General features: G+C 28.6%; 1 protein-coding gene and 1 pseudogene across 4 annotated transcripts; one reads left to right on the top strand and one right to left on the bottom strand.

Annotated features, from left to right (window-relative positions):
* The first annotated feature begins 2019 nt into the window (after positions 1-2019).
* Positions 2020-22492, top strand: LOC111315822 (stromal processing peptidase, chloroplastic-like; annotated as a pseudogene). The gene is made up of 23 exons (XR_016330564.1): positions 2020-2192; positions 4429-4521; positions 4961-5151; positions 5573-5616; positions 5796-5933; positions 11316-11504; positions 11603-11901; positions 12540-12641; positions 13337-13468; positions 13729-13953; positions 15950-16153; positions 16268-16453; positions 16977-17126; positions 17530-17667; positions 17862-18089; positions 18182-18334; positions 18497-18623; positions 19885-20005; positions 20300-20420; positions 20526-20606; positions 20757-20858; positions 20993-21143; positions 21786-22492. The product of XR_016330564.1 is annotated as a stromal processing peptidase, chloroplastic-like (transcript).
* Positions 22493-23486: 994 nt separating this feature from the next.
* LOC111315210 (uncharacterized protein At1g76660-like) lies at positions 23487-28133 on the bottom strand. Of its 3 annotated transcripts, XR_016330811.1 has the most exons (5): positions 27920-28104; positions 25343-26528; positions 24151-24381; positions 24009-24074; positions 23487-23855 (listed from the first exon to the last, which is right to left on the bottom strand). XR_016330811.1 is itself a non-coding variant. In XM_022916776.2 (3 exons), exons 1-3 carry the CDS (start codon positions 27956-27958, stop codon positions 24170-24172), a joined length of 1437 nt encoding a protein of 478 aa, XP_022772511.1. In that variant the 5' UTR covers positions 27959-28133; the 3' UTR covers positions 23887-24169. The 3 variants fall into 3 exon arrangements, 1 of the variants encoding a protein (XP_022772511.1); XR_002693266.2 differs by having other exon boundaries at positions 24009-24381; positions 27920-28133; XM_022916776.2 differs by lacking the exon at positions 23487-23855 and having other exon boundaries at positions 23887-24381; positions 27920-28133.
* Between the last annotated feature and the right edge of the window lie 34054 nt (positions 28134-62187).

The raw sequence follows: 62187 nt of genomic DNA, 5'->3' as shown, positions 1-62187 counted from the left end.
TGAGAAATTTATGTAGAAAAACATAGTCTATAGATTTGAATTACCTTGGTCTATAATAATAGACAATGACAAATAACTCAAAAATTTGATGATCAAGAAATGGTGTTCAACTCTTTCACATTGACCTCATGTTTACGTCAGTTACCCACTCTTAATTTAACGGGTAGGCCGAAGCTGTCAATAAGATAATATTAAAAGCTCTAAAAAAAAACTCAAAATAGCAAAAAAAAAGTGGGCTGACGAACTATTATGAGATTTGTGGGCCCTGAAAACTACCATAAAGGCGTCCAATGGTGAAACCCCCTTTCACTTAGCATTTGAAACAGAGGTCATAGTGTTGTTTGAGATCGACTTGCCGAGCTTAAGAGTTGAATTGGCAATAGAAGAAAAAAATAAAGTTTAGGATTGACTTCGACCTCGTCGAAGAACAAAGAGACACAATCCTAACATGAATTGCATTCTACTAGCAAAAAGTAGCTAACTATTATAATAAAAGGGTTCGGTATAAGCACATTAGGAAGGACGATTGGTATTTAAAAAAGTTAAAGCTTCAGAGGTAGATGATCGAAATGACAAATTGGCCTTAATGGGGGAAAGACCACATATTATTAAAGAGGTCATCCACGATGCGACCTACAAATTATAGAATCTAAATAGTGACATTATCCTAAACACGTGGAACATAGATAACCTAAAGGTTTATTATCAGTAGCTCAATATAAACCGATGTCACACTTAGCATTATTTTATGAATGGCACTGCCATTTTGAGTATGTGAAATGCAAAACAAGTCTATTACCAGTAGATTGGTACAAATCGAGCTCACACTTGTATTATTTTATACGTGAACATATGAATTAAATTATCTTTGATAAGCTTTATGTTTAAGTGATTTGAAGAAATTTGACCTAGAACTCGTAATTACGTTTATTTTATCTAAGCAATTATGTAAGTCTTTAATCCAATTATCCGTCTTTAGATTGGATAATCATTCTCAAACTTGTACAAGTAAGAAAAAAATGATGGTAAAACCAAGCTGAAACTTAAAAAAATTTTCCTTTCTATTTCATTATAACAAAATACATTGGTTAAAGTATGAAAGATCTTTACAAAAAGTTGACCTTAAAGTAAAAATTTACAAAGTTAAAAATAAAAAATTACAAAATTAATTCATCAGCAGCAGTAGTGGTGGGAGGAGTGCTCCCATCAATAGAAGCAAGAGTAAGAGCAGGAAAAACAAATTCAGCTTCGATGACCTTCATTTCTCTGTCTCTTATGGCTACTTCCAGCTTATCTTTAAGGGCCTCATCTTCATTCTTTTTTTCCTTTTCTTCATCTTTCTCGGGCTAATTTTGATAAAAACTCGATCTAATATTGTTAATATTAATATCAGAGAGGTTGAGGTTGAGAGAGAAAGATTTGAATTGTACCTCATCTTTGACCAACTGAAAGGCACTAATAATGTTTTTTCTAAAAAATTCCATTTTCACTCGGAGACATTTATCGAAGGTTTTGTACTCCTCCATAGCTTTCATTTTTAACTTTTCCTTTTTTTTTTCTTGAGCCTTCAGCTTGGACCTCAGCCTTGCAATTTTGACTTGAGCATCATTAAGTTTCAGCTTAGCCTGTTCTTTCATCGATTCGATTGAAGTTTTATCTACCGAGACGGCCTTTAACTTCACTGTCACCTCATCTACCTTTCTCTTTAGCTTAACCTCTTTTTTATGGGACATGCTGAGGCTTGATCTAACAATGCTCAATGCCTCTAAGCTTTTCTTGTACTCCTCAGTAAGGGCAGCCATATCTTTTTCAACTCTCAGCATATGCCTTATAGTAAGATAAGCATGATAGAGGGCCTGATTGCTATTCTCTACAAGTTAAGGTGAAAACTTCTTTTAGACTGTATGGAGAAACCTTAGGTTTTAAAAAAATAAAAAAATAACAATAACAAGAAATTGAGTTGAAATAAAAAGATACTCACTAAGAAAACAAATTGCGATCTTGCAAAATCTTTTGGTAATGTCGAGGTTAGATAAGGGGTCATCCATTAGAACAAACTCCAATCCTACAGATGTTCTCTCAGGGCTAGGCTTCAGCACGCTGGCTTTAAAGTTCTCAGTAGCAGAGGACAAGATCTCTATTCATGGCCTTTTGGTTGAAAAGAGTGGTATCGATGTCAATGTGGAGGATAGGTCTCGACCTGCCCTAGCTTTTGACTTTTAACTTGAAAAAGTGTGAGACATAAAGGTGCTAATCACCTTGTCTCTCTTATAGGACAAGGTCCTGAGTTAGATCTTTTTTTCCCTTTTAGGCCATAGGGCATGTTAGTACAGTAAGACATCAAAGTTCTCATCAACTTTAGTCATATCTACAAAACTGAGCTAACAGTTAGATAAAAAATTAACTTAAAACAAAACCCTATGAAATTACCTCAAATCTACCCTAATACTTTATCTTATTTATTATTTTTGAAGATGTCAACTTGTGAACATCTATGACAAGCTCACCCTACGTGTAAAATCTAAAATTTTATCTTGATCTAATAGATTGGGTATGAAGAGGGCTACTAGTGCATTGATAAAAGGAATTAGGTGTGCTTTTTATTTTTTAATCTTTAACTTTAGGCTCACCATCTTTATTAGCTTTTTGTTTTTAAGGCATAGAAAGAGCAGTTTTTAATTCTTTATTAAGCTCGAACAATTAACGAGAAGTTTTTTATTTAACTGAGTTGTGAGATAAAAACACCTACTATCACTAGAATTTTTTTTAAAAGAAAAAAACTTTTTGAATAGAGGGAGAGAATGGAGAATATTTAGTTGTCAACAAAGAATAATAAAAGCGACTATATACCGAATAGAATTTGGGATAAGCTGAGTAATGGTCAAATTATAAGAATTAAAAATTGAAATAAATAAAAGATGAAGTGGAAACCTTAGGCCAGCCACGAATGAATCCTAATATATATAGAGTATATGTGGCTCTAGTCTATCAATGACCCGATCTAAAGAGTTTGATATTATTATACTATACCTTTTTTTTAAAAAAAAAGAAAGTGGTACCTAAAGCTTGAACGTAATGAGCCAAACATATGTTAAGATAATCTTTGACATTTACTTTGCCCTTTAGCTTCCTCATCACATCCTTGAAGATCATGTCGAGGTCACACGAAATATATACAAAGACTTCTATGAGTTTGTCCTACTCTATAAGACTTTCTCCCTTACAATCACTTTTTTTAATTGAGGTACTCTCTTTTTTTGTTCCTCTTCAGAACCTTTCTCGTCAGAAGAATCTGACTATTGGGTGGGAGACGGATCCTGAGAAAGAGCAGTGGATGAAAGTAGCTCAATCTTGAAGAAAGAAAAACAAGGTAGAGACCCCTCAAGAGAGGACAAGATGTCCAAAAAAATTGAATGAGAAAGGAGAGTAAAAGTGGTAGGAAGTGGAAAAGATTGAACTCTAGAAGAGGGAACAATAAAAGAGGATGAAAGATCGGCCATAGAAGATAGACTGACTTGAAAGATGGAAAAAGCATATGGATTTTGAAGTTTGAAATCGATCTAAGCACACAGCTCTTCCATGCTCAAAACTTGCTCACTTCTTACCCGAGCATTTTTTTCATTACGTCACTGCCCTTCCTAGAGCATTGGGTTGAACCAATAAGTTGTCTTGGCATAATTGTAGCCCTTAATAATAGGGAGATCAGGTCGTCGTCCTGTTGCTCTTACTAACCTCCCTTTAGCTTTACCTTATAATTCTTAACCTCTCTAGAACTCATATTAGAAGACATGGTTCGAAATACGTATCGAAATGGGTGTAAAAAAAATTTTAAAGACTAAAAAGCTGTTGAGATCGAAAAGTTTAAGTCTAATTAAAAGCAAAGAAAGCAAAATGTGAAATATTGAAGCCTTACCAGGCCTTTGTATAGTTGTGTTATATGCCAGATGGATGACATAATCCATGCCAGTGTCAGAGCACAAGCAGATAGATGTCTTTTTCATCTTTTTGCTTATCGTTCTAACCACCTTTCTCTTCATTTAATGCTATTAGATCAGCCTAACGGGATGAACCCCAGGGCGGGCCATCTAAATTGGATAGTCGTTAGGGATAAACATAAAGGTCGGTTCACTTTTAAGGTCCAAAATAAAAGTTTAAGTCTAAATTTTTGAAAGAAAATATAAGTTTCACCACAGTCAGATGAATTTCAGCAATAATCTTGAACACCCAAGATAATTATCACATCGATAACTTTTAAATTGATTATTCACTCAATCCAGAACACACACGAGATCGAACAATCATCAAGTTAGATTGTGGCTTAAAGCTAGTCATCATCTAAAATCGACTTCCCCCTACAACATCGACCTTCGACAAAATATGCAATCGATTTGCCTCACACTAAGAATGTTAGAAATTAATTTGATGATCTATTGAACTTCCTTCCTATCCAAAGTTGCATTGAGGACAATTGAAAAATGGCCTTCGCTACCTTATTTTGCTAAATCAAATTCCACTAAACAGGCATAATACCCTCTCAATATTGATAACCACATGTTTTTAAGGATATAAAAAAATTTTGAGATGAACATATACCCCATCTGGGTTAGTATTTCGAAGTGCATGAAAGAATGTTTATTTTTCCTTTTTTCTTTGGTGTTAAAATGATTGAATATGATGAGCATAATTTTTGAGCTATCTTTTCTTATTAGGCATAGACAGATTGTAATAACAATTCATAATAATCTTGAGTTTTAAAATCATTTTTTTTTTACTTGTTAATGGTTTTTATGATGTTAAAAGCATGGTTCTTGGCATGTGTTTAAGTATCCAAAAACTTTAAATTTGATTTTCGAATAATGACATACTAAAGTGGAATTTATCATCAATACACATGCTTTATGCAGATGAGACGATATTCTCTCTCTTTTATTTACATAATAATATTTTAAAACAACTTTAGGTTGGAAGCACATACGGAGGTTCATATGGGATCGATTGATGAGAAATATGATGAGCAAGGAATTGCACATATGATTGAGCATTTTACGCTACTTGGAAGCAAGTAACGTGAGAAACTTCTTGGTACTAGGGCTCGTTCAAATGCTTACACTGATTTCCATCATACAGTTTTTCATATCCATTCACCAACTTGTATCAAGGTTTGTCTTTTTTCTTTTCTATGCATTTTCTCATCAACATTGGCTTTTTGATTCAATTGTATTGTCTTTGCTTGTTTGCTTGCCTCTGGGATTTAAGTTTTTGTAATTTGACACTCTTTGTATATATATATATATATATATGTATTTTAGCCTTTGTCATGTGCTTTATCTTGGTATATATATTTCTAACTTCTGGTTTTCTTTTCTCTATTCTATAAATTTGGCATGGGCCAACAGAAGAAGTTAAACAGGTATAATGTTTTCTTTAACATAGCTATTTTACCTTTCTGCATTTGTCTAAAAATATGTAAAATGATTAATGGAAGAGCTATCTATTGATATTTTCAAACTGAGTGTTGGTTGAAGGACTTAGTTTACACCTACCATATGTTTCTTATATATTTGATGGTGAGTGGCTTTTTTTTACCAAGATTTTGATGAAGATTTACTTCCACTTGTTCGGCTACATTGATTGAGGTATGAACTGAACTACATCAAAATCATTTTCTGGAAGATAATTGGGCCTGGACTTAGTGCTTATGTGATTGCAGCTGGAGTGGATTTTTTTTTCTACCTTCCCATTTCCCACCTCCTACCCATCCTTAAAAGAGTTTGTTAATCACAATAAAAACATAGCTGATTATCTTTCCTATTTCATGCATACAGATAGCTTTTCATCCAAAATTCCTTTCTTCTAGGGTTGAAAAAGAGAAACGTGCAATACTTTCAAAACTACAGATGATGAATACGATTGATTATCGTGTGGACTGTCAGGTGCTAATTATGGTGGTTCTATGGTTTAGCTACTTATTATTCCATATTTGCATAAAATTCTATATCTAGCATTATTCCTTGCTTTTGAATGCAGTTATTGTTACGCTTGAAGCAATAATCACAATAATACAGAAGTAATAGACAACAATCAATAATAAAAAATATAGAAAAAATAAAACATACACCAATATTCACGTGAAAAATACTTCAGTATAGAGGAAAAAGACCACGGATCACTAGAAAAATCTTTACTATCAAATAATAGGTATACAAAGTTCTTCTCTAGCTAAAACTAGAGCTAATCAATAACTAGAGAAATAATTGGAGAAATCTCACCAAATAAGTAACTCAACAAATACACAATGGATTTGTTCCTAGAGAGCTTCAAACCCGATCTTTACCATTCAGAATGTAGAACTTTGAATCATAAACCTCCTGATAAGGTTCTAACTCAATCGGACCACGGATCGACTTCCGTTCAACTAACTCTCCCTTTTTCTTTTTCTTTCTACTTTTTTTAGTTTTTCTTCTTTCTCTACTTGGTTTTCGACACCCCCTTAAAATAACCTCACTTTTTTTTTATTAAGTAGCTAGGGCTCTGTGTAAAATGAAAGATCAAGGCCCATAGCCTTTATTTGGTCCAAAATCACTTATATGAGGCTAGACCTCATTTTTCTAACAATCTCCCCCTCCAACCTTATTAAGAGGAGATTCATCATCATAGCAGTTTCATTTGAAACTTACTTTAGCCGGAAAAGTCATTCCAACCAAGTTACTGCAAAGCTCAAGCTTTTTTCGAAAAAATATCTTAGTCAACATATCTGCTACATTCTTATCAGTATAGACTTTCTTCAACAGCATCCGCTGTTCTTCAATCACTGAATGTAACCAATGATATCTAACATCAATGTGCTTTGTTCTAGCATGGTACATGGCATTCTTACTCAAATCTAAAGTACTCTAGCTATCATAAAATATCACATACTCTTTTTTATTCAACCCTAATTTAAAAAGAAAACGTTTCATCCAAAGCATTTCTTTACATGCTTCGATTGTTGCAATATACTCAGCCTTTGTAGTTGATAAAGCAACACACATCTACAACTTAGATTGCCAAGATACAGCTCCTCCTATAAAAATGAACAAATATCTTGAAGTAGATTTCCTACCATCAAGATCGTCTGTCATGTCAGCATTAGTAAACCTTTCTAGAACTGATTATGAAACTTCATAAGTCAAGCACATTTTTTATGTACCCCTCAAATATCTAAAAATCCATTTCATTGCTTCCCAATGAATCTTTCCCGAATTAGAAAAAAATCTGCTCACTACACCAACTGCATGAGCAATGTCAGACCTTGTATAAACCATAAGATACATTAAAGAGTCGACTACAGAAGAATAAGAAATACTAGATATAGCTAGTTGCTTCTCCTTAGACACTGGGCAAGATTTCTTACTTAGATAAAAATGGTTGGCAAGTGAATAGCTAACTGATTTAGCATATTGCATGTTGAATCTACCAAGCACTCGTTCAACATAGTTTTTTTGTGACAACTATAGCTTTTCAGCTCTTCTATCCCGGATAATGTCTATACCAAGAATCTGCTTTGCTGGACCTAAATCCTTCATATCAAAAGACTTAGACAATTGTTCTTTCAACCTGTAAACCATACTAACATCTTATCCTACAATCAACATATCATCAATATATAATAATAGGATAATGAAGTTACCATTAGGGAATTATTTAACATACACACAAAAATTCGCTGCTATTTTTTTATAGCTATGACTCATCATAAAAGAATCAAACTTCTTATACCACTGTCGCGGAGCTTGTTTCAAGTCATACAAGCTTTTCTTCAATTTGCAAACTAAGTGCTCTTTCCCTTTCACTTCAAAACTCTCAAGCTGATTCATATAAATGTCCTCTTGCAAATCATCATGTAAAAATATAGTTTTAACATCAAGTTGCTCAAGTTCAAGATTCAAACTAGCTGCTAATCCTAGTACCACTCGAATAGAACTCATCTTTACAACTGGAGCAAAAATTTCATCAAAATCGATGCTTGATTTTTGAGAAAAATCTTTTACTACCAATCGAGCTTTGTACCTCACTAGTTTGTCACCATCCTTTTTCAACTTGAACACCCATTTATTCTTTAATGGTATCTTTCTTTTTGGAAGTTTAATAAGATCATAAGTACCATTTTTTGTAATGACTCCATCTCTTTTTTCATTACTTTTAACCAGTGCTCTATATCCAAAGTAGCCTGCACATTTTGGAAGCTTTCTGGCTCTCCTTCACTGGTAACTAAAATAAAATCTGAACTTGGATACCTAGTAGATGACATGCGCTCTCTAGTAGATCTCTTAAGCTGAAACTCTACATCACTTGATGTCGAAGGTAGCTCCCTCTGCTCAACACTCTCAGGTAGAGAGGGTTGCTCTCCCTACTCAAAACTAATTACATCTGGCTCATCACTAACTGTGGTTAGCTCATTCATATCTTCAAGTTTTATTTCTTACTTATTTTTATCATCTGTGGCTCTTTCTTGTGAAATCCCTGTCGGTATTGAAACATCATACTCAATAGTAACCCGTGTAGTCTTTTTATTTTTTTTAAGATCTGCTATGATTTTTTTCATGAAAGATCACATCTCTACTTCTGACTGTCTTTCTCTTCACTAGATCCCATACCCTATAGTCAAATTTCTCATCACCATATCCTACAAACATACACTGTGTGGCTTTATTGTCAAGTTTTGATCTCTGCTCTTTCGGCACATGCATGAATGTTTTACACCCAAAAACTTTCAAGTGAGAGTATAAAGTATCTTTTCCTGTCCACACTCTTTCTGAAATGTCAAAGCCCAAAGGAACTGATGGTGACCTATTAAGTAAATAACAAGCTGTGTTGACTGCTTCACCCCAGAATGGCTTTGGTAATTTTATCATCTTCAACATACATTTGACTTTTTTCACAATGGTGCGATTCATTCTTTTAGCTATACCATTATGTTGCGGTGTTTCAGGTTCTGTCATCTCATGCCTGATCCCATGCTTTGAATAATACTCTTCAAAGCCTTTAGATGTGTATTCTTCACCATTATCAGTTCGAATATACTTGAAGGGTAATCCTGTCATCCTTTCAACCATGACATAAAATTTTTAAAAATACTGCAGTATCTGACTTTTATTTTTTGACATATACACCCAAGTCTTATGTGAAGCATCATCAATAAAAGTAATAAAATATTTGCTACCACCTAATGACTCAACCTCAATGGGACCACATATATAAAAATAAATTAATTCCAATTTATTTTCTTTTCTCTGAGAACTTTTACGAAAAGAAACTCTATGATGCTTACTAAACAAACAATAATTATATGAATCGAGAAACATACCTTTGACCAAGAGAATAAGAGATTGCCTTGTCAAAACTTGTAACCCCTTTTCACTCATGTGTGCCAGCCTCCTGTGCCACAAGTTTGCTGAAGTATCATTTTCAATGACATTTACCTGGTTACCGTTCAATTGCATCCATATCTTATACATTGTGCAGCATAGTTTTTCCCTTACAACTACCATAGATCCTTTGAGAATCTTTTACTGTCCATTCTTTTGTTGGCTTTCATATCCCTCTTTATCAAGGACATTAATAGTAAGTAAGTTCATTCTCATATTTGGAATGTGTCTGACATCCTTAAAGTGAACATGCAGCCTGTACTAGTTTGTACAATAATATCACTAATCTCAACAATCTGTGACACATTCTTGTTTCCCATTTTGGTACAGCCAAAGTCTCCTGCTTTGTAAGTTGTAAACAATTCTCTCTTAGAAACACAATGATATGTCACTCCTGTGTCAACTATCCACTCAATGTCGAGATCACTAACATGATTACAATCACCATTTGTATAAATCAAAGTAACTGAATCACTATCTGAATTCACTACTGTAACATTGCCATCATCTAAACTCTTGCTTCAAGATTTTACAGTTTCGTTTTATATGACCTGTCTTACCACAATAGAAACACTTCACTTTACCTCTAGACTTGGATCTATGTTTAGACTTACCATAACCTTTTGAATCCTGACCTCTGTCAATATTTTTACCCCTATTTTATGTGACCAGAGCTTGATTCCCAGGGTCTATATCTTTTTTTCTTGCTTTTTCATTAAGCATATTGCCCTTTACCATCTTCAATGTCACCTTATAATCAGGAGCTGAATTAAAAATAGTCACAACTAGAGTATTCCAGCTGTCTGGCAATGAACCTAAAAGAAATAACGCCTTTATTTCATCATTCATCTTAAGCTCCATTGTAGTCATCCGATTAAATATATCTTGAAAATCACTCAAATACTCTGTAACAGATCATCCATCCCTGTACTGTAAAGTTGCAAGCTTTTTAACAAGTATAACTTTATTTATACCTTTTTTTCTCTCATACAATGCTGTTAATTTTTTTCAAACAATGTGAGCATCTGACTCCTGTGCTACATGATGGAACACGCTGATATCAACCCATTTTCTGATTGTAGCCAGCGTCTTTTTACCTAGTTTCTTCTAGCTTTCATCTTTCATATCTGCTAGTTTAATCGAATCACCCAATACCGGTTCATACAAATCTTTGCAGTATAGGTGATCCTCCATCATAGGCTTCCAAATTGAATAATTCGATGCTATCAATTTTATCATGGAACCTGTATCACCCTCCATGATCTTAAACAAAATTTACTTCTATTCTGGGTTGCTTCTATATTGATGTCTCAAAGTAACCGTCGCTCTGATACCACTTGTTACGTCTGAAGCAATAATCACAATAATATAAAAACAATAGACAACAATCAATAATTAAAAACGCATGAAAAATAAAGCACACACCAAGATTTACGTGGAAAACCCTCCAGTGTAGAGGAAAAAAATCACAGACCACCAGAAAAATCTTTACTATCAAATAATAGGTATACAAAGTTCTTCTCTAGCTAAAACTAGAGCTAATCAACAACTAGAGAAACAATTGGAGAAATCTCACCAAATAAGTGACTCAACAAATACACCCTGAATTTGTTCCTAGAGAGCTTCAAACCCGATCTTCACCGTTCAGAATGTAAAACTTTGAATCATAAACCTCCTGACAAGGTTCCAACTCAATCGGACCACGGATCGACTTCCGTTCAACCAACTCTCCCTTCTCCTTTTTCTGGCTTTTCTTCTTTCTCTACTTGATTTTCGACACCCCCTTAAAACAACTCCACCTCTTTTTTATTAAGTAGCTAAGGCTTTGTATAAAATGAAATATCAAGGCTCATGGCCTTTACTTGGTCCGAAACCACTTACATAGGGTTAGACCCATTTTCTTAACAGTTATTACAACATTTGCATTCTGAAAACAAGCTGAGCAAAAGATTTCCAAATGGATTTGAAGAGCAGATCAAGAAGTGGGATTCAGATAAAATAAGAAAATTTCATGAACGGTGGTATTTCCCTGCTAATGCGACTTTGTACATTGTGGGGGACATTGATAATATCCTAAAGACAATTTACCAGATTGAAGTATGGCACAAGTTGTTTAGTTATTATTACTTGTGTCTGTTTTCCTGAGAAGCAGAATCGTGGTTCTTGACTGCAATCTTTTGATTGATTCTATGCAGGCTGTTTTTGAACAAATCGGCCCCGAAAATGAGGTGGCCTCACCTCCTACTTCTAGTGCATTTCGTGCCATGGCTAATTTTCTAGTTCCAAGCTCTCAGCTAGATTTGCTGGAAGTTTATCTCATGAAAGACCATCTAATTCTGCAGATCAATCTAAGATTATTAAAAACGAAAGTCTTGCTGGTCGTCCTCCTGTAAAGCATAATTGGTCTCTCCCTGGACATAATACAGACATGAAGCCCCCACAAATATTTCAGCATGACTTGCTTCAGAATTTTTCAATTAACATTTTCTGCAAGGTTTGAAAAATTATGCTTGTTTTGCGAAAGTTTTTGTCTGTTTTTTTGCAGTTAAAATGTTCACAGTCTACTTCTTCTTGTTGTCAAAATATTTTCATAGGAACACATGTCCATGTGCTGCTGTACTAAGACTGGGCTAAAAATTTCTTGTCGTTTTGCTCAATTTTAGTTTAATTGGAGTCCCTGCTCTGCAGCTTTGATTTTATTTTAATTAGGAGCGTGATTGCTTTATCAATGCGCACTTACTGGTTGCAAACATATGATTTGGCATGTAATTAAGTTGAGCATTATACTGCATGTCTATATGTAAGCAGGAAATAGGCAGTTTATGCTTTCTAGATCAAATGATTAAACTAACCAAAATTTTAGATGCTTTGCTTTTCAGTTCATGTAGAATTTAGTTACACTGACATCCAAGCTCTCATTATCTCATACTATTCCCAAGAAAAACCATTTTCCTAATTCAATTGTAGTTGTACGGTGTTCTCCTGGTGCGTTGTTCATTACTTCATTTATATATGATAGTCCAACTTCTCCTTTATTAAATTGTATTGTTATCTGTTCCCATTGACACTCTTAACAACTAGACCTAGTGCCTGGCATTTGTCTCAGATATTATGTTGTGAATCTTCCTGCAGATTCCTGTGAACAAGGTTCGAACTTTTGGAGACCTGAGAAATGTTCTGATGAAAAGAATATTTTTGTCTGCCTTGCATTTTCGGATTAATACAAGATACAAGGTGTGCTGATTGCCCAAGTTCCTTTTCACCCCTTTCAGCTCTTATTACCCAGATAACTTCCCTTATTTTGTAAATACCATGATATAACTGATTAATTCTGAAATTACTCTTATCATGTTACCTTAAAGTTGCCCAAGTAAAGATTTGTTCAGTCCCAATCCGGCATGCAATTGCAATTACCTACCTGCTTTTGCGATTGAGAACAAATTCACCACAGTTGGGATTTTCATCTCAATTTTTATTTTGTTTGGTATTGTGTTTACAATTTCAATCAACTGTAATTCCAATTGTAATGTCAAAACGGGCTCTTATTAAGTGATGGGGGTTATAAGGGAAGTATTAGGTACATACGGGGTGGAATGGTTTACTAGGAGGTTAAACGGTGTGGCAAATTACAGTTAATTTTTTTTCAGAAATGGGATCAAGTTAACTTGCTTTATAAATCTATTCATACTCTATTTACTGCACTTTTTCTAGAATTTCAACCTTTTGTTTCTGTTATCTTCTTTTGCAAGCCATTTTGAGTGGATCATTAGCAGCTGAATTTAAGTTCACCTCCTAAAGCAATATAACATTAAAGTTGAATCGCCCGTTTTATTTATTGCCACCCCCACCCTTCCCACTTCAAAGTCTCAGCAAGAACAACATAAAAATTGTTTTTGAATATTTTGGCTAATTTATGGAAGTTGCCAGAGTTCAAATCACCGTTTACTTCAGTTGAGTTGGACCATAGTGATTCAGGGAGGGAAGGATGCACTGTTACTACTCTTACAGTCACAGCAGAGCCCAAGAATTGGCAGAGTGCAATTAAGGTTGCTGTTCAAGAGGTTTGTATTTTTTTTGTCATTCATGGTCTTCTATTTTCTTCTGTTGATTTTAACTGATTGCTTAATTGGTGAATGATGTGATGGGGCAATTATTGTGATGTTCTTCCTGGAGTAAATATGAGATAAATAATGCAATATTATCCTCTTGTTACCTTCAACTTTTCCTTCTTTTTTTGTTATTTATAGGGTGATGATAGATTATTGTTTTGATAGATTCACATCAAATGGCTTTAAATCCTACTATATTTTGTTGGTCACAGGTTCGAAGGCTCAAGGAATTTGGTGTCACTAAGGGTGAATTGACTCGCTACATGAATGCACTGTTAAAAGATAGTGAACAGGTAGTGGCAATGATTGACAATGTGTCATCAGTTGACAATTTGGATTTTATTATGGAAAGCGATGCACTGGGCCACACAGTTATGGATCAGAGACAAGGACCTGAGAGTTTGATGGCTGTTGGTGGAACATTTACTCTTGATGAAGCAAGTTCACCGTAATGATTTTAGCCTCTGGCAATGGACTGTTCTTCATGCTTTCTGTTTTCATAAGGTTTATCTGCACTATATAGTTTAGTGTATGAGCTTGGGCGGTGAAACTAATGATGGTTTAAGTCTGGTGATCGGATATTTTGCTAACAGTCAAGCACATAATTTTGCTTTCTGTCTTTTTGAAAATTATACATCTTGGCCATATATGACACTCTTACACCATGGCTTTCAGTTATCATTGCCTGTAATGCCCTGAACTTGTGTCTCCTGCATACCATGACAGAGCTAGTTGCTATGATTTGAGGGAATATAGCTTTAAATGTCATTGTTCCTTTCATTTTCCCAAAAAATGATATGGTGTGAAGATTTTATTCAATCTCGGGAAAGAAATATCTAGTTGGTTTATAGATGTGGGTTTTCCATGTAATACTGGTGCATGTAGACTGGTGTAACCTCTATGAAGCACGGACGTGGTGCCATTCCTCTTGTACCAGTGTCGAACAGGGACACGCCGTCGACATGTAGGAATACGTACGAGACACGCTAGGACATGGCAAAAAAATTCACGTTGGACACAGTCCAGACATGGTCAAGACATGTTTGGGCATGGGTTAGAGAAGAGAAATGGTGAAAAATGGATGGAGGCTGCGAGCCTTTTTTAGTAGATCTAGTTTTTTTCTGGTTATTTTTTTGAAAAATCTAGCTGGATAGGAAGAACGAGAAGAGTGTGAGGAATTTTTTTTGGTGATTTTTGAAGAAATTTTCGATGTAAGTGAGCAGCGGCAAACAGTAGCCAGTGACCGAGAACTGGGTGGGGGTGGGAGAAAGAAACAGAGATGGAAAAAGAAGAAAGGAGTGGAAAGAAAAAAAAAAAAAAAGATAGAAAAAAGAGAAAGAAAAAGGTGGGGAAGGGCACTTTTTCAAGAAGGGACTTTACCAGCTTTTGTGGAAAGGAAAAATCTGATAGTTGAATTAGTATTTTAATTTTTGTGAGTAACTCGGGCTTTGTTATTTTTTGAGCTTGGTATGTCGGGCGTCGTTACTCTTGAATTATTAGAGAGGTTAATTAAAATTTGGTCAAATAAAGAAAGGTTGCATGTGACTGTGTCCATCAATATTTATTATATAAATAAATAATAAAATTTTTAATTTTAAAAATATAACTATTATATAAAAAAATATATTAATATTATGTAAATTAGATCTGTTCATGGGTTGAATAATCTGTTTAAATTTAAAGATTCGTTTAAATTTTAAAATGATTTGGATGAAAAATTATAACTCATTAAATGAGTTTAGACTTATTTTTAAATTTATTTAAATTTTAAGTTTAGCTTTGAATAAAAGAATTAAAGATTGAGGTTTGCTTGAATAAAATATAATTAAAATTTAATAATTATATAAGTATATATGTGAAGTTTTATTTTTATATTTTACTTTTCTAAAAATAAATTTTTTTAAAAAATAGTTGATAATATAAATTAAATTTAATAAATAAGCATGAGATTTATTTTTTTAATTTAATTAAATTAAATTTAAACAAACATATAAACTATTAATATTAAGCATAGATTTGCTCAAATTAGGCCCAACCCATAAACACTTATAACTTAAATCCTATGTAAATAATTAATGTATAAATTAGATATTTTGTGTAGTGATAAGAGAATTTTGTGAAGAATTTGATTATATATTAACGAAAAGAATTAATATTTCTGTTTACATTAAATTTTTTTATGTAAAAAAAATTTTTTTCATTGTCGTGTCCTGACATATTTGTGTCCTCATTTTTTAAAAATTATTGTGTTGTTGTGTCCGTATCGTGTCGTACTAGTCCTACGTATTTATATCCGTGCTTTCTAGTGTAACCTTCATTAAGAAGTTGTCTGAAACAAGTGATTTTGCTATTTTCATGGCACTTTTTATCACAATTTCACATTTAAAAAAAAAAAAAGAAATTCCTTACATTTTTTACTGTTTTGTGGTGTAGGTCAACTCTATTGGTGCACAGGTATTAGAATTTTTCTCCGATTTTGGAAAACCTACTGCACCCCTTCCGGCAGCAGTTGTTGCATGTGTTCCAAAGAACGTTCATGTTGATGGCATTGGTGAAACTGAATTTAAGATAACCTCAAGCGAGATCACAGCTGCTATAAAGTCAGGATTGGAATAACCCATTGAAGCTGAGCCTGAGGCCTTCTTCTGTATTTTTTTTAAGTGCCACTTTCAACTTCGTTTGCTTAGATTATTTTTGCAGAAGTTGTATATTCAAGGAATGTTACTCCTAAATGTCTTTTCTTTTCTGCAGCTTGAGGTGCCAAAAGAATTAATATCTTCACTGCAGTTGTAAGAGTTAAGGATGCAACGGAGGCCTTCTTTTGTTCCTCTTAGTCCTGGAATAAATGTCACAAAAGTGCAAGACAAGGAAACAGGGATTACATAACTCCATTTATCTAATGTAATTCCTGTAAATTATAAGTTATGCTTTGCATTTGTTTCTTTTAGTTGCTTTTTGACCAATTAAAAAGGAATAATGGTTATTTGTTGTTTAGTACTACTATTTGAAATGATTGGACTTGAGTATTTTGCATTTCATGTAGTACTTATTTCCAGAAGATTAGGTCCTGGTCAACCAAGTAGATCTCCAATTTTTGCTTACTGTGTGCACATTGTTTGTGCGTTTTGAATTTACTTGTAGAGATTTCTTATCCTTGGGTATTCCGTGAATTTTCTTTTTTTCCTTGATACTAATTTATTGTCAAGACAGCTAGATTTTTGGACTGTTAAATTTAGACGACCTTTATTTACAAATCTCAAATTCAGGATATGTATCTTTGCGCGACTACCTCAAGTAGGTACTATTTGATTGGCTGATGATATTTGGTATCAGATTACACTGATTATGGATGTATTAATCATATTTAAAACAAACAATGTGTCTGGTCAATTCCACATGTTTTCTTCTCACAGGGGATTGTTTATAGATATATCCATATTAAATCTTTATCTTTGTTTAGATTTCAAAAAATGAAGCCCGGGGAGGTGTAATGCAGCTCATAGTTGGTGGAGGATGGGCTGCTGAAACTTCTGATTCAAAAGAAGCTGCCGTTGTAGGTGTCTGAACTCTCAGTGAGGGTGGTCGAGTTGGCAACTTTTCAAGGGAACAGGTCAACTTTTTCTTGTTCTTATCACATCTTAAATAAACAATTTTTGAAAAACTGTTAAAATGGTTGTTTTCCTGGCTTAGTGCCTTTCTTTGGGTTTAATTCAACTGTTTTAAATAGTGGTTGACAGGGAAAAAAAAAAAGATGTAAATGCAATGATGATTAACTATGAAATGTTTTGTTTCTTTTACTAACAAAAAATTGAGGAAAACTACCTATTACCATATTCCTTTTGTGATGATCATATGCTCTAATCTCTCAGCTCTGTCAATAGTGACTCATTAAAATTGAACTTTTGATCCGTTCTGATTGCTACTATTGTCATGCTGTTATAATCTCATTGAAAATTTTCAGCTCGTTGGTCCTGCCCATTATTTATCTCGTGCATTTTGATGTGATTCCCCAGGTAGAACTTTTTTTCATGAATCACCTGATAAATTGCTCCTTGGAGTCCACAGAGGAATTCATTTCGATGGAGTTCCGTTTTACTTTGAGAGACAATGGGATGCATGCTGCTTTCCAGTTACTTCATATGGTGCTTGAGGTATCACCATGTTGATAATTATATCTATATATGTTGGATCATTCCTTTTTATTTACAAGTTATCTAAGGGTACGAAGAATATTAATGCTGGCAAAGAGTAATCGCTTTTGTGGAATACATAAATTCATCATAAAATTCTAATCTTATGGTAATTACTGTTTTGTAATTAAACGATGATGGCTTCTGATTTGCAGCATAGTGTCTGGCTTGATGATGCATTTGATAGAGCTAGACAATTGTATTTGTTCTACTACTGTTCCATTCCAAAGAGTTTGGAACGCTCAACTGCTCATAAACTCATGTTAGCTATGATGAATGGTGATGAGCGCTTTGTTGAACCTATTCCTAAATCATTGCAAAATTTAACACTTAAATCTGTAAAAGATGCTCCGATGAATCAGGTTGTAGGTGATAATATGGAGGTAAATATTTTCATCCTCAAATCTTCTTACCGAAGCTGATATTCAACATGAGAATTATTTTTAATCTGAAGCTGTTTGTCTTCATTGTTCAGGTAAGTATTGTAGGGGACTTCTCAGAAGAGGAGATCGAGTCTTGTATTCTTGATTATCTGGGAACAGTTAGAGCGTCGAGAGACTCTGAGAGAAAGCATGGATTTAGTCCAATCTTGTTTCGACCTTCTCCATATGATTTGCAGTTTCAACAAGTGAGACCATTGCTCAAGTTATAGTTACCTCTATTTGCAATATGTTGGAAACAAATTTCTGCAAGTCATCTGTGCATTTACCCATTTAGCCTGTTTGGTTACTTCCTAGAAGTCCTGGATATTTTTTTCTTCAACCTAATATGTTTATTTTCTTTCAAATAGGTAATCTTGAAGGACACCGATGAAAGGGCATGTGTGTATATTGCAGGCCCTGCACCAAACCGTTGGGGTTTTACAGTTGATGGAAAAGACCTATTGGAGTCAGTTGCTGATATTCCAATTGCTGATGGTGAGTTCCCCAATGATTTGTAGAACTGGATTTTATTTTTCCATCTCAAGTCTTTAGCTCCTTGGCTACTAGTGAGTGCAAGGTCGCATTATGTTCTATCTTAATTACTAATATATGAATAGTTTAAAGGTTTGAAGAGTTTTTAACTTCAAAGCTATGTGATCAAGCTTTCTGTTGAGTGGAGGAAAATGTAGGATGTATGAATTGTGATAGCCTCTGTACATTGGATATGAATGTAATTATGAGGCCCATATATCTAGTCAATCACCACTAACAACTTGAGCTCTTTCTTTGGAAGGTAACATGGTTTAGACTTTACAAGTTGCTAGATCAGTGGTGGTTGAGCTTGGGGCGATAGGTTGGTGTTAGAGCATGTACCAGTTAGGTTTGGGCTCTCACACTGCGATGGTAAGATCTTGTTTATGTGGTGTGGAGCTTGATTGTAATTGTGATGTGTGGTCTTGGTGAGGGCATCAAAGATTTGAGTTGATGGGATTGTGATACCCCCATCATCGAATATGAATGTGAATAATGAGACTTATATGAGGCCTATAGTCAGTTAGTAGTAACAACTTGATTTAAGCTTTTGAGGGCCACATATGCCTGAAAAGGTTGTTCCTTAGACCCTGATCATTAAAGTTGTAACAATCCTTCTGCTGGTAAATGTGGGCTCTTGCACTGTACTGGTATGAACTTGGTTCTTGGTTCCTGTAGAGTGGGCATTGATCGTGATTGTGATGTGTGGTCGTGATGATATCTCATGTGAGAGCCCATACCATATTGGGTATGAATTTGAATGGTCAGATCCATGTATGTAACGATTCTAGTTAATCACTACTAACACTTGAGCTTAGGCTTTGAGAATCATGCGGGTCAGTGGTGCTTTTGATTCATGGCATTGCAATCTTGCATATTTTGCGATAGGAGCAATTCCATTTTCTAGCAGCTTGAGCATAGCCCTTTAGTCTATCTTTCAGTTTGCCTTTAAGAGTAGCTTTATCTTTCCCTTCCTCTTATCTCCCGTGTTATTGGTTTCCCTGTGAGCCAAAATTTTGCTCGTTTATTGTATGAGCTTATGGGTCTGTTTATCTAGCATAACAGGAGTTAAATAATTTCAAATAATTTTTAAACAAAAACAATGATATATGATATATATTCTCAAACAACTTTTCTGGGATATTTATGTAAAATGAGGTGTATTTTCCTTGAAATTTAAACAAATGTTCTTTTCTTATCTTATGGCTGGTCAACTGCTTTGCAGATGCACAACCCCATTCTGAGGAGGGAAAAGATGTTCAGAAGAATCTGCAAAGAAAGCTTTGTGGTCATCCACTTTTCTTTGGCATAACAATGGGGCTGCTGGCTGAGGTTATAAATTCTAGGTAATTCTTCTTGAGCAAGTGAAGTATAATTGTTCCGAAGTGCATTTGTTAGTGGCTGCAAAGAGTTCATTTCTTGGTTGTTTCAGCAACTTGTACCTTGTTTCACTGTTAGATGACAGAAGTCCTGAACTTTGAAATTGCTATCAGGAGTGTTAGGTTTATTCCACCTGCAACTATTAGTTAAAATTTTGTTTATCTTTCAAGTTTTAATGTTTTTACCCCCCTTTGGAGTATCCTTTCCAAATCCATACATGTTTTTGGCAATTACCTAATGGAAATTCTCCCGTACTTGAGGCTTTTTACAACAGTCTGGGATTCTCTTGGATTAACATATGATGTATCATTTGAATTGAACCTCTTTGATCGACTTAAGCTTGGATGGTATGTGATATCTGTAACATCAACTCCAAGCAAGGTGGGGGGTCAATCCAGATACATCTGCATTCTTTTGTTGTTGTGGTTCTTATCATTATTTGTCTTTTTGACCACTTTACCAAAATTTTGGCTCATTAACTTCCAGGTATATAAAGCTGTTGACGCTTGCAAGAACGTTCTTAGAGGTTTGCATATCAACAAGATTGCCTGATGGGAACCGGAGAGGGTTAGTTCTTATACAACTATTATGTTATTCATATGTTACCATGTAATTAGAAATTGTTGTGAAAGTATGTGGTTCAGGTGAAAAAAGAAGAATTTACATAAGCTAGTTTTCAATTGTTGAAGTTTATAAATGCAATCCTTAAATCTACAGGCAAAGCGGACTCTTATAATGAGACATGAAGCAGAAATTAAGTCAAATGCCTATTGGCTTGGGTTGTTGGCTCACTTACAAGCTTCTTCTGTTCCAAGAAAGGTGAAATGAAATCAGATAGTGCAGTCTTTACATTATGTTATTATATTCTCATTTGTCACTTCTACTTATATGTTTAATTTCTTATTACTAGTCTCATGGTAATAAATTCCCTATTTTCTTTATTTGGAATTCAGGGCATATCTTGTGTCAAAGAGCTTACTTTTCTATATGAGGCTGCTTCTATTGAAGACATCTACCTTGCTTACGACCAGCTGAAGGTGGATGAGGATTCTTCATACTCGTGTATTGGGATTGCAGGGGTTCATGCCGGTGAAGGTACTATGGGTGAAGGCATACCTCAATGTTCTTCAGCATTATATTAGGAATGTTTAGCTGCCCTTTTAGTGAACCTGATAAATCTGAAAACAGCAGTCAATTTCTTAGCCAATCAACTAGTTTCTGGAAACTTGATTAGATGCAAAGTTGGATCCTAGGAATCACAGATACGGATGTACGTGAGAGATGGGTGTGAGATGATATGGACATGGTGATACGACAGGATTTAAAAAGTTAGGACAGGAACGGGAATACAATAATATAAAAATATATTATATAGATGTATATTTACTGTATATAATTTGATTAGTTTTTAATAAAAGTATAAACAATAAGCCCTACAATTTCTTAAAAATATATAAATTTTGCTTTAAAAAACATTATGTTATCACAAAATTTTAAGTTAATTTTACCCAAAATGTTAAGTTCTAACCTTTAGGCTCTGTTAGCTTTTTACTTTTTGTTACTTGTCTGATATTTTCTCGTTATTATTTTATTTTATTTTATTTATTAATTTTTACAAGAAGAGCAAAAAGCAAACAGTAAAAGCATCAATCAAATGAATCCTTAATTATTTTAGGATAAGAACTATTTCTTAATCTTGGTTTCTTAGAAGAGGTTTTTTCTCCATTTTCATAAACTTCTGTGCAGCTTCCTTAGAAGAGGAAGAATCAAATGAAGGCTTTCAGGGAGTTATTCCTGTAGGGCGTGGTTTATCTATTATGACAAGGCCAACAACGTGAATCTCTTTGATGCCATTTGCTGTTGTGTTGGTGATAAGGTGCTAAGCAGAAGATTGGTTTAAAACACACAAGGAAATATCTCCCAACTCCTTATTGTCGTTCAGCGTTCCCTTTCTTTTTCTCTGAATAGGTATCCAGTTCAGACTTATTTCTTAATTTACCAGCTTGTAGTATGGTGGAAACTTTCAGGATTATTTGAAGGGAAAAGCAACAAAGTCGTAGCACACGAAGCAATCATGGAGATGCCATGTCAATGTCACACTAAATACATTCTGTTGAAAAGCCAGATTCATGGCAATACATGATCTTGATGCCGATAGACTTGTATTAATTGGGAATTTGATAGATTCTATTCAGTGCATGGTATAGAGATGGCAATTTTGGATGAATTAAGCCTAATTAATAGGTGCTCCTCGTCCTCCTTTTCAACCCTATTTTTAAATGTAAATTGAATAAATTTGATTTGCCATATTTTAAAGCTCATTTTGCACTGAAACCCCCTTTCACATTGCCGTTTTCTACAAGTACATAATTATATGATTATATGGGGTGGATTTCCACTTGTACAACATTGACTCGTGTACTACATACTGAGTTACGGTTTCGGTCATAGATGCGAGTTCCACCAATTTGCTTATTTATGGGATGTTGTTATACGCTACTTTGTCTCGTTATTGTTGATTATACGCAACTTTTCAGAGTTAAGCGAGTTAAATTGGATTCTTAGGTCAATTTATTTCTGTTCATAAGAACGTTAATAGCCTGATGTAGGATTTCAAAAATATGGTTTAGACCAAGTTGTACGAATCATTTCTGCTCATATCTATTATGGCGGTGAGAATCAACTAGGCTGAGCTGCCTATGATCATAGAAGTAGGAAGTGTATGCATTATGGGGCTATATCCTCTCAAGGCCAGAAATTCCATGAGGAAATCTGTGGCATTGAACAAGCAAAATCTGTGCGGAGAAGAAACTGTTTTCTTATAAATGGAGCCAAATGTTGATTTGAAGAGGCTCCAAGCTTTGGGAGTCAGAATCAGCGGACATGTCTGGTTGTGCATTTCAACGGCTTGTCTAGTTATTAGGAAAGAAGAGGCAGTTTGGTAGTAGCATTTTGGCAATAATCTCTGGGAGTCGTCATTTCCGATTTAAGATGTCATTTTAAAAAGAGTTACTACATTTTTAGTATTTAAATTTTAAAAAATATATAAATTGATATTATAAATATATGTGTATGTGTATGTACATGCACGCATGCATGTAATCTTCAGTAAAATATTTTCTAGTTTTGGTTTTAACCATATCCTTTTTTAATTCGAATTAAAAAATATATATTTTACCTAAACAATAAAAATATTTATTCGATCAATTATTATTTATCACGTAACATCTATATAAAATTTTAACATAATATTTAATATTTTTGTTTAACAAATGACAAACATATAATAAAATTATACTAATTTTATGTTATATAGGCGAATTAAGTTTACAATATTAAATTTTTGATTAAAATGATATTTAAAAGCTTAAGATGCAAATTATACACTTAATTTTTTTAAGTACTAATTTATATATATTTTCAATATTCAAATGCCGAAAGTCTAATTAAATCTCTTAAAAAATCTGTACCTCTATGCGTTCCTTTATATCTTTTAAATTTTTACTCTCTTGGCTATCACATTATAATACACAAATATGAATCCACACGTAACCAAACATGAATATAATAAACCAAGCTAGGCTCCCCTCCCTGCCTCCCTTCCTCTCCCTACCCGCACCTAAACCAAAAATTATCCATACAAGGATTTCACTCCATTCCCCCTTCTGCGGGATTCATTTCCCCCTCCACACGAGCGCGCAGGCGCACACACACCCCCCCCCCCCCCCCTTTTGTCTTCTGTCTCGTAAGAACAAGTGCAAGGCCATAGCCAACGAAGTTCCTAGAAGCAGCATTCAACAGTCCGAATGATGTGTTCTAAAGTAGAATACACTTGAGTAAGATTGCATTTTACAAAAAGTATAAATAATATATAATTACATGCATCACACATGTCAGTTTTAGTGAAGCAGGAATTTAGGGTCACAGATAACAGAATACACTCATAATCAGAGAGATCAAGTCACACACCTGACTGAGAGATGGACAACATAGAAAAGTACCAGCTGGTTAGATCACAAGTTAAGATCATTCCACCTATCATAAAGAACCAGTAACACAAGTTATAACAAAAGCAAACTGCAGTTTACTACATAAGGAAGCAGCTAATAACTTGTTTCTAAATTTGGTTCTTAGTCGTGGCATGCAAAATCTCCTTTGCCTTCTCTTAAGCTTCTTCCTCTCCTATAGTCAATCTCTGCATCAGAGCTTGACAAGCCCAGATGATATTTCCTGCTCCTTGATGAATCCTTCTTCAAAAATACATCCTCTTCATCAGTCAGGGTATGGTTGATGGATGTACTTGATCCAGAGATGTCAGTCACCTGCCTTTCTGATTTGTGATCTGTATCATATAAGGAAAGAACATTATTGATTTTCAGGTAACAGGGCACAATAACACAGAGAAAACAGAAATGGAAGAGAATCCTATTAAGATGGATTAGACACATTTTAGAGAAATATAATCCTGAAGCAGTCCAGGACCTCTGCAACTTAAATTTTCTTGAGTAATGGATTGTTTGATTCATCATGGCCTCCAATATTATCAGAATGCTATTCATGCCTATTGTCTTTTACTCCTTTCAATGTGAAAATTCAGAATATGTATCTTTAGGTTTAAGTGGCACCGCATGTCTTACCAGATAATTTTAACCTAGCATATGGTAAAGTAGGAAAACTAATACCAAAAATTATCACTCAGAATTTCTTCAAAGCAGTTGATCTTATTGGAGGAATAGATTCTCAATTAAGAAATTATGCTGGATGCACACAAACATTAATTACCACTGGCACTATCTTAATGAGAGAAATGAAGCATAGAGTCATTCAGATAGCAAGATCAAAAGAGAAGTATAAAAGAAGCAAAGAGAACTTCTTTAGCACATTGTTAGTGGGATTTTAGAAGAACAAGAAATTAAAAATTAAAACAAATTTACACACTATCACAAATCTATTCGACCAATTAAAGTACAAAACATGGGTAAAAACTTTGTTGTAAAATTATCTAATTATTCTCATTTAGAAACTTAATTTCACTTTTCTTCACTTCTCACATATCATTTCTCTCCTTTTCTTCTTTTTGTTTTTTGTTTTTTTGTTTTTTTTTTCCCATCGAAACAAGATACCACTATCAGAAATATGTACCGCATGAACTGGAGAAACTGAAAGTAGACAAAATATACAAGATATAGTCAACATCATATATATATATATGTATATATATATATACACACACACACACACACACAAGATATAGTCAACATCGTATACATATACAAGATATAGTCAAGTAGCGGACACTTCACCTTCGTATCCATTGCATGACACTTGCACATCATGGTGTACAACCCAATTGACAATATCAGGTTTCGATTTCCGTTTCTTCTCACCCAGCAAGTTTTCCAGTATCCTATCTGTCTTTGGTTCTTTGCCAATTGATGCAAGTTCCATACTTTCTTCAAAAGTGGGTTTATCTGTAGGAAAAGGTGTCATGGTAAATGAGTCCTCTGTAACATCAGAAATCTCAACATATTGAGAAGTAGTGATTATTTCATCAGCACTAAATCCAAAGGAAGCTCTGTAAGCTTCAAGTTCTTCCACATCTTGCTTAGGACTTTTACTCTGCCTATTTTGATGGCCACTGCAACTAATAGGATAAACATCTGAATCCTTGGAAACACTTAATCTCCCACCAGCATGAGGAAGAGGATTATGATCCAGATAGAATTGTGCAAATGTGGCAGGACAGAAGAAATTTGTATCTTGACACCCTATGGAAGAACTAGTTACATCATGCACAAATAGCCTGCCAGAACCACTCCTTGAATGTTTGCCATTCTGGGGAGAAATTGAAGGATCCCAGTGTGGACGAAACTCCCGTTCAGGAAAGGATGATGACAAACAATCACCTGAGGTCCTAGAGATTGGTGATATCAGGCTACTGGCAGGACTACCGGGGTAAAGTGAATATGTGGATTGAAGATCATTTGCAGCAATATAATTATTCTTATTAGCACTTTTAAGATCTGCAGAAGATGCCAAGAACCGGGCAAAAGGGACATCGGGTGAAGAGGGGGTAGTCAGGTGGGCCAACTCAGGAGGAGGAGTGAGTGGAGCAGTAGAAGGCTCGGTTGTAAAGGTTGAGAAAACAGGAGGAGAAACTAGTTGTGTCTCATGGGCATATGGTCCAGTGGCAAACATTGTGGATGATGGCCCTCCAGGTGAGTTAGCTGATAATGACAAGAAGCAACTAGGTGATTGGGCTGTTGACGGGAGTGCAGAATTTGTAAAGGATGCTGGAGAAGAAGGAGGTGCTAGAAGTGATGGAGCTAATGTAGTAGCTTGGTTGGTCAACCCAACAGCTTGAGGATGATTTGGCTGGGTGGCAGATACATTGCCCTCAGGAATACGAGATGCAGGTACAATACGCTTTCTACCTTTCTGAGTACCAAAACAGGAAAATGCCCCCCAACATCCTCCCCATCTCTTTCGCTAGCAACAAGATTAAACATTGAAAGCTTCAGTCAGATCACTCAATAGGAAAGGAACATTGAAATTAAACAAATTAAAACCAGCAATCCTCAAGAAATAATTTCCAATTAGTAATATGACTAAGCTTCAGATGAATCAAGGAACACATATATGAGCACTAAAAATATATCTATAAAGCTACTGCAAATAGAAAGACGGTGCAGATGACATATACCCATATTCTTGACAATCTGGTACAAGAAATCAAGAAGCAGTAATATGCACAGGAAATAACATTTTTATAAAATGCAGAAGAGAGCGACATTCATGCATATATGTATAATAGGTACATGCCATATACCAACAGATCACATAAAATTTTTTGTAGATGTACGTGTTAAATTTTTTCCGTATACAGACACAGCTTACATACACAAGTTCTTGCAGAAAGCGAAGCAGCAAATCATTACAAAGATGAGATACCAATGGTGTGTTCTGTAACTTAGTGTGCACGGGTAAAATGTAAAGATAATAATATTACCAAACTGAAATGATAATCCAAACCCGCATTTCCACCTAATAACCAAAGGGTTTTGGGAAAAACAGAAAATTCATGTTCCCTGAACGGGAACAGGAATTTTACATAAAAGAAAATGTACATCAAGAAGAATGCAGCCCTAAACACTAAACTTAAGCATGGCTAAGCAGTGCTATTAATAAATTTGCAATGTTGTAATTCCAAGTTGGCTCTGTTGTTAGAATTAGATTTACTACTGGAGTTGAGATGCTGTTAGATGTTGAGATTTTAAGATCGGTTGTGAAGGTGGTATGAGCAGCAGCGAATGGATAGAAAAATTTACAAAAGGTATGAAAGTGCAGAACAAGTAAATGAAAGGGAAATGAAAAGACAGATAAGGTATATCTAGTTTAAGAGAAGGGATCTCAAGTAGCTTTCAATAGCAGAAGACAAATTCTTTGGTAACAGAATAGAACAAGCAAAGTTGTTAGAGGTGGTAAAGTGGCTGGATCTATAGATGGAGAGTGCAATAAGCTAAGTACATGTATCAAAATAAATAAGGAAAAAACAATTAAAATCTGATGACTGATGTTGAAACTTGAAATTGACAAAGTCAAGAAAACACGCACAGCCACTTAACCAGACCAAGAAATCCAGCATCTCATCAGAGTCTAAATCTTGATCAGATGGGTCCAGCTCAGATAAATTCTTCTTCTTCTTTAATTGTTTTTACCATTTTTTAATAAAAAAGAAAAACAACAATACCACACAAAAACTCACAAGCAAATCTGAGCAAACTAGCAGTAGCGAAAAAAAAAAAAAGAAATCAGATCTGAAACAAATTGAAGGCAAAAGGAACAGATCTAAACAATGAGGTAAAGCAAAAAAAAAGTACCCGTTCTTGCTGAGGGAATCTGTTCTGCTCGGAGCCCATGGTAGCCCTTTCTTTCTTTCTTTCTTTCTTTCTGAATTAAGTAATTGTTTATATACTAGTACTCGCAGAAGAAAACATATAAAATAAAATGAGAAAGTTACATTAACAGAAGAAGAAGGGTGATGAGGTCAAATCCATCATTCATGACATTTCTTTCACAACATTTGGAAAAGACGGAGATGCATATAAATATATATATATATATATATAATCTATTATTTCTAAGTATTTCTCCGTATCCTGCTAGTTAGTTAATAACTTAAGTGTGTGCAATTGTGTATGCTATAATATATATATATATATATATATATATGCATGTATATCAATACTTTCTTATATAAAAAAGATTTTTTTCTTTTCTTAATAATTTTATATTTGAATATCGTGTTGTTGGCAATGATAAGATAAAAGTATACAAAGAAATAACGTTTGGCATCTAATAACTTTTACATGTGTAAGTTTTGTTTGACTCATCTCTGTTTTGGCTACCACATTTCAATGGCTCCACTATCTCTATCCTCTCTTTTTTCTTCCTTCGTCATGTTATTAAGTCTTACCTTTTTGTCTATATCTTTTTAAATGGATTGTTTCTTTCAATAACACTTTTTTTTGTGTTTTTTTTTTAAGAAACTCTCTTAATCTGCAATCCTGCCTTGCAAAAACATCAATGTTTTATAAAAAATCCAAGTTTTAAATCGTGACTTGATTAGAGGTCGTAGAGCTAAGTTTTTAGTCAAGCTATGATTTAGGTCAATCATATTTGACCTAAGAGTCTCAGATCGAAATGAAACCTACAGGGAATAGAATAATGAAAGGGAAGCTATGGTGGAGAGTTTCGTGAATTTGCAAAATTTAATTTCAATAAATCGATTGGTTTTTAGTCCTTTGCTTGGATGGTAAGTTTTAAATCAATTTTGTTTTTATTTGATTTTTGCAGTAATTAAATAATGAGTTAAATATAGGATGATTGTAAGTGAAATGTATGGTTTTGCATTTATGGGATTGGCTATCTTGGTGCAACTAATTAGGTATGGAAGTACCACAGAGATGAAGTTCATGAAGATCGAGATGACCACTGAGTTCTTGGATGGATTTGTCATCTTCCACGTCATCAAGGACACCATTGGTTTCATTCTCTACATGCACCAACATGTCTTTTCGTATGTTCTCTCTTACTCCTTCCTCCTTTTACACAAAAATCAAATAGCGAAAGGAAAAAAAAAACCCATAAATTTTTTCATTTTATTAGCTAAAAAAATTAATGTATCCATTTTTCTGTATTGAAACTTTTCTTTTTATTGATTTGGTAACATTGAAGGCTTCTATGCTTCATTTTCTTAACAATATATTTATTTTCATAAATTATGTGATAGTATCAATTACTTTATATCCAACATTTTGCAAGACATCAATCTTGAAGTGGATTGGATGCATACGGAATCTAAAGAATTGGTATGTTAACTTTGTTGAGTCAATTATTTTACTTTTGTTTTAAATATGCATAACCTAATCTTAGCATGGTATTTACACTATATCCTTAGATGGAATTAGTCATTTGATTTCCATTTGTTATAGATTTCTAGAAACTTTCAAGGAAAAATATGTTGAAGTATCTGTTATTGAGAGACTTGCTACTAGAATTTGTGTTGGCATGACATTTACTTTTGTAAGTGATACAATGATTAAGCCTTCTTACATTTTAGTTTATAGGTCACTCGCTAATTAGGCTTCAGTAAAGATCTTTACCAATTTATTTAATTTTAAAGAAATTAGCATTATCACTCGAAAACTTTTTTTTAACATTTTATGGATATGTCTATTTGGATTCAATTTGCAGTTATTACTATGATTATTGCGGCACTTAACTTATGACTCCTTAAGTTTTCTAATTTTATTTTGTCTTGTTTTATCTGTTTATGTTTGCTATAGTTCTTTTTTCATATAGCTTGGAAAGGAGAATTATCCCTTAGTGTTCGATTCTTCAAGCTTTATTATCCAAAAGATTGATTTAGAAATTTAGTGTTTATTCTATGGTGTGTACTGAAAAAAAGTTCCTCAAAAGGTTTGTGACCCTTTATGAGGATCCTTATTTATTGAAACTATATAAGGAAAAGCTAGGCCTTTTAGAATAGATAGTATGATGTAAATGCTAAAACTGAACCAATGTGAATTTGCTTGTAATTTTTTAAGCTTAAGTTTATCTCTCTAATCTTCTTTTGTCTAGCATTGATACAATATTAGTTTAGCTTTTTTATCCATTAATTGTTCATTAAAGTGACGAATTATCTTTTCCACATCTTTGCTTAATTTTACTATGCATGTTTTTAAAAGTTCATGAAGAAAAATGGTTAAAATCAAGATCCGTCTTACAATCTAGACAAACTAGCCTTTCATATTTAGTTTCTAAATTGATTTTTTGTTGAAAATTTTGAAAACTACGTATGGTTTATTAGTTTGGTTGTTTCATTTAAAAACAATTGTTGAAAAGTTCTTTTTTAAGTTTAAATTTTAGCCATTGATTAGAAAACGACACAATGCAGGTTACGAACATAAGGTAATTATAGATTTTTCTCTTTGTATTTTATTTAGTTATTTATCTTGTGAGTTGTACTTTTATGCTCATTATTTGTGTAATTTTGATGCTGATGGTAGAAAAACAAACCCAAAGCTTAATTAACCAAAAGATCAAGAAACATCTTGGCCAAGCTGTAGCTTTCCAACAAGTTGAAGCTACTTTTAATGAAAATCTAATGGCTTAGAAGCTTTGACTTTTTGTTCTTCTAGTGGGTTGGTGAAATTAGAAAAACCAAAAATCAATTTTTTATTTGTTAATTCTTTTTCGAATACCCAAACATGAAAAAGAGTCATTAATTTCAAGTAGCATGATTCTTTTTGTTTGGTTTTGTTTGAAATCTTAATGTCAGCTTGAATGCAGGGTTTTCTAGGCAGTGTGATTCTAGATTATGTCTCTTTTCAAGTAAGGGACTTTTTGCAAGTAAGAAAAAATATTAATGGGTAGTTTGGGCACTACTTAGTAATCTTATGATTAACATTTCAATATTTTTTTGTTTATGTCAACCTTGAATTGATAAAATATTTTAAAATGACGAAACAAAAATTTGCTAAAGTGAATTAAAATGATTTAAACTTAATTTGAATACTTTTCTAGCTTTTTATCCATTCAAAAATTATGTTCAATTGATCTGGCATGGTTTAAAAACAAAATTGGGCAAAGTAGCATAGAAGGGATTGATCCCATCTTTAAAGGCATCAATTCATTTTTTGGCCAAAAAGAAGTTTTGTGCAATTTTCATGAAAACCAATCAATCCCCTCATTGTATTGATTGATTGGTTCAAGGTTTTTAAAGACAGAATCAATCTTTTCATGAAGGGATCGATTGGTTTTTTTACATAAAATGAAATTTTGGTTCTAAACTTTGAAAAATGATCGATCACCCAGACTAGGGGATCAATCACTTGAAAATGAGATTGATTGGTAACATGTATGGATTAATTGGTTGTGACTTTTCACGCATGAATTTGTTTAAATTCTAACTAACCAAATTGATCCCCGATATGAGGGGATCGATTTCCTCGTGTCTAGAATGCTTGCAATGACTATTTTAATTTAAAATTTTGCACAACCTTTAAACTATTAATGTAAGCAATGGCTATTTTCCACTCTCAACATATAAATGAAGGTTTCTCACTGCATTTGAAGTTATCAAGAGTTAAGAAAACTTATTGCTTCCATCTATCATCTTTTCTAAGCATTAAAGAGCTTTTTACTATGTTAAAAGTGTAAAAACTCTTCTTGTATTTATTTTTATCTTGATATTCTTTTTAATCTTAGTTTGTACTTCAAATTAGCAAACACCAAACCTTAGAGATGTTCTTTGAGTTTGTAAAACACTTAAAAGCTTGTATTGTGAGGTTGTGAGCTTAAGGGAGATGATAACCCTTAAGAGATTATATTGTTGATTGTATAAAACTTTGAAAAGCTAGGTTGTAACATCAACACATAGTGAAATAAATTGTTTGGCAAGTGAGGCTAAAGGAGAGGATGTAGGTACCTAAAAGAAAAGCCTAACCTCTATAAATTTCGATGTTTGATTTTTTATCTCTATCTCTTGCTTTTAAGATTATTAATATACTCATATTTGTTATGTTTATTTGCTTAGAAAAATTGATTTGTAAATTTTATGCTTATTGGATATTGAATTTGGAAAAATTTATCATAAACTAATTCACCCCCTCTTGGTTTAATTCAAGTCTTTGAGCTAACAATTGGTATCAGAGCTAGTATTTTATTTTGTAGGTCTAACAACCTAAGAGTGATCTTGAAAATGGCTCAAAAAAGTATGGTGATCAATTTAGAGCAACCATAATTAAGTTAAAACAAATATGGTGGGCAACAAGAAATATGTCTCATGGTAAATGAAATGGTTGCTGCATCTCTTGGAGGTAAAGGCCATTCCACTATAAAACTTTTTTTTTTTTATTGGTGATGACTATTCATATTTGAATACTAGGATAAGATTATTTATTCAAGCTAATGGCTATGAAGTTTAGATGGTTATTGTAAATGGTCCTTAACTTCTAATGAAGATGATGGATGATAAAGAGGTGGTTAATGAAGTAAGTGAACGTGATGCAAATGGTTTAACTCAATGCCAGGGTAACGCATGCAATCTTTTATGCATTTAGGCCTAGTGAGTACAATAGAGTTTTTTTGTATGAAAATACAAAAAAAGTTTGAGACAAGTTGGCCATCACTTATGAAGGTACTAATCAAGTGAAAGAGACCAAAATTAGCATGATTACTCATAATTATGAGCTATTCAAGATGAATTTAGAAGAAACCATTAGTGAAATATCAAACTATTTTACTGACATCATTAATGGTTTGAAGGCTCTTAGAAAGACTTACTCAAATGTGAAGATGGTGAAAAAAATCCTAAATAGTTTACCAAAGAGTTGGGAAGCTAAAATGACTACTATTGAAGAGTGCAAAGACCCTCACACACTTTTTTTGGATGAACTCATAGGTTATCTCCTTACTTATGAGATGAAGCTAAAAAAAAGATAATAACTAATCAAGAAAGGTGATATTGCTCTCAAATCAACATTTTAAGAAGATGAAGAAAAGTTTGAACAAGATGAAGTTGATAAAGATGAAAAAATGACCATATTTGCAAAAAGACTTAAAAAGTTCATAAAGATGAACAAGTTCTCAAATAGAAGAAAACCATAAAGGGAAATGATCAAAAGAGAATCAAACAGAAGAGAAAGGGATCAAATTGTTTGTTATAAATGCAATAAATCAGGTCATATCAAATTCGATTACCCTTTGTGAAAGAAGCAAAACACAATGAAGCCAAAGAAAAAAAGCAATGGTTGTAACATAGAGTGATAGTAACTTCTTCGATGATGAATCAAATGAAGATGAAGTAGCCAGCCTATGTCTCGTGGTTCTTGATGAGCCTAAGGTAATTTTTAATCTAAATAATTTAAGTTCATACACATTTGATAAGTTGCAAGATGCTTTTAATGAATTAGTTATAAATTTTGAAAGTAAAAACATGAAGTAAAAAATGACCTCTTAACTAAAGCAAAGAATGACTTAGAAAAGGAAATTGAGCTTTTAAAATTAAATGTTGATGATTTAACTAAGGAAAATGAGAATTTGCATAACTTAATTTCTAGATTTTATATGGGACATAAAAAACTTAATGAAATGCTTGAAACACAAAGAGCGCTCTTTGATAAAGATGGATTAGGCTATAATAGTGGTGACAAAAAGACTCATTTGAAGAATTTTCTTGTTAAGCTAAATAATTCATCTAGCACATGTACATATTGTCATAAATTAGGCCATTTTATACAATATTGTTCTTTGAAGAAAGTCACTCATAAAGGTAAACTCATTAGGAGTGTGTAGATTCCAAAAAGAGTTAGCGCATATCAAGATGAGATTACTAAGATGAAATAGATTTCAAAAGGTACAAGAATTGTGTGTACTAACACTCAAGGACTCAATAAAGTTTGGGTACCGAAAATAAAAATCTGATTATGTATTTGTAGGTGGATGAGCATTGCTATAAAGCAAATTCAAGTAAAAAAAAAAAAATCTATAGTACCTTGATAGTGGATGCTCAAAGCATATGACCATTGTTCCTTACATCATAGTCTATCGTAGACTAGTAAGGTATTCCAATCCTCACCCATCATAGGCTACCAATGGAAAGGATTCAATTTGAGTCAGAGTATTTCGCTAGCCATTGTAGAGATTATCATCTTACGAGAGCATAGGTACTTTACTCCCTCTTAAGAGGGACAGAGCCTAGGTATAAAGCTAATGTAATGTAAATGCAAGTGATAGTGTGTGTGAAGGAAGATATAAGTTCATGCCCCAAAAATAAAAGACAAGAAAGATAAAAACGTTAGTAAATAGATAACACAAATCATTACAATTTAAAACCATTAGACTAAAGAATAAGACAAATTTAAAAGTTTACAGCTTGACTCTCTATAGTGGTCCCTAGTGGAGTTACCAAACTATCATAACATATAGATCTATAAATCTATAGCTAGACTTAACAAATGGAGTCACCACCAATCTTTTTTTTATCTAGGTGTGATTGGTCACCTAGGGAATCTATCATCTTAAAAAGCTCCTAAGCTTGACTAAGGGTCCCTATGGGTCTACTAACCAGAACAGGGTTCAAGAGTTCGGTTACATTTGGGGAAGGTTATAGCACCCCCACATGCCTATCCAAAGGATGATACCATATTATTTTAAATTTATCCTAAGGTCTAGAGTCTAATGGTTTCAAATTTTCATGTTGAAATATTAAAAATAATTTATAAGATTCTTCCATCAATCTGGTAGAATTCTTAAAAATATTTTCTCACCTCAAGAGTATTCAAAGATCCCATTTGTTTCCTTGAAGAGGCTCCGTCGTTAGAAAAAGGTTTAATTTTATTATTTTTTTATTAAAAATATATCTAATTATTCCACCATTTGGGTCAAATTAAAAATATTTTCTCTTTTTGAATTTCTAAATTTTTCACCATTTGGGCCTGTTTAGAAATTCTTTTTATTTTATTTTATTTATCTCTAAATTTTCCACCATTTGGGTCAATTTAGAAATATTTTCTTTTTTTGAAATTTTTAAATTTTCCACCATTTGGGCCTATTTAGAAATTTTTTTTCCTTTTCTTTTGGAAAGAAAATAATATGATAATTATTTTTATTGAAATTTCATTTAAATTATTCCACAATTTTGGGACAAATTTAAAGAAATTTTTCACCTAGAGATTTCTTAAAAAATTACTATTTAAAGTTTCTAATAATCTTGTGCTTGGATAATTATCAAATATTTTCAACCCAAATTTTTACTTGGAAAAGAATACAATTACTTTTATTAAAATTTCATCTAAATTATTCCACAATTTGGGATAAATTTAGATAAAAATTTATCACCTAGAGATTTCTTAGAAATTTGTCATTTGAAATTTTTAAGAATTTCATCCTTGGGTAATTGTATTTAATTCCAAATTTTAATTTTTTTAATTTGTAATTTTTTTAATTTTTTTGGTTTGAAAATAAATATTAATTATTGTTATTTAAACTTTATCTAAATTATTCCACCATTTGGGACAAATTTAGATAAAATTTCTCACCTAGGAATTTTATAGAAATTTACCATTTGAAATTTCTATAAATTCCATCATTGGATAATTAATATTTATTCCCAAAATTTTTATTTTTATTTTTTTATTTTTTTATTTTTTTCTTAAATTTAACCATGCAAAAATAAAAAAAAATAGATAAAAATAAATAAATAAACCTAAAGAAAATAACAAAATGGCTTGGTTTGCAGTTGCAGAACGGCTCGGCTTCAGAAATAAAAAGTGGCTTGGAGGTGCGGCTTGACAGTTGGGTTTGCGGTTTGACAGCTGGGTTTGCGGCTTGGCTCAACTAGAGCCAAAGGTAGGGACGTGGGTTGAAGCGGGTTAAGCAGTCGGGTCAGGTCACCCAGCGGTAAAATGCACTTTAAAACGACGTCATTTTAGCAAGGTATATAAGGCTAAATCTTAGCCTTTTCAGCATATCTCTCTTTCTTCCCTCTCTCTCTTCTCCTTATTTTCTCTCATCCTCTCTCTAAAATCCCAAGATTCTGGTTGAAGCTTTATCGAAAACTAGGAAAAACACGTCGAAAACTGGAAATTGTCATCCAAAAACTCAAGTTTTGCCAAAAAATTCATTGGAATCTAGAATTTTTCTAAAAATTTTTCAGAAAAAAATAGCCAAAATTTTTTTAAAAACTCCTAAAATTTCTAAATTGCTTTTGCTCTTCTAAACACCCCATTTTTTGCTTTTATTTTCTTTATTTTGTGTGTTTATATTCTGTGTCCTAGCTTATATTTACAAGCATTGATCAAAAAAGTTTTTGATCAATGTTGATTCCTCCTTTGATTGAGATTCAAGATCAGTCTTCTAGTTCAATTCTAATCCTACCAACCCCCCCAATTTCACGACAAAATTTTTTTTTATTTTTTTATTATCTCCCAAAATAACAATTATAAAAGATAAAAAAATTAAAATAAAATTCAGATAAAGCAATAAAAAATGGGCCAATTACCCTATTTGGACCAAGCCTAAATCAATCTGGGCCTGGATCAAATTGGGTGGCTACAAATCCAATAGTCATAACTATTTAAATAAATATCTATTTCAAATCGTTATGACATTTTGTTTTGTCATTAAAAAATTATTTCAATTAATCTAAAATTATTCAAAATAAAATAATTCTAAGCTATTAATATTCCAAAAATTAATAATTAAGAGATTTAAAAAATAAATCTGTTTACCAAACAAGTTTAAATAATTATGACTATTTAAATAATTATCTATTTGAAATTGCTATAACATTTTATTTTGTCATAAAATGATTTTTTTTTTGTTCATACAAGCTTATTTCAAATAAAATAATATAAATTTATTAATATTAAGATAATTAATAAGTAAAAGATTTTAAAAAATAAATATGCTCACTGAACAAGTTCAAATCTTTATGACTATTTGAACAGTTATTTATTTTAAATTGTTATGACTTTTTGTTTTATCATATAATAATTATTTATGTTCATACAAGCTTATTTGAATTAAAATAATATTAATTTATTAATATTTCTACAAAAAATAAGTACAAGATTTACAAAAATATATGTTTACTAAACAAGTTCAAATAGTCATGAATATTTTAATAATTATCTATTTCAAATCATTGTGACCTTTGTTTTATAATAAAACAATTGTTTCCATTCATATCAGTTTATCTTAAATAAAATAATACTAATTTATTAATATTCTAAAAATTAATGAGTAAGAGAATTAAAAAATGAATTTGTTTACTGAATATGTTCAAATAGTTATGATTATGTAAACAATTATCTATCTCAAAACATTATGACCATTTCTTTTGTCATAAAACAATTGGTTTTGTTCATGCAAGCTTATTTCAAGTAAAATAATATAAATTAATTAATATTCCAAAATTAATAAGTAAAGTTTAAAAAATAAATATGTTTTCTAAACACACTCAAATAGTTATGACTATTTGAACAATTATCTATTTCAGATTGTTATAACTTTTTATTTTGTCATAAGCCAATTGTTTCTATTCATAAAAGCTTATTCGGAATAAAATAATACTAATTTATTAAAATTTTAAAAATTAATAAGTAAAAGATTTAAAAAATAAATCTATTTACAGAACGAGTTCAAATAGTTATGTCTATTTGAACAATTATTTATTTCAAATCGTTATGATCTTTTATTTTATCATAAAATAATTGTTTCTATTCACATAATTTTATTTGAAATAAAATAATACTAATTTATTAATATTCTAAAAATTATTAAGTTGGAGATTTAAAAAATAAATCTATTTATTGAACAAGTTCAAATAGTCATGTCCATTTGAGCTATTATTTATTTCAAATCGTTATGACTATTTTTTTTTGTTATAAAATAATTTTTTCTATTCATGAAAAATTATTCAGATTAAAATAATGCTAACATATTAATATTTTAAAAATTAATAAGAGATTTTAAAACTAAATCTTTTTTTCAAAATAGTTTAAATAGTTTTGACTATTTGAATAATTATCTATCTTAAAACGTTATGATCTTTATTTTGTCATAAAACAATTGTTCCTTTTCATACAAGCTTATTTGAATTAAAATAATACTAATTTAATAATATTCTAAAAATTAATAAGTAAAAGATTTAAAAAATAAATGTGTTTGTTGAACTAGTTCAAATAGTTAAGACAATTAGAACAATTATCTATTTCAAATCATTCTAACCTTTTGTTTAGTCATAAAGCAATTATTTTAGTTCATAAAAGCTTATTTAGAATAAAATAATACTAATTTATTAACATTCGAAAAATTAATGAGCAAGAAATTTAAAAAAATAAATCTGTTTACCAAAAACGTTCAAAAAATTTGACTTTTTTAAACAATCATTCTAACTATTTAAAGTTATTATGAGCTTTTGTTTTGTCATAAAACGATTGTTTTAGTTCATAAAAATTTATTTGAAATAAAATAATGCTACTTTATTAATCTTTTAAAAATTAATAAGCAAGAGATTCAAAAACTAAAATTGTTTTTGAATCAATTAAATAGTTATGAATATTTGAGCAAATATCAATATTAAATCATTATTATCTTTATTTTCTCATAAAACAGTTATTTCTGATCATCAAAGCTTATTCGGATACAAATAATACTAATTTAATAATATTTTAAAAATTAATAAGAAATTTAAAAAATAAATGTGTTTGCTAAACCAGTTTAAATAGTTAAGACTATTAGAATAATTATCTATTTCAAATCATTCTAACCTTTTGTTTAGTCATATAATAAATGTTTTAGTTCATACAAGCTTATTCAAAATAAAATAATACTAATTTATTAACATTTATTTATTTCAAATTGTTATGACTTTTTGTTCAAATAGTTAAGACTATATGAACAATTATTTATTTCAAATTGCTATGACCTTTTGTTTGTCATAAAAAAATTATTTCAGCTTATAAAAGCGTATTAGAAATAGGATAAAACTAATTTATTAACATTTCAAAAATTTATGAGTAAGAGATTTAGAAAATAATTCTATTTATTAAACCAGCTTAAATATTTATAACTATTTGAACAATTATCTATTTCAAACCATTATTACTTTTTGTTTTGTCATAAAACAATTGTTTTTGTTAAGATAAGTTTATTCGAAATAAAATAATACTAATTTATTAATATTTAGAAAATCAATTAGTAAGACATTTAAAAAGTAAATCTATTTAACAAACCATGTCAAATAGTTTTGACTATTTGAATACTTTCCTATTTCAAATTGTTATAACCTTTTATTTTGTCATCAAATAATTGGTTCTATTCATACTATTTTAATCGAAATAAAATAATAATAATCTAACAATATTCTGAAAATTAATAACCAAGAAAATTAAAAAATAAATCTAATTGTTGAACTTGCTCAAATAGTTAAGACTATATGAGCGATTATCTATTTTAAATCATTATAACCTTTTCTTTTGTCGCAAAACAATTGTTTTGTTCGTACAAGCTTATTCTGATTAAAATAATACTAATTTAAATAATATTTTGAAAATTAATAAGTAAGGGATTTAAAAAATAAATTTGTTTACCAAATTAGTTCAAATGGTTAAGACTATTAGAACAATTATCTATTTGAAATTGTTCTAATATTTTGTTTAGTTATAAAACAATAGCTTCAGTTCATACAAGCTTATTCAGATTAAATTAATAATAATTTATTAGCATTCAAAAAATTAACGAGAAAGAGATTTAAAAAATAAATTTATTTACCATTTGAACAATTGTCTATTTAAAATCGTTATAACCTTTTGATTTGTCATAAACAATTGTTTAAGTTAATATAAGCTTAGATGGAATAAAATACTACTAATTTATTAATATTTCCTAACATAACAAGTAAGAAATTTAAAAAATAAATTTGTTTATCAAATCAATTAAAATAATTATGGCCATTTGAACGATTATCTATTTCAAATCATTATGACCATTTATTTTATCATAAAATAATTGTTTTTAGTCATACAAGCTTATTCAAAATAAAATAATACTAATTTTTTAATATTTCAAAAATTAATAAGTAAGGGATTTAAAAAATAAATATGTTTATTAAACAAGTTCAAATAGTTATGACTATTTGAATAATTATTAATCTTACGTCATTAAGATCTTTGTTTTATCGTTAAAATAATTCTTTTTTATCATAGAAGCTTATTTGGTTAAAAATAATACTAATTTAATAATATTTCAATAATTAATAAGAGATTTAAAAAAGAAAGTTATTTGCCAAATCTGTTCAAATAGTTAAAACTATTAGAATAATTATCTATTTCAAATCATTCTAACCTTTTGTTTGGTCATAAAATATTTGTTTCATATCTTACATTCTTATTCTGCATAAAATAATCTAAATTTATTAACATTCAAAAAATTAATAAGTAAAAAGATTTGAAAAAATAAATCTGTTTATCGAAGAAATTCAAATAGTATGACTATTTGAGCTGTTAATTATACAAAATCATTATGACCTTTTGTTTTGAAATAAAACAATTGTTTCATTTCATAAAAGCTTATCCAAAATAACTAATTTCTTAATATTTCAAAAATTAATAAACAAGAGTTTAAAAAAATAAATTTTTTTACCAATCAAATTCAAATACTTATGATTATTTGAATGATTGTCTATTGAAAATCTTATGACCGTTTGTTTTGTCACAAAATAATTGTTTCAATTCATACAAGTTTATTCAAAATAAAATAATACTAATTTATTAATATTATAAAAATTAATAATTAAGTGATTTAAAAGGTGAATCTGTTTATCAAATCAATTCAAATAATTATGGTCATTTCAATAGTTATCTATTTCAAATTATCATTGCCTTTTGTTTGGTCATATAACAATTGTTTTTGACCGGATAAGTTTATTCGAAATAAAATAATACTAATTTATTAATCTTTCAAAAATTAATGAGTAAGAGATTTACAAAATAAATCTATTCACCAAAGTAGTTTAAATAGTTATGACTATTTGAACAATTGTATACTTCAAATCATTATAACCTTTTGTTCTATCATAAAATAATTATTTCCGTTCATACAGGCTTATTTGAAATAAAATAATACTAATATAATAATATTCCAAAAATTAATAAATAAGATATTTAAAAAATAAATTTGTCTGCCAAACTAGTTCAAATATTTAAGACTATATGAATAATTATCTATTTTAAATCATTTTTGTTTTACGATAAAATAAAATTTTCAATTCATACTAGCTTATTCAGAATAAAATAAAATGAATTTATTAATATTTCAAAAATTAATATGTAAGAGATTTAAAAAATAATTTTATTTACCTAACCAGTTGAAATAATGATAACTATTTGAACAATTATCTATTTCAAATTGTTATGACCTTTTGTTTTATTGTAAATAAATGTTTTTGTTCATATAAGTTTGTTAGATTTAAAAAAAAAAAAAAACCTATTTATTAAACCAATTTAAATAGTTATAAGTATTTAAGGAATTATTAGTTTCAAATTGTTATGACTTTTTGTTCTATTATAAAACAATAGTTTCTATTCATACAAGCTTATTCGGATTAAAATAATACTAGTTTGTTAATATTTTGATAATTAATAAGTTAAAAATTTAAAAAATAAATATGTTTACCAAACTAGATCAAATAGCCATGACTATTTGATTTAATAACTATTTCAAATCGTTATAACCTTTTGTTTTGTGATAAAAAAATTATTTTAGTTCACATAAAATTATTTGAATTAGAATAATACTAAGTTATTAATATTCCAAAAATTAATAATTAAGAGATTTAAAAAATGAATATGTTTACCGAACAAGTTTAAATAATTATAACTATTTCAATAATTATTTATTTGAAATCGCTATAATCTTCTATTTTCTCATAAAATGATTTTTTTTCTATTTATACAAGCTTACTTCAAATAAAATAATACAAATTTATTAATATTAAGACAATTAACAAGTAAAATATTTAAAAAATAAATCTATTTATTAAATAAGTTCAAATCTTTATGACTATTTGAATAAGTTTTTATTTTAAATTGTCATGACTTTTTATTTTGTCATAAAACAATTGTTTCTAATTATACAAGCTTATTCGAATTAAAATAATATTAATTTAATAATATTTTAACAAATAATAAGTCAAAGATTTAAAAAATAAGTTTGTTTACTGAACAAGTTCAAATAGTCATGACTATGTGAATAGTTATCTATTTTAAATCATTGTGACATTTTGTTTTGTAATAAAATAATTGTTTCAGTTTATATAAGCTTATTTGAAATAAAAATAATATAATTTATTAATATTTCAAAAATTAATGAGTAAGAGAATTAAAAAATGAATCTATTTACCGAACATGTTTAAATAGTTATGACTATCTAAACAATTATCTATTTCAAAATATTATGACCTTTTGTTTTGTCATAAAAAAATTGGTTCTATTCATGCAAGCTTATTTTGAATAAAATAATATAAATTTATTAATATTCCAAAATTTAATAAGTAAAATTTAAAAAATAGATATATTTTCTGAACACGTTCAAATAGTTATGACTATTTGATGATTTATCTATTTCAAATCATTATGACTTTTTTTTGTCATAAATCAATTATTTCTATTCATAAAAGCTTATTCAAAATAAAATAATACTAATTTATTACATTTTCAAAAATTAATAAGTAAAACATTTAAAAAATAAATCTACTTACCGAGCGAGTTTAAATAGTTATGACTATTTTAACAATTATTTATTTCAAATCGTTATGATCTTTTGTTCTATCATAAAACAATTGCTTCTATTCATACAATTTTATTTGAAATAAAATAATACTAATTTATAAATATTCTAAAAATTAATAAGTTGGAGATTTAAAAAATAAATCTATTTACTGAACAAGTTCAAATAGTCATGTATTTGAACTATCATCTATTTCAAATTGTTTATGATATTTTGCATTGTTATAAAACAATTGTTTCTATTTATACAAAATTATTAAGAATAAAATAATAATTTTTTTAATATTTCAAAAATTAATAAGAGATTTAAAAACTAAATCTATTAATCGAACTAGTTCAAATCGTTATGATCTTTGTTTTGTCATAAAACAATTGTTTCTATTCATACAAGCTTATTTGGAGTAAAATATTGCTAAATTAATAATATTCTAAAAATTATTAAGTAAGAGATTTAAAAAATAAATGTGTTTGCCAAACCAGTTCAAATAGTTAAGACTATTAGAATAATTATCTATTTCAAATCGTTATGACCTTTCGTTTAGTCATAAAATAATTTTTTTAATTCATACAAGCTTATTTGAAATAAAATTATATTAATTTATTAACATTCAAAAAATTAATACACAAAAAATTTTAAAAAATAAATTTTTTTATTGAATAAGTTTAAATAGTTATGGCTATTTGAACAATTATCTATTTAAAATAAATATGACCCTTTTTTTTATCATAAAACAATCATTTCAGTTCATAAAAGTTTATTCAAAATAAAATAATACTACTTTATTAATATTTCAAAAATTGATAAGTTAGACATTTAAAAAATAAACTAGTTTATCGAATCAGTTCGAATAATTATGGCCATTTGAACAATTATCTATTTCAAATCATTACAAAATTTTGTTTTGTCATAAAACAATTATTTTTCACCATACAAGCCTATTAGAAATAAAAGAATAGTAATTTATTAATATTTCAAAAATTAATATGCAAGAGATTTAAAAAATAAATCTATTTACCAAACTAGTTCTTATTTGAACAATTATCTATTTCAAATCCTTATAACTTTTTATTCTGTTATAAAATAATTATTTCAGTTCATATAAGTTTATTTAGAATAAAATAATACTAATTTAATAATATTCTAAAAATTAATAAATAAGAGATTTAAAATATAAATTTATTTGCTGAAGTAGTTTAAACAGTTAAAACCATATGAACAATTATCTATTACAAATCATTATGACTTTTTGTTTTGTCATAAAACAATTGTTTCAGCTCATACAAGCTTATTCAAAAGAAAATAATACTAATTATTAATATTTCAAAAATTAATAAGTAAGTGATTTAAAAAGTGAATCCGTTCTATTCAGATAATTATGGCCATTTCAATAATTATCTATTTCAAATTATTATTATGCTTTTGTTTGTCATAGAACAATTATTTTTGATCATACAAGTTTATTTGAAATAACATATACTGATTTATTAAACTTTCAAAAATTAATAAGTATGAGATTTAAAATATAAATTTGTTTACCGAACCAGTTTAAATAATTATGATTATTTGAACAATTGTATACTTCAAATCATTATAACCTTTTGTTCTATCATAAAATAATTATTTTTGTTCATACAAGCTTATTTGAAATAAAATAACACTAATATAATAATATTTTAAAAATTAATAACTAAAAGATTTAAAAAATAAATTTATTTGCCGAACTAATTCCAATAGTTAAGAGTATATGAACAATTATCTATTTCAAATTGTTTTTGTTTTATCATAAAAAAATTTTTCAATTCATACTAACTTATTCAAAATAAAATAAAATGAATTTATTAATATTTCAGAAATTAATATGTAAAGGATTTAAAAAAATAATTTTGTTTATCATACCAGTTCAAATAATTATGACTATTTGAACAATTATCTATTTTAAATCGTTATGACCTTTTTTTTTATCATAAAATAAATGCTTTTGTTCATATAAGTTTGTTAAAAAAAATACTATTCTAATAATATTGCAAAAATTAATAAGAGATTTAAAAAATAAATCTATTTATCAAACTAGTTTAAATATGTATGACTATTTAAGTAATTATTTCTTTCAAATTGTTATGACTTTTTATTCTGCTATAAAACAATAGTTTCTATTCATACAAGCTTATTCGGATTAAAATAATACTATTTTATTAATATTTCAAAAATTAATAGCTAAAAATTTTAAAAAATAAATATGTTTACCGAATTAGATCAATTAGTCTTGACTATTTGAATAAATATCTATTTAAAATTCTTAAGACCTTTTGTTCTATCATAAAAGAATTATTTCAATTAGCATAAAGTTTATTTGAAATAAAATAATACTAAGTTATTAATATTTCAAAACTTAATAATTAAGAGATTTAAAAAATAAATCTGTTAATCGAATAAGTTTAAATAATTATAACTATTTGAACAATTATCTATTTGAAATTGCTGTAACATTTTGTTTTCTCGTAAAATGATTTTTTTTCATTTGTACAACCTTATTTCGAATAAAATAATACAAATTTATTAACATTAGGATAATTAATAAGTAAAAGATTGAAAAAATAAATCTATTTACCGAACAAGTTTAAATCTTTGTAACTATTGGAACGATTATTTATTTCAAATTGTTATGACATTTTGTTTTGTCATAAAACAATTGTTTTTGTTGGTACAAGCTTATTTAGTATAAAATATTATTAATTTATTAATATTTCAACAATTGATAAGTAAAAGATTCAAAAAATAAATCTGTTTTTTGAATAAGTTCAAATAGTCATGATTATTTAAATAATTATCTATTTCAAATCATTATAAGCTTTGTTTTGTAATAAAACAATTGTTTCAGTTTATGTAAGCTTATTTGAAATAAAATAATACTAATTTATTAATATTTTAAAAATTAATGAGTAAGAGAATTAAAAAATGAATCTGTTTGCTGAACATGTTCAAATAGTTATGACTATTTGAACAATTATCTATTTCAAAACATTATTACCTTTGTTTTATCATAAAATAATTGGTTATGTTAGCTTTGTAGGTTAGATGGTAATCCAAGAGGGGGGTGAATTGGATTTCTCCAAATTCTTCCCAAACAAATGATTTCAATATAGTTGAATGAAAATTAAAATAATAAGCACTTTTGATGAAAATATAATGCAAACAATAACAATTAATGAATCTAAAATCAAATATAAACAACAATAACTTGTAATGAGATAGGCATAGAGAAATCAAACACAATGATTTATAGAGGTTCGGTCCTTCTCCGCAAGGCACCTACGTCCTCTCTTCTTGGTTGTCCACACTAAGGCTTCAATCCACTATTTTTGAATTGAAAATACAACCTATCTTTTTCTTTCTAAGGCTTAAGATGGAAACCTCTACCCTTTGTAGTATTTTGCCCAATCTCACTACAAAGCTCTCAAGAGGATACCTCACCTCTTGTTCTCTTCCATCCTTGTATATCAAAGGTAATTTTGCAAACAATAGAACAACCTCTCTAAGGCTAAGTGTTTGCTAAGTTTAAGTACAAGAAAATGATGAATGAACAACAAATAAAAATTGGATACAATAAATACAAAGATATGGACTTTGAAGCTCTAAAAACTCTTAATTCTTTGAGAGAATGAAAATGTGGCTTATTGGCTCTTGCTCTCTTGATTCATCAGTCTTCTTGGTGTGTTGGAGTGCCCAATTTATAGAGAAATTGAAAAGGTAGCCGTTGGAAGTGTTTGGGAGAAGAAAATAGCCTTTGGAAGCAGTAAAAGTAGATGTTGGAGTGTTTCTGCCCAGAACCGATCAATCCCTTCCATGAGAGGATCGATTGGTTCATGTTTTGAACCAATTTGCCTTTGAAAATCATGACCCAATCGATCCCTTCTATGAGGGGATCGATCCTGTCAGTGGCGAGTGGTTATATCCTATTCTGTACTCTACTCACTAATTTGATCATATCTTGAGTTATACAAATCTAAATGACAAATCATTTGAAGATTTAGAAACTAGACTTAAAGGGCTTTTTATCCATATAAAGTTTATCACCTAATTCACTGTGTAAGGATTATAGTGAATTTTTAAAATTATGCCATGTGCAGTTTTTCTGACAATTGCAGAGTGTCTAGTAAAAATCCAAAATCTTTTCTTAGAAAATTTGATTTTGATTTTGTTTAATCCATTAGAAAGTATACTCAAAGAGCTTTTGCAACCATATAAAATTCAAATATTAAAACTTTGTGAATTAATGCAGAAAAATAAAATAAGTTTAATGTTGGAAAACTTTGTTCTTGTAAAACAGCTTTCTTAAGTTAATCTATTTCTCAAAACCAATATTATCAAAATTGTATTAAGTCCAAAATGAATAAGTTCACTTTAAAAACAACAATTGGACTTTCATTTAAGCTCAAATAAATAATCTTTAAAGATAGATTTGGTTTGTAAATATGAAAACAAAGAAAGGTTTGTTTAATCTTTGAAAATCATATTATTTATTTAGTACCAAAATATAAAACTTAAGAACATGTACTAAATAAATCATTTTTCAAAATCTTGATAAAGTTTATTTAGCTTTAATGTTTTGTCATTTCAAAATAAGGATCAATTCAAGGCTAACAATCTCCCCCTTTTTGATATGACAAAACTTAAAGATAAATTTGCTTGAAGAAAACCTTTTTTTGAAACATTTAAGATTTTGAAAGACATTTTGGAAAACTACCCATTAAGCAATGCATGTCAAAACTCCCCCTTAATTTATGCATCCTAATCCAACACAACTCACCAAACATATGTTAGAGCATATATATCAAATAAGCACAATCAAACATTTGCATGTCAAGCACAAGCAAATGTGTCCATATGATATTTCTCTCCTTTTTTGTCATAGCAAAAAGGCATGAGCATATTAATGAGTAAAAAAACACAAAGAGGCATCATTGACAAATATATTCATAAAACATTTCTCCTCCCTTTCTCCTTCCTTTTGTTTATGCTCTTTATACCAAATGTTCAAACTCTTATATCAATTGCAATAAGAAGAAACATCTCTAAACTCTTTCCCTCTTTTTGTCATTTCAAAAAAAAAAGAGATCAATTCAAGGTATGAGACAAAATGCTTGATACCATTAATATCAAAAGTATTTTGAATGCATGTAATCAAGTGTAATATGCACAATGAAGTTCACATACATGTATTCAAGCACAAAAGCATAAGTGTATCCAAATTTAGCATTTTAGCACAAGTCATCAAATGTACTACATGAAATTTATGAGCATAGGATAATGAATGATATGCAATATACTCATAAATCATGCTATCATAAGATGTGCTTAGAACCTAAAAGATCAATAGTAATTAAGCATAAATTCAAGCACATGCATACAAGCTCATAGCTGATAGTAAAGGTGCAACTCTATTTCTTTATTCTCTTTTGGTAGCACAGAGCCCCGTACTAAGCAACAGGTGGACATAAGGGGTTTCGCAAAGCCTTCATGGTATACCTCACCCATTGGGCCTCAGTAAGTTGGGTTGCCATACACCAAAATTTGATCCACCATGGGATACCTCACCCAAATGAATTGACATACCGAGTCTCTAAGGGAGACCACTAGACCTCATAATCCAACAATCTCTCCCCTAAAGCACCTGGGGGACTCGAACCTGCAACATCGTTCTGATACCAATTGTTAAAGATATGTTATGATAAAGCATACCAATTGTTATCATAAAACAAATCAAACAAAATTGTATTCTAAGATTTCTCCTCAATTTCAAAATAAAGATTAATCAATATAAGGCACACATAATTTTACATGAGAGGTACAAGTTATATCAAGGATAGGCACATAAATAAACATTTATGAAAAAAAAAATCTTTAGTAATTTTGATATCAATTGTTACCAATTGTTAGCAATTTTATTTAACAACTTTCATAGAACAAACATACTTTAAGCATATGAAAGATTTATTCAATACATGCATAAATAGTAATCTTTCATAAGCTATCCTATCTAAACAAGAACCAAAAGCTCATATGTATATAATAAATCATAAGTATAATGAGCAATGAGGTTCAATTATCATCATGTCATAACAAAAATTATTCAAGCATTTTCAAAACATGATGAGCACATAAGCTATAGCAAAGAAATAATAAAAGTATAATTATTCAAATATATTTCAAATTGTTTCAATGCATAGCAATGAACTTAATCTAACATATGCAAGTATCTAAATATATATATTTCAATCAAAATCATAAGCATATGCAAAAACATTTCAAATCACATATAGCAATATACCAATAAAGATACAAACATTTGACATAATATGGTACATGCTATCTCAATGATCTCAATCAATGGACATGTATATAGAATTTCAAAATTGTAAGTTCATAATCCATGAGTCAAGGCAATTAGAAGATTAAAAAATCAATATATTCAACTCATATCTATGTCCAAAGATTCAAACAAATATTAATGACAGCAATCAAGAACTAGGCATGAATATTAATCAATCCAAGCATTTAACAAAGTTAAGACAAATCTTATTAAGTAGCTTGGTGATTAATTTGTGCAAAGTGTTCACAAATTCAAACATAATATCTCATTTTTGCACATATCAAAGCAAGCATTTATGAAATCATGCATTAAACATTATAAATCATAGGCACATAGCATAGATTCAATACAATTACCTCTATCCTTATCAAGCTATGTTATTGTGCTCATTGTAGTTGAGTGAGACTTTGAATCCTCTATTCCACATCATTTGAGCTAAGTCTTTGATGTACTTGGGCTTGATTGATGAAGATGACATGCTTTGTATGCTATACTTGAAATTCCAAAAATGTAGGCTCATCCATACTCATTTCAAGTTCTCCTAGCATAGACTTAGAAAAATTTCTTGACAATGAATTTTCATTAGAAGCATTAAGAAAATCAATTGACAAAAATTATACCAATTGTTAGAAAACAATTCCAAATTCTAAGTCATTATAGGCAAAAGAAAATTTATTCACTAAGCACAAGTTGCCAATTGCAAGGGAAATATATACTTAAGCTAGAGGCCATATATCAATTTAAACATCAAATAGCACAAGAATGGCACTAAAGCAAAAGTTCTCATGTAATGTGCAAAATCAAACTTTTTAGATCAATCATGAACACAAAATAGACATATTCAATATTCATATATATTCAATAAATCACCAAAGAATATACCAAAATAAATTTTAGGTCATATGAAAACTAAAAACTCAAGGAAGACATATTTATCATCAAAAAGATATTCAAGAAAATTTTAGCACAAAAGCACAAATATGTCTACACAAATTATAGGCCATAATCAACAATGACTTAAGCTAAAAATAAGCATCATAAGAAATTCATTTAATTAAGTCATGTTGCAACCATGTCAAGTCAAGAAAAATTACATTTATCATATATGCACACACTTGACAAGAACAATAGATGAACTAATCACACATATCATTTACAAGAAAGTAGTTCATCATATTCAAAATCACAAATCAAGAGATATATCAATTGAGCACAAGATCCAAAATATTTCACAAAATTAATGAATCAATTTAGCACAAGTGCAAGTATATAAAAAATATTTTAAAAATCAAGAGATAAAAAATTTAAGTATTTTCAAATCATAAGCATTAAGGTCAAGTTGCACCAATCATCATATGAGCACATATCTTGACCAAAAACATAGATGAACAAAGAATCAATATATATCACTTAAGCACATAATGTTCATCAATTCATCAACACAAGAGAAGAAATAAATCTTGAATTAATAAGGATAAAGAATTAAAGCATATTTCAAGACTATTTCATAAGAAATCAAAAGATGAACAATCAAACGACAATATTTATAATTTAAGCACAAGATGTTCATAAATTCATAAATCAAGAGTTATAACAATTTAGAATATAACAATCAAGTTTAAATAATATTTCACAAGATCCAAGCATTACAAACAAATTGAGCAATTTTTAAACATCATGGTCATTCATGCTAAAATCATTCCAACAAATATATTTATGCAAAATAAATGCATGTTCAATTCAAGCTCACATTTTCTCAAGTAAAATCGGTATATTCAAGATATATCAATAAAGCATATACCAATATCCATTAAGCATCCTATGTCCAACAAGAATAGGCAACCAAATTTTCCATAATCAATCAAGCATCCAAATTTTATCAATAATAGGTAACCAAATTCAAATTCTCTTCAAATAAAAGTTTAGAGGTTACCCATCTCCATTGTGTGTCTAGAGTATTCAATCTTTAATCTCACATTGTAGCTCCTTGCTCTAGCATACCTACAAGAGACAATCTCATTTGATTTTTGGTACCCAAATTGCTTTGGGTCCTTGAGAGTTAGTCACCAAGTCTCCTGTTTCTTTTGGAACCCATACTTGCCTAATTCTAAATGGTACTTTTTTTCTAATAGGATAAGTATGTGTAGTATGACCATGAAAATTACAAAAATTGCATTTAATCATTTTAGTACTAAATGAATTCATTAAAAGATTTTGTTTTTCATTCATCAAATCATCAAATTTCTTTTTCTAAAAATTCATTTCTACTTAGAGAGGTTTTTAAATCTATTTTCAACTTTTCATTTTCTTTTTCCAAAACATTTTTTGCATTCATCAAAATATCATTTTCAACTTTCAATTTTGAAATCATTTTTTTATGTTTCTAATGCATATTTTCAAACTCAATTACTAAATCATTGTAAGCATTTTGTAACTCATCAAAAGTATAAGAGTTTGAATCACAAGAGTTAGAGGTTACCTTTGATTCCTCAATAACCATGAGACATGTTGGATGTTGGTTGGAAATTTGTCTTTCATGTAGCTCATCCAACTTTCTCCATATCTCATTTGAGGTTAAGCATTTTGAGACTAAGTTGAAGTTGTAATCATCTAAAACTCCATAGAGAATGCACTTGGCCTTTGCATCATCCATCACTTGTCTTATATAGTTTGCATCATTTAAAGGAGTTTCAAGCCCTCTTTCGATCATTAACCAAGCTTCAAAATCTTGGGCCATTGTGAACATCTTCATCCTCCTTCTTCAATCACAAAATTCAAATTTATCAACCATAAGAGCTTTGAGGACTTCTTCACCATCTTGGAACCAAAATTGAGCCATAAGATCTTTTTTCAAGGTGGTTAAACCTACAAAAGAGACCAAAGCTCTGATACCAATTTTCAGGATCAAGCACTTACCACTACACCAAAAGCTATAGCTGATAGTGAAGGTGCAACTCTATTTTTTTATTCTCTTTTGGTAATGCAGAGCCTCATACTAAGCGACATATGGATATAAGGGATTTCATAAAGCCTTCATGAGATATCGCATCTATTGGGCCTCGATAGGTTGGGTTGCCATACACCAAAATTTGATCCATCATGGGATATCTCACCTTAATGAATCGACATACCGAGACCTCAAGGGAGACCGTTGCACCCCATAATCCAACAATTTCCCCCCTGTGGCACCTGGGGGACTCGAACCTGTAACTTCGTTCTGATACCAATTTTTAGAATCAAGTGCTTACCACTACACCAAAAGCTATAGCTGATAGTGAAGGTGTAACTTTATTTTGTTATTCTCTTTTGGTAGCACAGAGCCTCATACTAAGCGACATGTGAACATAAGGGGCTTCGTAAAGCCTTTATAGGATACCGTACCCATTGGGCCTCGACAGGTTGGGTTGTCATACACCGAAATTTGATCTACCATGGGATACCTCACCCAAATGAATCGACATACCGAGTCCTTAAGGGAGACCACTAGACCCCATAATCCAACAATTTCCCCTCCAGCGGGACCTGGGGGACTCGAACCTGCAATCTCGCTTCAATACCAGTTTTCAGGATCAAGCGCTTACCACTACACCAAAAGCTATAGCTGATAGTGAAGGCGCAACTCTATTTCCTTATTCTCTTTTGGTAGCACAGAGTTTTGTACTAAGCGACAGGTGGACATAAGGGGCTTCGCAAAGCCTTTAGGGGATACCTCACCCATTGGGCCTCGACAGGTTGGGTTACCATACACCAAAATTCGATCTACCATGAGATACCTCACCCAAATGAATTGACATATCGAGTCCCTAAGGGAGATCGCTGGACCCCATAATCCAATAGGTTATATTCATGCAAGCTTATTTTGAATAAAATAATATCAATTTATTAATATTCTAAAAACTAATAAGTAAAAATTTTAAAAATAATATATTTTCTAAACACGTTCAAATAGTTATGACTATTTGAAGAATTATCCATTTCAAATCATTATGACTTTTTGTTTTGTCATAAATCAATTGTTTCTGTTCATAACACCTTGTTTGAAATAAAATAACACTAATTTATTAGAATTCTAAAATTAATATGTAAAATATTTTAAAAAAATAAAATCTGTTTACTGAGAGAGTTTAAATACTTATGACTATTTGAACAATTATTTATTTCAAATCATTATGATATTTTGTTTTGTCATAAAACAATTGTTTCTACACATTCAATTTTATTCGAAATAAAATAATACTAATTTATTAATATTCTAAAAATTAATAAGTTTGAGATTTAAAAAATAAATCTATTTATTGAACAAGTTCAAATAGTCATATCCATTTGAGCTATCATCTATTTCAAATTGTTATGATATTTTGTTTTGTCATAAAACAATTGTTTCTATTCATACAAAATTATTCAGAATAAAATAATGCTAATTTTTTAATATTTCAAAAATTAATAAGAGATTTAAAAACTAAATCTGTTTATCAAACTAGTTCAATTCATTATGATCTTTATTTTGTCATAAAACGATTGTTTCTATTCACACAAGCTTATTTGAAGTAAAATATTGCTAAATTAATAATATTCTAAAAATTAATAAGTATGAAATTTAAAATATAAATGTGTTTGCCAAACCAATTTAAATAGTTAAGACTATTAAAACAATTATCCATTTCAAATCGTTCTAACCTTTTGTTTAGTCATACAATAATTTTTTCAGTTCGTACATGCTTATTCAAAAAAATATTATTGATTTATTAACATTCAGAATATTAATGCACAAAAAATTTTAAAAAATAAATTTGTTTACTAAACAAGTTCAAATAGTTATGACTATTTGAACAATTATCTATTTAAAATAAATATGATCTTTTGTTTTATCATAAAACAATTGTTTTAGTTCATAAAAGCTTATTCGAAATAAAATAACATTATTTTATTAGTATTTCAAAAATTGATAAATTAGAGATTTAAAAAATAAGTCAGTTTATCGAATCGGTTCAAATAATAATGGAAATTTGAATAGTTATCTATTTTAAATTGTTATGAAATTTTGTTTTGTCATAAAATAATTGTTTTTATCATACACGCCTATTTAGAATAAAATAATACTAATTTATTAATATTTCAAACATTTATATGTAGGAGATTTAAAAAATAAATCTGTTTACCGAACTAATTCCTATTTGAACAGTTATCTATTTTAAATCATTATAACCTTTTATTCTATTATAAAATAATTGTTTCAGCTCGTATAAGCTTACTTGGAATAAAATAATACTAATGTAATAATATTTCAAAAATTAATAACTAAGAGATTTAAAAAATAAATCTATTTGTCAAAATAGTTCAAACAAGTAAGACTATATGAACAATTATCTATTTCAAATAGTTATCACCTTTTACTATATCATAAAACAATCATTTCAGTTCATACAAGCTTAATCAAATAAAATAAAACTATTTTATTAATATTCCAAAATTTAATAAGTGATTTAAAAAGTGAATATATTTACCGACTCAGTTCAAATAATTATGGCTATGTCAACAATTATCTATTTTAAATCATTATTACAATTTGTTTTGTCATATAAGAATTTTATTTGAACATTCAAGCTTTTTTGGAATAAAATAATATTAATTATTAATCTTTCAAAAATTAATAAGTAAGAGTTTAAAAAATAAATCTGTTTACTAAACTAATTCAAATAGTTTGACTATTTGAACAATTATAAACTTCAAATCATTATAACCTTTTATTCTATCATAGAATAATTATTTTTGTTCATACGAGTTTATTTAGAATAAAATAATACTAATCTAATAATATTTCAAAAATTAATAAAAAAGAGAATTAAAAAATAAATTTGTTTGCTAAACTAATTTAAATGTTTAAAACTGTATGAACAATTATCTATTTAGAATCGTTATGACCTTTTGTTTTGTCATAAAATAGATTTGTTTGAATTCATACTAGCTTATTTGGAATAAAATAAAATGAATTTATTAATATTTCAAATATTAGTAAGTAAGAGATTTAAAAAATAATTTTGTTTACATAACCAGTTCAAATAATTATGACTATTTGAACAATTATATATTTCAAATCATTATTACTTTTTGTTTTGTCATAAAACAGATGTTTTTGTTCATATAAGTTTATTTGGAATGAAGTAGAACTAATCTATTAATATTTCAAAAATTAATAAATGATTTAAAAAATAAATATATTTATCAAACTAGTTCATATAGTTATGACTATTTTAACAATTATTTATTTCAAATTGTCATGAATTTTTGTTCTATTATAAAACAATTGTTTCTATTCATACAAGCTTATTCAGATTAAAATAATACTAATTTATTAATATTTTGACAATTAATAAGTAAAAAATTTAAGAATAAATATGTTTACCAAACTAGATCAAATAATCATGACTACTTGAATAATTATCTATTTCAAATTGTTATGATCTTTTGTTTTGTCTTAAAGGAATTGTTGCAGTTCATATAAGCTTATTCAAAATAAAATAATACTAATTTATTATTAATCCAGAAATTAATAGTAAAAAGATTGAAAAAATGAATTTGTTTACTGAACAAATTTAAATAATTAGGACTGTTTGAATAATTATCTATTTAAAATAGCTATAACCTTTTGTCTGTCATAAAAGAATGTTTTTTCCATTCATCTAAGCTTATTTCAAATAAAATAATACAAATTTATTAATATTAAGACAATTAATAAGTAAAAGATTTAAAAAATAAATTTGTTTACCAAACAAGTTCAAACCGTTATGGTTATTTCATCAATTATTTATTTCAACTTGTTATGACATTTTGTTTTGTCATAAAACAATTATTTTTGTTCATACAAGTTTATTCAAATTAAAATAATATTAATTTATAAATATTTTGACAATTAATAAGTAAAAGATTTAAAAAATAAATATATTTACTGAACAAGTTCAAATAGTTATGACTATTTGAATAATTATCTATTTCAAATCATTATGACCTTTTCTTTTGTAATAAAACACTTGTTTAAGTTCATATAAGCTTATTTGAAGTAAGATAATACTAATTTATTAATGTTTCAAAAATTAATGAGTAAGAAAATTAAAAAAAAGAATATGTTTATCAAATCAATGCAAATAGTTATGACTATCTGAACAATTATCTATTTTAAAACATTAAGATCTTTTGTTTATCATAAAACAATTGTTTCTGTTCATGCAAGCTTATTTCGAATAAAATAATTTAAATTTATTAATATTTCAAAAATTAATAAGTAAAATTTTAAAAAATAAAATTGTTTTCTAAACACATTCGAATAGTTATTGACTATTTGTTTCAAATCATTATGACCTTTTGTTTAATAATAAATCAATTGTTTTTGTTCATAAAAGCTTTTTTGAAATAAAATAATACTAATTTATTAAAATTCCAAAAATTAATAAGTAAAATATTATAAAAATAAATCTGTTTATCGAGCAAGTTCAAATATTTATGACTATTTGAATAATTATTTATTTCAAATCATTATGATCTTTTGTTTTGTCATAAACAATTGTTTCCATTCATACAATTTTATTTGAAATAAAATAAAACAAATTTATTAGCATTCCAAAAATTAATAAGTTTGAGATTTAAAAAATAAATTTATTTACCGAACAAGTTCAAATAGTCATGTTCATTTGAACAATTATCTATTTCAAATTGTAATGACATTTTGTTTTGTCAAAAAGAAAAATTGTTTCTATTCATGCAAAATTATTTAAAATAAAATAATACTAATCTATTAATATTTTGATAATTAATAAGAGATTTAAAAACAAAATTCGTTTATTGAAACAGTTCAGATATTTATGACTATTTGAACAATTATCAATCTCAAATCGTTATGATCTTTGTTTTCTCATAAAACAATTATTTTTTATCATACAAGCTTATTTGGATAAAAATAATACTAATTTAATAATATTCTAATAATTAATTAGAGATTTAAAAAATAAATATGTTTATCAAATAAGTTCAAATAGTTAAGACTATTAGAATAATTATCTATTTAAAATTAGTTTGACTTTTTCTTTAGTCATATAATAATTATTTCAATTCGTACAAGATTATTTTGAATAAAATAATAGTAATTTATTGACATTCAAAAAATTAATAAGCATGCGATTTGAAAAAAATAAATTTGTTTACCAAACAAGTTCAAATAGTTATAACTATTTTAATAATTATCTATTTAAAATCATTATGACCATTTGTTTTGTCATAAAACAATTGTTTTAGTTCATAAAAGCTTATCCAAAATAAAATAATACTACTTGATTAATATTTCATAAATTAATAAGTAAGAGATTTAAAAATAAATCAATTTACTGAATTAATTCAAATAATCGTGGCTATTTAAACAACTATCTATTTTAAATCATTATTAACTTTTGTTTTATCATAAAATAATTGTTTTTCAACATACAATCTTTTTCTAAATAAAATAACACTAATTTATTAATATTGCAAGAATTAATAAGATTTAAAAAAGAAACCAGTTTGTTGATATTGTTCAAATAGTTATGACTATTTTAACAATTATATATTTCAAATTGTTATAACGTTTGTTCAGTCCTAAAACAATTGTTTCTGTTCATACAAGCTTATTCAAAATAAAATAATAATAATTTAGTAATATTTTGAAAATTAATAACTATGAGATTTAAAATATAAATCCGTTTGCCAAATCAGTTCAAACAGTTAAGACTATATGAAAATTATTTATTTCAAATTGTTATAACCTTTTGTTTTGTCATAAAATAATTATTTAAGCTCATAAAAGCTTATTCGGAATAGAATAAAATTAATTTATTAATATTTCAAAAATTTACAAGAGATTTAGAAAATAATTCTATTTACAAAAGTAGTTCAACTAATTTAATTATTTACACAATTATCTATTTCAAATCATTATTAATGTTCATTTTGTCGTAAAACAATTGTTTTTGTTAATATAAGTTTGTTGAAACAAAATAATACTAATTTATTAATATTTAGAAAATTAATTAGTAAAATATTTAAAAAGTAAATCTGCTTGCCAAAACATTTCAAATAGTTTTGACTATTTGAATAATTATCTATTTGAATCATTATAACCTTTTATTTTGTCATCAAACAATTGATTTTATTTATACTATTTTATTCAAAATAAAATAATGCAAATTTAATAATATTTCAAAACTTAATAACCAAGAAAATGAAAAATAAATCTAATTGCTGAACTAATTCAAATAGTTAAGACTATATAAATGAGTATCTATTTCAAGTCGTTATGACCTTTTCTTTTGTCATAAAATAATTGTTTTGTTTGTACAAGCTTATTGATATTAAAATAATACTAATTACATAATAGTTAAAAAGCTAATAAGTAAGAGATTTAAAAAATAATTTTGTTTACCCAATCATTTCAAATGGTTAAGACTATTAGAATAATTATATACTTCAAATCGTTTTGACCATTTGTTTAGTCTTAAAACAATTGTTTCAGTTCATACAAACTTATTGAGAATAAATTAATACTAATTTATTAACATTAAAAAAATTAATAAAAAAGAGATTTAAAAAATAAATCTGTTTATCAAACAAGTTCAAATAGTTATTATTATTTGAACAATTGTCTATTTAAAATTGTTATAACCTTTTAATTTGTTATAAAATAATTGTTTTAGTTAATACAAGCTTAAATGGAATAAAATAATACTAATTTATTAATATTTACTAAATTAATAAGTTAAAAATTAAAAAAATAAATATGTTTACCAAATCAGTTAAAATAATTATGGCCATTTGAATAATTATTTATTTCAAATCATTATGACTTTTTATTTTGTCATAAAAGAATTATCGTACAAGCTTATTCAAAATAAAATAATACTAATTGATTAATATTTCAAAAATTAATAGGTAACAGATTTAAATAACAAATCTATTTACCGAACCAGTTCAAATAATTATAACTATTTAAACACTTAACAATCTCAAATTGTTAAAATCTTTGTTTTGTCATAAAATAATTGTTTCTAATCATAGAAGCTTATTTGGTTAAAAATAATATTAATTTAATAATATTTCAAAAATTAAAAAAAAATTAAAAAAATAAATGTGTTTGTTAAACCAGTTCAAATAGTTAAAACTATTAGAATAATTATCGATTTCAAATTGTTCAAACCTTTTGTTTAGTCATAAAATATTTGTTTCATGTCTTATGAGTTTATTCGGAATAAAATAATCTCAATTTATAAACATTTGGAAAATTAATAAGCAAATATTTGAAAAAATAAATTTGTTTATAGAACAAGTTTAAATAGTTATGACTATTTGAACAATTAATTATATAAAATCATTATGACCTTTTGTTTTGACATAAAACAATTGTTTCAATTCATGAAAGCTTATCCAAAATAAAAAAAAAAATTAATAAGAGTTTTAAAAAATAAATTTGTTTACCAAATAAATTCTGATAGCTACGACTATTTAACCAATTGTCTATTTAAAATTATTATGACATTTTGTTTTGTCATAAAATAATTATTTCACTTCATACAAGCTTATTCGAAATAAAATAATTCTAATTTATTAATATTCCAAAAATTAAAAAGTAATTAAAAAATGAATCTATTTGTCGAATTAGTTCAAATAATGATGGTCATTTCAATAATTATCTATTTCTAATTATTATCACCTTTTGTTTGGTCAGATAACAATTGTTTTTAATCATACAAGCTTATTTGAAATAAAATAATAATAATATATTAATCTTTCAAAAATTAATAAGTAAGAGATTTAAAAAATGAATTTGTTTACTGAATTAGTTCAAATAGTTATGACTATTTGAACAATTCTATACTTTAAATCGTTATAACCTTTTGTGATGTCATAAAACAATTATTTTTGTTCATACAAGCTTATTCTAAATAAAACAATACTAATCTAATAATATTCCAAAAATTAATAACTAAGGGATTTAAAAAATAAATTTGTTTGTTGAACTAGTTCAAATAGTTAAGACTATATAAACAATTATCTAATTCAAATCATTATGACCTTTTGTCTCATCATAAAGAATTTTCTCAATTCATACTAGATTATTCAGAATAAAATAAAATAAATTTATTAATATTTCAAAAATTAATAAGTAAGAGATTAAAAAAGATTCTATTTACCTAAACAGTTCAAATAATTATGACTATTTGAACAATTATCTATTGAAATCATTATGACCTTTTGTTTTGTCATAAAACAATTGTTTTTTCTCATATAAGTTTGTTCAAAATAAAATTATACTAATCTATTAATATTTTAAAAATTAATAAGAGATTTAAAAAATAAATTTGTTTATCAAACCAATTTAAATAGTTATAAATATGTAAGCAATTATTTATTTCAAATTGTTCTGACTTTTTCTTCTATTATAAAACAATAGTTTCTATTCATGCAAGCTTATTTAGATTAAAATAACACTAATTTATTAATATTTTGACAATTAATAAGTAAAACATTTTAAAAATAAATATGTTTACTGAACAAGATCTAATAGTCATGACTATTTGAATAATTATCTATTTTAAATCGTTATGACATTTTTTTTGTCATAAAAAAAATTATTTCAGTTCATATAAGGTTATTCAAAGTAAAATAATACTATGTTGTTAATATTCTAAAAATTAATAATTAAGAGATTTAAAAAATGAATGTATTTACTAAATAAGTTTAAATAATTATGGCCATTTGAACAATTATCGATTTGGAATCGTTATAACCTTTTGGTTTGTCATAAAATGATATTATTTGTTCATATAAGCTTATTTCAAATAAAATAATACAAATTTATTAATATTAAGACAATTAATAAGTAAAAGATTTAAAAAATAAATCTATTTACTGAACAAGTTTAGATCGTTATGACTATTTAAACAATTATTTATTTCAAATTCTTATGACTTTTTTGTTTCTCATAAAACAATTGTTTCTGTCCATACAAGCTTTTTTGGATTAAAATAATATTAATTTATTAATATTTTAACAATTAATAAGTAAAATATTTAAAAAAATGTTTACCGAACAAGTTCAAATAATCATGACTATTTGAATAATTGTCTAATTCAAATCATTTTAACCTTTTGTTTTGTAATAAAACAATTTTTTCAATTCATGTAAGCTTATTTGAAATAAAAATATTACCAATTTATTAATATTTCAAAAATTAAAAGGTAAGAGAATTAAAAAAATAAATTTGTTTATCGAACAAGCTCAAATAGTTATGACTATCTTAATAATTATCTATTTCAAAACATTATGACATTTTGTTTTGTCATAAAATAATTGGTTATATTCATTCAAGCTTATTTCAAATAAAATAATATAAATTATTAATGTTCCAAAAAATAATTATTAATAATTAAAAAAATTTTATTTAAAAATTAATGTTCCAAAACCAATTGTTTCCATTCATACAAAATTATTTAGAATAAAATAATACTAATTTATTACTATTTCAAAAATTAATAAGAGATTTAACAACTGAATCTCTTTGCCAAACCAGTTCAAATAGTCATGACTATTTGAACAATTATCTATCTCTAATCGTTTTGATCTTTGTTTTGTCCTAAAACATTTATTTCGGTTCAATAAGCTTATTCAGAGTAAAATATTGATAAATTAATAATATTCTAAACATTAATATAGATTTAAAAAATAAATGTATTTGCCAAACCAGTTCAAATAGTTAAGACTGTTGGAACAATTATCTATTTCAAATCGTTTTGACATTTTATTTAGTCATTAAATAATTGCTTCAACTCATACATTCTTATTTAAAATAAACTAATACTAATTTATTAACATTCCAAAAATTATTAAGTAAGAACTTAGAAA

Source organism: Durio zibethinus, chromosome 20 (genome assembly GCF_047325235.1).
Source record: "Durio zibethinus cultivar Kanyao isolate XHJ-2024 chromosome 20, ASM4732523v1, whole genome shotgun sequence".
NCBI classification, from domain to species: domain Eukaryota; kingdom Viridiplantae; phylum Streptophyta; class Magnoliopsida; order Malvales; family Malvaceae; genus Durio; species Durio zibethinus.
This window is presented reverse-complemented; position numbering and strand designations above follow the sequence as displayed.

Bases quoted from the DNA above. Each gene is read 5' to 3' on its own strand.
- LOC111315210 (XM_022916776.2), bottom strand. From the start codon at position 27,958: ATGGGCTCCGAGCAGAACAGATTCCCTCAGCAAGAACGG. The intron at 26,529-27,919 runs GTACTTTTTTTT...TCTTGTTGCTAG, and splicing joins GATTCCCTCAGCAAGAACGG to CGAAAGAGATGGGGAGGATG. The intron at 24,382-25,342 runs GTGAAGTGTCCG...TATATGATACAG, and splicing joins GTCATGCAATGGATACGAAG to ATCACAAATCAGAAAGGCAG.